The sequence below is a fragment of the Castor canadensis genome, chromosome 16 (genome assembly GCF_047511655.1).
Source record: "Castor canadensis chromosome 16, mCasCan1.hap1v2, whole genome shotgun sequence".
Lineage (NCBI taxonomy): Eukaryota > Metazoa > Chordata > Mammalia > Rodentia > Castoridae > Castor > Castor canadensis.
The window spans coordinates 66,809,431-66,870,378 of record NC_133401.1 but is presented as its reverse complement, the minus strand read 5'-3'; the positions used below and the strand labels follow the sequence as shown (position 1 = coordinate 66,870,378).

At 43.9% G+C, this 60,948-nt stretch overlaps 2 protein-coding genes across 10 annotated transcripts; one reads left to right on the top strand and one right to left on the bottom strand.

Annotated features, from left to right (window-relative positions):
- The first annotated feature begins 810 nt into the window (after positions 1-810).
- Positions 811-10,204, top strand: Hnrnph1 (heterogeneous nuclear ribonucleoprotein H1). Of its 7 annotated transcripts, XM_020174805.2 has the most exons (14): positions 811-942; positions 1,430-1,558; positions 3,161-3,316; positions 3,501-3,644; positions 5,118-5,256; positions 6,213-6,391; positions 6,475-6,546; positions 6,601-6,734; positions 6,849-6,984; positions 7,343-7,402; positions 7,494-7,583; positions 8,290-8,382; positions 8,830-8,879; positions 9,458-10,204. In XM_020174805.2, the coding sequence occupies exons 2-13, from the start codon at positions 1,462-1,464 to the stop codon at positions 8,877-8,879; spliced, it is 1,350 nt and encodes a 449-aa protein (XP_020030394.1). In that variant the 5' UTR covers positions 811-942; positions 1,430-1,461; the 3' UTR covers positions 9,458-10,204. The 7 variants fall into 7 exon arrangements, with proteins under 7 accessions (XP_020030394.1, XP_020030395.1, XP_073913563.1 ...); XM_020174806.2 differs by lacking the exon at positions 811-942 and having other exon boundaries at positions 7,494-7,553; XM_074057462.1 differs by lacking the exons at positions 811-942; positions 8,830-8,879 and having other exon boundaries at positions 7,494-7,553.
- A 4,132-nt stretch (positions 10,205-14,336) lies between these two features.
- Positions 14,337-56,802, bottom strand: Rufy1 (RUN and FYVE domain containing 1). 3 transcript variants are annotated; one of them, XM_020166815.2, is made up of 18 exons: positions 56,493-56,802; positions 50,081-50,254; positions 48,971-49,088; positions 45,042-45,143; positions 43,106-43,229; positions 40,793-40,854; positions 37,535-37,600; positions 35,438-35,507; positions 32,793-32,894; positions 31,248-31,364; positions 30,284-30,451; positions 25,819-25,916; positions 22,436-22,555; positions 21,654-21,783; positions 19,754-19,848; positions 17,348-17,396; positions 15,753-15,830; positions 14,337-14,947 (listed from the first exon to the last, which is right to left on the bottom strand). In XM_020166815.2, the coding sequence occupies exons 1-18, from the start codon at positions 56,782-56,784 to the stop codon at positions 14,804-14,806; spliced, it is 2,109 nt and encodes a 702-aa protein (XP_020022404.1). In that variant the 5' UTR covers positions 56,785-56,802; the 3' UTR covers positions 14,337-14,803. The 3 variants fall into 3 exon arrangements, with proteins under 3 accessions (XP_020022404.1, XP_073913560.1, XP_073913559.1); XM_074057459.1 differs by lacking the exon at positions 56,493-56,802 and adding an exon at positions 54,107-54,390; XM_074057458.1 differs by lacking the exon at positions 22,436-22,555.
- Positions 56,803-60,948: the final 4,146 nt, after the last annotated feature.

The window sequence follows — 60,948 nt, the reverse complement described above, 5'->3', positions numbered from 1 at the left end:
GGAAGATAAGGCGGGAACCCTTCGGGGAGCAGCGGTCTGGGTGCCGAGTGCTGCGCGCACCTGCAGACTCAGCCTGCGCTCACGAGGCGCTGAGGCGGCCTCTTCTGCACTGGGCGGCCTCTTCTCGTGCGGGAGCCCCGCGGCATTCAGGGCCCACCGACCCTGCGGGCAGGGCGTTCGCAGGGTGCGAGTTCGTTAGGCGAAAACGGGGTACAGGACTTTGGCACGGGGACCCCTTGCGGGCTGGGGCCTCTGGCCCTAAGGCTGCAGGTAAGGGGCAGTGGAGGCACACATGCCTTGGATGTGCCCCAAGCGCTGGGGGTGAGAGTGGTGGCTTCGGGCGCGGGAAGTCCCCGGCAGGGCAGCACTCAGGAGAGGTTCTGCAGAATGGGGCTGGTTAGCGCAGTCTAGGCTCTTGGGAGAAAAGGGGACCGGCGGGGAAAAGTAAGGCCGCTTCTGTTCCTGCAGGTCGGCCAGGAGCTCGGATAAAAAAGGCTGGAGGGGTAGGAAGACAGCTATCTCTACAAACCCTTAGGTCAGGAATACCATACAGTCCCTATAGGGAACTGATTGCCGCCATTCCCCTCCCCCACTCTGGCGGGTAAAGCTGGAGAACGGTTTAAAGGAAGACGCATGCGCCTGACACTAAATTATAAACCGCTAAAGCCCGTTCAATAGTTGCACGAAGGCGCAGGCGCAAAATGAACTCGGCAGGTTTACAGAGGCAGAGGGCTGAGCCCGTACGCATGCGTGCAATAATCTGCTGGCGGGAGGCGGGCCGGCTCGTGATACTACGCACACGCTTGAGCTGTGTGTGTCGCAAGAGGAGGCGGAGCGAGAACCTGACTGCGCGTGCGCAGACGTGGCTCAAAGGGCCTTATTTAGGTTGCGCAGGCGCCCGCTGGCCATTTCTGCTCAGCCACACCGAAGCAGTTCGTGTAGGTGAGTGTCTGCAGGTCCTTGTTTGCGGTCCTGCGATCCTTGAAGATACCGTTTTTGCAACGATTGCTTGTCTCCGAGCCTCTGGTAGAGCCTAGGGGGCCGTGGCAAGCTATGGGCAGCTGCTCGGAGCCGCGAATCTCTCTTTGGGCCTTGGCAGCGCCGCCTAGGCCTGCAGGCCGCGCCGACTCCATTGTGTGAGATGTCGGAGGAGGCGGAGCGGAAGCGGCCGCCGCCATTTCCCTGCCTCCACGCTGGCCCTAGGCCGGGATCTCCGGTGCTTGGGGCCCCGACACCTAGCGTTCTAAGCGGCTTCAGGAGTCAGGTCGCTAGCGGAAGGGGTGTTGGGTGCTGGAGTCCCTGGGGTTAGGGCATCCATCCGCACGGATGGTGCTCCTATTGCGGCGCCGGGGAGCCCGCGGGGCGCCTCGATGTTGGGGTACTGCTTAATGAATGTTTCTCAGGTCTGATCCTCATCCCGGTCTTGCAGTCTGTTTGGACGCCAGGACCTTCGAAGAGACCATGATGTTGGGCACCGAAGGCGGAGAAGGATTCGTGGTGAAGGTTCGGGGTTTGCCCTGGTCTTGCTCGGCCGATGAAGTGCAGCGTTTTTTCTCCGGTGAGTGGAAGCCGCTGGCGGGAGTTGTAGCCGGGACCCGCGGGCGGGCGGCAGGGCCGGGCAGGAGCGGGGCGGGGCGGGGCGGGACGGGCGGGTCGGACCTGATCGGATCGGGCCGGGGGCGCCCCCTGGCGGGGCGCGCGGAGAAGCAGCTCCCGCCGAGCGGCTCGAGCCCGTCCGGCCGCTATTACGCAATGGAAATTGCGAAAGCCCCGCCCGCCCTCCTCACCACCTTCGGGGGGGGGGGGTGCAGCCTGCCCGCGCCGATATTTTTTCCTCTATTTTTCTAATCTTTTAAGTGCCAGCCCGTCTACCACGGATGTCATTTTTCGAAAGTTTAAATTGGGATTAGATGAGGTTTTTCCTTCAATTTTAAAATTTTTCCTGGGTAAACGATAGTAATAATTTGCACTATCTTAAAACGTTACTACTTGTTTTCAACTTTGGTATTCCCTTGAAACGAGGCATTCTGCTTCGTAAAGGTAGACCGCTTTCCTTATTGTGACTTGGTAATTGAAGACTTGTTTCTTGGACTGGCTCACTTTACAGTTTAGGACACTGAAGCCCAGAGAAGTTTTCTTGCTATTTCTTTTTTGCTGTATGTAGGCTTCCGGAATAGTTTCTACCAGAATCTCCTTGCACCCATTGTTAGCGTAAAGAGCAGATATATGATGGATTTGGAAGAAATTGACAGGTTTTGGAAAAGTTACCTGTAGTGTTGACATGCTATTTGAATTTAGCTATGGTAACAGAAAACGACCTGTAAAACAAGAACCAAGTATACTGGAAGCCACTTTTGCAGGGGGCAAGACTGGGTTTGGCTTCAGCTGTGCAACTTGGAACGTTTTAGCTTGGTAACACTGATCCCCTGTCAGGTGAGTACTGGGCCTGCAATTTGGATTTGAGTCAGAAATCGTAATGTGGCTGCTGGTAAGGTGAAACTGGCAAACTATCCCCACCAAAACTCTTAGCTATGTTCAGAAAGTGCCATAATGTCACCAGTTCCAGATGTGGTATTTTTCTGAGAAGTTATAAAAGAGGTCACTTAGTGGAGATTAAAGTGTCTTAGTGATAGCTTGATTAAGAAGTTGCTTTTGAAGAATTGGGGGCATGATTCAGTGGAGGTCCTGAGTTCAATCGCCAGTATCAAAAGAAACTGCTTTGAGTCGGGGTGTGGTGGAGCACACCTGTAATTCCACCACTTCAAGGCTAGTCTGAGCTACACAGATACAGTCCTTAAAAAATGTTGTAAATACTGGCTTTTCTTAAGTCTTTTGAAACCCTTATAATGATGAATCCACTTTATTTACTGTCTTTTATTTTGCATCTCTGGGGACTGAACTCAGGGCCTCGAACTTGCTAGACAAATGCTCCACCCCTTGAGCTGGGCCACTAGTCCTGGATTTTCTTCATTGGGAATGTGTCATTTAGGGGATGAGACAGTTTGGCATGAGGGTTAACTAAAGTAATGAAGAGATGTGTTAGGAGGAGTTGGTGACAATTGGGTCATGTTAGGCTTCACAAGTGACTTTAGTGGTCACATAGATCTGTCTCACCTAGACACGGCTTTAAATTCCATATTAACGACTCTTTTCTTTTCAGACTGCAAAATTCAAAATGGGGCCCAAGGTATTCGTTTCATCTACACCAGAGAAGGCAGACCGAGTGGCGAGGCTTTTGTTGAACTTGAATCAGAAGATGAAGTCAAATTGGCCCTGAAAAAAGACAGAGAAACTATGGGACACAGATATGTTGAAGGTTTGATTTACATTGCCCTAGTAACAGTAAATGCTAAACACATAGAGGTCTTCCCCTTCTGAATTTTAGGTATTTGACCGCATGGAAATGGTCATCTAAGGGAGTTTGTGGCAGCTCTTCCTAGCTTATCTAAACCTTGTTTTCTAACTTTCCAAAATTGACTAATTCTAAGCACCTTTTTCAGTATTCAAGTCAAACAACGTTGAAATGGATTGGGTGTTGAAGCATACTGGTCCAAATAGTCCTGACACGGCCAATGATGGCTTTGTACGGCTTAGAGGACTCCCCTTTGGATGTAGCAAGGAAGAAATTGTTCAGTTCTTCTCAGGTATGTAGTCCTGTTTTGTTGCTGAGCAGTGAGTTATGGCTAGCTTCTGGCAACATGACTTAATAGATGTTAAAGTTGAGTAGCTCAGGTACTTAATAGGTTGTGAGTATATGCCAATGACTTTTCTTCCTGGAGACCTTCAAATAACTTAAGCCCATCTTAAAGGTGGAAACTAGAAGTGCTTCCACAATGTTAATTTTGCCTATATTTAGTATTGTAGTTGAGAGTAGATCTTTGAGGATTGTCCTCAACAGCTTAACTACTTCCTCTCATTGCTGTACATCAAGTTAAAGGTAAGATCCCTTGACATTAGATCAGCATGAGTCTTAGACTGTTGTAGCTTACTGTGTCTGTTGTCAGACACTTTAGGTCATGTGACCAGACATATTTCTAATGGCCTAATTCTGTTAGCAAGAAAAGCCATTATGGAAACAACATGGTGTAGCCAGTGTATTTCAAACCATTTCTTTAAGTCAAATGTAGTGAGTATAGGTTGAATGCTTGTAGTCTAGTATCAGAAAGTTTTTTGAAATTGTTTTGGGCCTAAAGTATTTGAATGTTTTTATGCTGAAGAGCTGATAAGATTGCATGTTTAGCAGAATGTTAGATCATATATTTTCAATTCTATTATTAATACTCTTGATGTGATAAACTGGAATTTAAGAGCAAGAAATCCTTTCATGGTTTAGTGTAGTATGCATTACAATTTTGACTATAAGATGTATCCAGTCCTATTTTGTCAGTTTGAAATCAAGTCTGTTTGTTGTATCTAAATTGGTGAGAATTGAATGCTATCTGTCAACGTTAAATATGAACATAATTTCATATCTTCTAGGAAAGTGCTTTAAGGCCTTTTTGTAAGCTTGGGAATGTATCCACGGAAAGGATTTTTCATAGACGGAATTTCCAGAAGTGAATCATACTGCTGTTAGAGCATAAGAGTGCATGATTGTGCTGTGTAGATAGTTGTTTGTTGAAAGTTTAGACTGTATGTTTGTCAATTGATTTAAGTAATGTTTCAATTTTTATATAGAATGTTTAAATGTGTATGTTTTTAAACTTGAAGTTCCAATAATTTAAAGCATTGAAATATGACATTAGGTAAAAGGTGTCTGATTTTAGTAAAACTGTTATTTTAATGCTTGAAACTTTATTAAATTCTTGTATAATTTTCAACATTAAATTGCATAGATAAGAGTGTTTTAATTGTTGAATTCTTAATGCACCCTGTGGAGCAGCAAGTTCCAGTTTTTTTAATGTATGAACTGTGCCATGGGTGTGTTAAGAATTGTTATACTTTGTAACAGTGGAACTTCATATTATTGCAATGTATATTTAACAAGTACTTGTTGAAAGCATACCATTCACCTAAAGTTAAAATTCTGGTTTATTTAAAGCTATAAGAAGAATCATTTCTGGGCTTGTGATGTTAATATTGCCCCCCTACTGGGGTTATTTGTCCTTGGGTTGAAGGGTTGGAAATCGTGCCAAATGGGATAACATTGCCGGTGGACTTCCAGGGGAGGAGTACGGGGGAGGCCTTCGTGCAGTTTGCTTCACAGGAAATAGCTGAAAAGGCTCTAAAGAAACACAAGGAAAGAATAGGGCACAGGTGGGGATGGATGGTTGGTTGGATATGTCACTTTTCTTATGGTAAACAATTAAATCCATATTCTCTCTGCTTAAAGGAGGAAATTGATCTGTTTCCTAGTCCCAGTTAATTGATTTGCCACAGTTTTCAGACTTTTCCCATGTCAGTGTCCTACATTGCATTCAAACTAAATTTTAAGCTTCAAAATTGTCCGCAGTTTATTTGGTCTACTTTAACAATTTTGTAAGATTCTAATAACCTAACCCCCATAAATGGAGTTGAGAGACTATGGCTTTAAAAAATTAATGCAAACCTGGCTTTAGCTGTAATAACACCCACATAGTAAATTAATATTACCATAAGAAAATGTGATACTTTCTGATCTTGTTTTTAAAGTTGAAATGCAACAAACTTTTTCTTGCTGTATAAATATTCTTGCATATGTATTATTAATAAGCATAGCTTTCAAGAAATTGTCACAAAAGGTTTTATTCTCTTTGCTTGTGACTATTTTTCATTGAAGCATGCGCTTACCTATGCTGATTCCTACTAAAAGCATAGGCTGGGATGTTTACTGGCAAATGGAAGTGTGTAGTGTGGGCTAGACTGTTGGTGAAGGCTGGCTTTTTAGCCCACTTGCTATACATGCTGCCGACGAATTTAGAGTTGAATTGTTGAAAGTTGAGTGGAATTCTTTCCCTCCTAAACCATTTATATATAATACTCCTCTCTACCCCTAAGGTTGGGCTCTGCCTCAGAGGAGTGTTTTGTTTTTTTTTTTTTTCCTATAAAGTTCACATTTAATAGTATTGAGTGAATTTCTGGTCATTGCCTATGCAAATATAAGAAATCTGGCTTTAAATACTAGTCAGTTTCATGGCTATGACTAGATTGTTTTCTTGTGTAACTGAGTGCCTGTATGAAATGAACTAATGTTTCTTCTCCCCTCCCCATTCCCCTCTTGAACAATGCTTTAGGTATATCGAAATTTTTAAGAGCAGTCGAGCTGAAGTTAGAACTCACTATGACCCACCACGAAAGCTTATGGCCATGCAGCGACCAGGTCCCTATGACAGACCTGGTGCTGGCAGAGGGTATAACAGCATTGGCAGAGGAGCTGGCTTTGAGAGGATGAGGCGTGGTGCTTATGGTGGAGGTATGGATGTGATATTATGCAAGCTTGGACCAGTTTGTCTAGGTATTTTCTTTTGACTTAAACTGCACTTGTTTGTCTTTCAGGCTATGGAGGCTATGATGATTACAATGGCTACAATGATGGCTATGGATTTGGATCAGATAGGTTTGGAAGAGGTAAGGTAAGAATTGAATTCCTCAGCTAAAGGGTGCTTACACTTGTCCATCTAGACCTCAATTACTGTTTTTCAGGGATGTCTGATCACAGATATGGGGATGGTGGCTCTACTTTCCAGAGCACAACTGGACATTGTGTACACATGCGGGGATTACCATACAGAGCTACCGAGAATGACATTTATAATGTAAGTATAAGATTGAAGTAAAAACTTGGGTCTGATTCTACTTAGTGATCATGGATCACCACGTAATGAAATTAGGGTTCTTTTTGTTAATACAGAATCAATCTTGTGTTTTAGTTTTTTTCACCGCTCAACCCTGTGAGAGTACACATTGAGATTGGTCCTGATGGCAGAGTAACTGGTGAAGCAGATGTTGAGTTTGCAACTCATGAAGATGCTGTGGCAGCTATGTCAAAAGACAAAGCAAATATGCGTAAGTGTAATTAAAGCATTTGGGGGCTGTTAGGTGTTTGTGTCACAAGCACTGAAGATAGAGGAGTAGAATAGTAAGGATGTATGAGACCTCCAGTGATGGCTCAGTTGGATGTGTTGGAAAAAAGGTTTGTGGGTTGTCAGTTACAGGTGAGGGAGATTTGTGATGTTCATATCTTGGTTTGTCCTTAATTTAATACGAGCTGTTTAAAGGCTAGTATTCACAAACAGCAGCAGTTAGAAATTTTTGCCAAAAGTATTTAAGGTTCACAGATACACTTGTTTAAAGAACTTAAAAGTGGTTATCTTGTTAATCTTTCATCAACAAACATTTTCAACCTTTTTTTTTCTCATTTCAGAACACAGATATGTAGAACTCTTCTTGAATTCTACAGCAGGAGCAAGCGGTGGTGCTTACGGTAGCCAAATGCTAGGAGGCATGGGTTTGTGTAAATATCACTTTAGTGTCTTTTTTTAAGCTAACCTTGTATGCCTTTTCTCTCATTTCAGAACACAGATATGTAGAACTCTTCTTGAATTCTACAGCAGGAGCAAGCGGTGGTGCTTATGGTAGCCAAATGATGGGAGGCATGGGCTTGTGTAAATATCGTTAGTTTTTTTAAAAACCAAAACGTTTATATCTGTATAAGTCTGTAAGTTAAGTTAAATATATATTTAATAATTAGTTTAGTATAAGAACCTAAGTTAGCATAACAATTTAATTTAGGCAAAGCAGATTCTTAATTTGAATCGATTTTTACAATTAATTACTAAAATCTTACGTGTTAATGTGAAACTGCTTAGGATAGATAATTTAAATGAGATTTAAATATATTTGGGGGAGGGGACTACTGAATAGAACTAGTTAAATTATATTTAAAAATTTAAACCTAAAATAGCAAGAACATGAGTAAAAGGACTTTAATTTTGGGGGTATAATTAGTTGGGCATAATTAGGTGTTTAGTGGTATTTGTGTATCGATATCTTGATATATCAAGCTAAGGTAAAACCCCACTAAATCCAGTCAAACAGTTTCATAAGATCCTCACAAAATGCCTCTACTTATGGAATCATGGATTTAGTCCTGCTGATGTGTGTATTGTTAACCATTTGGCTTATAAATATGTAACTAGCTCATGATGAATACAGAAGTTAGTCTGGTAATAGACAATAGGCAGGAGGCAGAGGGTTATAGTAATGTAAGATCAAGACTGGAAAACCATAGATCTAGAGTTAACAAGCCCGGTACCACCAGGTACCACACTACATAAGGAGCAAGGCTCTAATGTTCTCTTAACTTAACAGCAAACCAATCCAGTTATGGTGGCCCAGCCAGCCAGCAGCTGAGTGGAGGTTATGGAGGTGGCTATGGCGGCCAGAGCAGCATGAGTGGATACGGTAAGCATGTCTTTTGATGTGTTTAGAGTGAGTCTTAGGTAGGTTTCTGTAGTTGGTGGGGATTGTAGGCTCTTTTTGGTGAGATGGGTTACTAAGTGTATGCTTTGGTTCTAGTTGTTCTTGATAGTTTAATTTTCAGAAACAGTCATTGGGAGGGAGAAGTGTTCTATGAATTAAAAATTAGTAATTACAATTTTGGATTACTGTCGAGCCAGAAAATAATTTGCCTTCATTTATTAAAACATTAAAGTAGTTCACTTTGTCTATCTTGGGTAGCATTAAATCAATTTTTGATGAGATAGATTTTTAAATGATAGGATGGTGGTTGGGCTCAGGACCGTATTTACTAGTCAGTTAACCTAGGGATGGTTTTATTAATTTTTTTCAATTGGTCTAAAGAATGGTGATTTTGGTATTATAGTCTTACCCTACAAAATCCTTTTGCAGACCAAGTTTTACAGGAAAACTCCAGTGATTTTCAATCAAACATTGCATAGGTAAATATTTTCTCAAAAAATATAAATTCCCAATAGCAAATACTCATATGTCGTAATAACACTTTCTGTAGCAGTCAATGGCCCTGACTTAGCTCCGTGGAGGCTGCCATTTTGGGCACAGTGAGTTGCCTCTAGTCCAGTTTTGTGGTCTCACTTCCTGCCCACAATGACTAGGAAAAGCAAGAGACTTCCCCTGTGCCCCTATTCATGTGCCATTCAGTGGACACACTGAATGCTTATGGTAAATTTTTTTTAAATGCCTTGTTTAGCATTAAAAACGTGAAGTAATTTTGCAATTTTTGAAAAACACTAGTTTTCCTTTAAACTTAATTTCTCACGTTGATCCTGAAGAATCCATTTAAATGGTAGCACAAGAGTCTGGCAAGTTGGTAACTGCAGAGAAAAGGGGTTAATCGAGACCTGTTGGGAGTCAGGATTCCCTTTTCCCAAACACGCTTCTCACCATTTGGACAGCAGCCGTTTGTACTCGCATACCTTTCACACTTTTTCTGGGATGCTTTATTTGATCTGGCCGATCATCTGACACCTGCTAACTTGTCAAATGGATCTCTTTGCAGGCAGCCAAGGAGCGGCGAGCAGCACCTACTACAGTAGTGGAAGCCACACGTCTCTGGGCGTGAGCGGAGTGGGAGGGATGGCTAGCGTGCCCAGTATGAGTGCTGGGTGGGGAATGTAATTGATCCTCATCACTGACTCTTGGTCAGCTTTTTAAAAAAAAAAAACAAAACTTCAGTTTAACAGTTTTTGCAGTCAAGCCTGTGATTTATGCTTACTCTAAAAGTGGAGATTGGCAGTGTTTTAAGGACTTGGTCAACACAGGAGTCATCTAGATGTCCCAGCGAAGTTGAGGAAATTATAACCGTTAAGCAATTTTCAGCTTTTTCTCCAGTTAGTCATATTGTAGGATGTACTTAAGCAGTAAGCGTATTTAGGTTAAAGCAGTTGAATTATGTTAAATGTTGCTCTTATACCACATTACATTGAACACTGTTTGAATGCATGTTGAAAGACATGCTTTTTTGTAAAACTCAATATAGGAGCTGTGTCTACAATTAAAAGTGAAACATTTGGCATGTTTGTTAATTCTAGTTTCATTTGATAACCTGTAAGGCACGTGAGTTTAAGCTTTTTTTTTAAGTTAAGGGGGAAATTTTGAGACGCAATACCAATACTTTAGGATTTTGGTCTTGGTGTTTGTTTGAAATTCTGAGGCCTTGATTTAAATCTTTCATTGTATTGTGATTTCCTTTTAGGTGTATTGCGCTAAGTGAAACTTGTCAAATAAATCTTCCTTTTAAAAAGTGCACTTTGTCTTGTCTATGCTTCAGTATCATGTGGACTCTTTTTTTGGTGCTCTGTTCCCACCTGGGGCATAAGTCTATGTCTCTGGCTGTGGCAGAGAGGCTCGTCAGCTGAGGCTGTTTGTGTACTTCAGACTTCTCTTCCCTCCAGTGCAACAGCAGGTAAACTTGGCTTTAGGGCCCTTATGGAGGGACTGTTTTGGTCTGGCTGTATAGGACCTGATCTGAAGCCTGTACTTAGCTAAGCATGTGCAGAAGGCAAAGGGGTGAGGTGCCAGCACCCACTGCATGGCCTGCATGTTCAGGAGGCCTTCAGGCTTGGCTGAGAGGTGCCAGTGGCAAGGGGTGACTGGAAGTCACAATTCCTGATCTGCTGTCGGCTTTTGAACTTTGTATGTACGGCATGTCTTCTAGGTTGTACGTAATGGATTTTTTTTGAACCCAGGGTGTAGCCCATGCCAGGCAAGCATTCTGCCACTGAGGGGCACCCATAGACTTTAGATTTTAGAATTGAGTTTGCTTTATGTTTTTGCCTCATTCTTGAAAGTCAGCTCCACTGGGAACAAAATGCCTTTCTGTAGGGAGTACCAAATAGTTGTTTTTTATTCATATGTGCCCAAATAGTATTTCTTAAGAGGGAATATTAGCATAATTGGTAATTATGTTAATATATTAATAATATGTTGATAATGTTAATAATTATTAACATTATTAACATGTTATTAACGTTATGATTAACATTAATAATATGTTAATGATATATTATGTTGGTTGATTAGAACCAAAATGACAATCTCCATTTGCAAGTTAAGTTGAAGTAGCTAAAAGTTCCACGTTGCCATTTTGGGGGTGTGAGTGTGAGTTAAAGTTCAGGACTTTGCTCTTCACAAAAGCAGGTGCTCTACTGCTTGAGCCACACCTCCAGTCCATTTTACTCAACCTGGTTATTTTGGAGATGGGCTGGCCTCAAAAACTGATCCTTTTGAGCTCAGCCTCCCAAGTAGGTAGGATTATAGGTGTGAGCCATCAGTGCCTGGCTGTATTTTGGTTTTGAGAGAGGGTCTCACTAATTGTCCAGGCTGGCCTCAAGCTCAGCCCTGCATCATCAGTCTTCTGAGTGCTGGGATTACAGATGTGTACTACCACACCCTTCATGGACTTTTTAAAAAAATTTTTATTTTTTTATTCATATGTGCATACAATGCTTGGCTCATTTCTCCCCCCTTGCCCCTGCCCCCCTACCTCTCCCCCCCCACCCCCTTGCTACCTGGCAGAAACTATTTTGCCCTTATCTCTAATTTTGTTGAAGAGAGAATATAAGCAATAATAGGAAGGAACAAGGGTTTTTGCTAATTGAGATAAGGATAGCTATACAGGGAATTGACTCACATTAATTTCCTGTGCGTGTGTGTGTTACCTTCTAAGTTAATTGTTTTTGATCTAACCTTTTCTCTAGTTCCTGGTCCCCTTCTCCTATTGGCCTCAGTTGCTTTTAAGGTATCTGCTTTAGTTTCTCTGCGTTGAGGGAAACAAATGCTAGCTAATTTTTTAGGTGTCTTACCTATCCTCATACCTCCCTTGTGTGCTCTTTCTTTTATCTTGTGATCAAAGTCCAATCCCCTTGTGTTTGCTCTTGATCTAATGTCCGCATATGAGGGAGAACATACGATTTTTGGTCTTTTGGGCCAGGCTAACCTCACTCAGAATGATGTTCTCCAATTCCATCCATTTACCAGCGAATGATACCCTTCATGCACTTTTTGAGTTTGAGGCCTCACTCTTCCTAGGCAGTTACTCTACCACTTGAGCCACCCCACTAGCCTTTTTTTAGTGTGTGTCGGGTATTTTTTGAGATAGGGGCTTGCTTTTCCCAGGCTGGCCTTGATCCTTCTCATCTCTGCTTGCCAAATGAGCCAGGTGTGGTGGTGCATACCTGTAATCCCAGCAGGCCAGCCTGGGCTACATGGTGAAACTGGAAAAAAAAAAAGTGCCGGAGGTACTCGAATTGTAGAGCACACGCCTACCATTCGACCCTAGTACTGCCAAGAAGTCCAGAATTGCTTCAGTCTTTGGAGCAGCCCCGTCATGTTAGCAGTGACAGCAGTCTTATGTGCACTGCTGGGGTGTGCCCAGTGCCTAGTGTGTGCCAGGCAAGTGCTGTGCCACTGAGTCACAGCCTGGTCCCAGAGGACTGCATTTGAAACAGCCTGGTCCATTACCCGACCTCTATCTAATGGAGCCCCACGCTAGTGCTTGAGAAGCACCACTTGTAGAAGACAGGTTGGGAGAAGGTGGTGTGGCAGACCAGAGACGGAAGGTTCCAGAGTTTGAATATGGGTTGAAAAGTTACCTTGACAACTAAGGCAGCTAAATATTGATAACTGGATCCACTGTGAAGGATGCTTATTAACATTCCTTACTTGGGGATGGAGTTTGGGGTTAGAAGCAGATAACAAACCAAGAAAACTTTTTATTTGGGCCAGTCTGGGACTGTGATCCTACCACATCTCATGTAGCCGGGATTATAGAGGTATGCCACCATGCCCAGCTTGTTGACATGAGGCCTTAATTTTTGCCAAGTAGCTGGAGTTATAGTTACGAGCTCCTGGGGCCCAGCCTGTATAAAATTAGCAGCACTGAAGTAGGGACGTACTACCCTGTTCCTTTTTGTGTGGGTAGATCAGTGTTAAGACTCTGAAGTGAAGTCACTTGCCTAAGGCTCCCAGCAAATTAGAATCCAAATTGAGTGCCCTGAGAACAAGGCACAGATGACTAATACTGAGCAGTTCGTAAACTTTACAATGGCTCTGTGTGAGACTAACATTGGCTCAGGTTATGGAGCAGGAAGGCCGCCCTTTGCAGCCTCTTTCGCTCCATCTGCCTGTCTTGTAGGTTCAAATCTGCTCTTTAGAACATGGCTTTGATGCTAGGCAGGCCTGGTTTTGAAGCCTGGCTGCACAGTTCCTTGCTGTGAGACCCTGGGGCCTAACCCTGCAGAACCTTTTTCCTGTTTCCCACCACAAAAAGATGTGTAAGGAAGCAACAGACTTGGAATCTGTACATGACGTGTTAGCCAGTGCTAGGTGGTAGGTGGGGAAGAGAGCAAGGCTTGGATTCAGTTAGGCAGGGAACTGGTGAGAAGTGAAGGTTGAGGTTCATGGACAAGGTGTGAGTGTAGAAGGCCTGGGAGACAGGCTTGTCTGATGTCTGGATGCCACAGTACTTATTCCTAAAAGTCCCAGACCATTGGCCTGCATGCACTCAGGTGGGGCTCTAGGAGAGCCAGTCTTCAGCCCCACAAATGGCCTGTTCAACCACTGCAGAGCATGGTGGCTCACCCACAGCTACTCAGTTTCTCAGGGACTACAGTGTAAACCAGCCCAGGCAACAGCCTCAATCAAGAAGCTGAGTGCTGGGTGGTGCATGCCTGTTGTCCCAGCTACCTTTAGAGATAGGAAGACTGCAGTCTAAAGCCAGCCCCAGGCAAAAATGCAAGATCCTATCTGAAAAATGAAAGCAAACTGGGCTTGGAGATGTGGCTCAAGTGAGGCCCTGAGTTCAAACCTCAGTATGGCAAACAACTGCCTGGCAGATGTTTCTCCACAGGTGTCCATTTTATATCAAACCCCATTTATATAGTTGGCCTTGATTTATGATGATTCAACTTACATTTTTAAACTTTACAATGGTGTGAAAGCACCCACAGAACCATGTTTTATCAATTTTCAGTAAAATACTTGGGATACTTGGGATAACATAGCCGTTAAGGCAGGCTGGGCTAGAGGAAGATGTACTGAGTGCATTTTTATTTTTGGCTTTTTTGTGTCTGCCTCCCACAATTACAGAATTGTGGCACAAGAATTACAGGTATGTGCCACCACACCTGCTTATGACTTATCTTACCTCCGGACGGTTTGTCAGGACACAATTCCAGTGGAAGCTGAGGAGCATCTGCAAGTGACCAACTTGAGTTTTGGCGACAGGTTTGAGGTCTGTTACCCTCCAGCCAGTCCTTAGTTCACCTGGGTGGAGCACAGCCTTAGCCCACAACAGCTGTCAGTTCAAAACCAGGGCTCTCCTTCCCTCAGCCTGGCTGAACCCTCCAAGAACAGGCTTTGTTTGGCTGACTAGCATATTTCCTTATAGACAGTGAAAAAGGATTTTATTGTGGGGACGATGATGGGTGGTGACAAGGGCATGGAGCAGCAGATAGGTTGACAAGAAAGCAGACAGACCCTTCATGGTTTACAGCGCAATAATGAAGGCTTGTGGGGTAGGGTGAGAAAAAGTGATTACATACTAGTGCAACTGTTGCAAAATATGTTACTTGTTTGAAAAGTGAAAATGACAGTAGTAGCAAAATCAGGCAGTTCATCTGAACCAAAGCCAGCAGAGCCGGATGGATGAGAGGTTCAGTCCAGAGGAGCTGGCTCTACCCCAGTCACAGAACCGCCTGCTATGCAAGGATTTCGTCTTCCTTTGATTCTCTTGGGAAACCATAGGCTTCCCAAGTCCCTGGGGGTCCCTGGAGACCCAGAGTTTGGCACTGTACCTGAGGCTGCCCTCTGCTCTGAGGACAGGTCTGCAGGCAGCCAGCTGGCCTCAGGAGGCAGTAGAAGAGCAGCGCTGCAGCAGTAGGGTGTGACAGCTGTCACACACCCGCACTGGCTTTGGATAGGAGGGCAGGGCCAGCTCATTGCTGGAGCACGCGTTGCAGAAGATGTGGCCACAGTTGCGGCAGTGGTGCTAGAAGACAGGAAAAAGGCAGTCACATGTACCCTAACACTTTTGACGGTGTCCCTCCCTGGCAGTGCCCTTATCCCAGAGTGGAGGCATGTGGCAGGCTTCTGGGGGCAGTGGCAGAGGCTGCTTGCTTTACAAATGGCTGTCAGTGATGGACAGACACCAAGCTGAACCTGGGCAGCCTCTGTTCTGTTCTATAGACTGTGAGGCTAGACAGCCTTGAACTGGACTGATTGCTTGGATTGGCCAGGCCTTGCAACAATGTGTTTCCAGCTCTGAAACTTCTGCAAGGCACTGTCTAGAGTTTGGAATTTTGACTCCCTCTTTCTCAGATAGCTGTTGATGGGGGCAGAGGAGGATGTGGGGCTCCACAGTTGGGAAGGGTGGTGGCAGTGGGCAGGCCGCTCTATTCTCCATAGTGAATGCCCCTCAGCTCCCAGTGTCACAATCCTCTGCTGGTCCCTTGCCCAACTGGTTTTGTGAGGCAGTTCATCAAGGCCCTGGGGCAGGGAGGATTTGGTGACCTGAGGCCCCATTACTTCCCATGGATTCTTTTTGCCTAAATTGGCCAAAGTTTGGTTCTTGTTGCATAGAGGATTTTCAATACCTAGGGCAGCTCTACCATAAGCAGCCTGTTTCCCAAAGCAGTATGCCAATCATTAAAGGACTGATGGGGACCAGGGGTCAGTGAGTGACTGGCCAGGGCAAGCATAAGCACACTCACAATGAAATGCACCTGGTCTGACAAGGGCTGTTTCTTGGAATCAGAGAAAGGGGATCCCAGTGGGGTGATACCCAGTGTTCTCACCTTCCTCCGAGAAATGGAGAACTCCTTTTCACACTGCTTACAGTGCGTTGCTTCATCATCTTTCAGCCAGGTGTGGCCCTGAGGAGGAATGAATACCCAGAGGTCTTATGTCTCAGCCCTAGGTGGACAGTAATTAGCTATGACTGGCTTTATCAGATGTCACCTCACAGGACTCATGAAGAAGCCCTGCCTCCTATACTGACCACAGCATCTTGGTCTCTGTAGGTGACCTTAAAGCAGATTCTCCAGCACCCTGTTCAGCCAAGGCTTCCCCACATCCTCTCCATTTGTCCCTTTCGGCTGAGGTCACCAGAGTTAGGTTCTGGTGCTTGCAGACCCAGCAATGCCTGAGACACACTGTCCAGTGACTACCGAACTACAGAAGGGAGTGGGCCAAATCATCAAGACAGCACAGGTGCCATGGACCCCTGGGGAGAGACAGACCGTGTGTAGGGCCTGCCTCACACCTCCATCCAGTCCTCCAGCAACCCTGGGAAGTAACTTAGCTCTATTCTAGATGACACAACATGCTCTGAAAGATGACTTTTTGGAAGTTGTTCCAGGGAAAGCTAGGATGTGACTTAGCCTTAGGAACTGAAGTGGGTGTCAAAGGCATGGCATTTCTGGCTCCCTGGTGCATCTGTTAGACAATTTTTTGAATGATCTATGATCCTCATGACTGAGCTGAAAGAATAGACCCTTCAGGCTACCATCATGTGCCCAGGGTGCTCACCCTACACGGCCCCAAGTGGCTTTACAGTCCTGCTCTGATTTATCCTCCCTCCCTCTGAAGCTGATCCCTGGCATTGTCACTATTTGGTGCAAACATTTCTGTGTGAGGTAAGGAGAATATAAAGATAGGCAGTGCATAGCAATTACATTCAAGGAGCTTTTAATCAAACAGTGCTCTACTACTGAGCTACACCCCCAGCCCTGAGGATAAAATGAATTGATGTTACATAGACGTCTAGGCTATTGTTAGTTGCTGTGACAAGTGGCTGCCTCTCTGCTCTAGACACAAAAAAGGGTGCCAGGTGGAGGATTGCATTTGCATAGTTGCCACAGCAGAGTGGAGGCTGAGGGGCAGAAAGAAACTCCAGAGAGGTGGGCACTCTGCTTTGAGGAGCCTGTGCTGGAGGCTGGGCCAGCGCAACTCATGCATGGATCCTCTGTTTGCTCCTGCTCTTAGGTGGAATGTGTCATTCTGTTCTCAAAATGGTGTGGAAACCTGGCTCAATTCAGGGCTTGTTTGAGGGGTTCCCAGAAATGACACAGAGTACTGCTATGGGGCTTACTGTCAATAGAGCTCTCACTCTTCACTTTCACTAATAAAAAAATCTCCTAGATCTCTGCAACCTTTTCCTTCCTGCTTTAGGGTGCCTATCATCTAGGCCTACTTTTGAACTATACTCAGAAGCCTCAATTCCAGCTCACACTGTCCTCTTGTCAACATTGCCATCAGCTGAGTGCACAGAACTGAACTGGGCCACCACACATCACTGCCTCCACCAGTCAAACCCAGAAGAGCATGCAGGGTATGTGCGTAAGCTCACAATGATGAGTACTGAGCTTTTGATAGGAACATAATCCCATACCTTCAGTGCCTTATTTACTTCTTTTATGTCTTCCATCTTCAGTTTGGACCTAAGAAAAACAAAAACACCAGACCACTTTGTAGCAGAGAGAGATTGTAATCACTGCAGTGATAGTATGGTTCTGTGAGGATATTGTGACTAGGAAGTGAGGGCAAATCATGCTGTGAGTTGTTCTAAAATGCTTTCCACCTTTGTGTACCCCAGTCACCTCATCACACTCTGAGTCTGCCGAGGTCTAAGGCCTGCAAGGGTTAAAAAAGGGTTCACAGTGGTTGCAATCATATAAAAATTGAGTACGGTCTCATGGAAAGAACTGCAGGTCTCTGGCTTCTCTGGGCAGCCATCCCTGCATGTGAGGTGCTGGCAGTGAGTGAGGCAAGGGCTTCTGTGCTGTCCTCATCCCCTACCACTCTCCTCAGCAGGAGTCTCAGTCCCCAGGCTGCTCCCTAGCCCACGTTCTTGCCATCTGCTCTCCATCGGGCGCAGGCATAGCTGTTTATTCTTTCTCCATTCCATGAGTGTGCGGACAATTCTTCAGTACACATAAGGGACAGTATTGAACATAGTCTAACTTGGCAGAACTAAATCAAATAAAGTGAAACTGCATCTGCAATTGAGGGGAACCACCTGAGCCCTTCTTAAAAGCTAAGATTAGTCTAAATTGTTATTAGACTGAGTGTCAAAATGGCAGGTCTCTGTGGGATCAGGCCAGGCTAAGGGGGGATTAGGAAAAGTGAGCATCAAGGCATTTAGAAACTCCCTATGGTCTTGACTTACTAATGGTCATCAGGCAGCACCGTGCCTCCCCTGTCCACCTGTGCAAATAGGCCATCAGTCTCATGGGATCAGAGGCAGCCCAGATAGACAGGCCTTGGCAAACCATGTCAAGATGGCAGCCTGACCACACAAGACTGCTGGGAAACACAATAGTGAGATACCCAGAGCCATTCCCACCAAGGCCATAAGGTTCTTTCTCATTTTTCTTTTTACTGATGGGATTGGCATTTGAATTTAGGGCTTTGTGCTTTCAAAGCAGGTGCTCTACTGCTTGAGTCAGTCCATTTTGTTCTGGTTACTTTGGAGATGGGGTCTGGTAAATTCTTTTCTTGGCCTGGTCTTAAAACCTTGATCTTTTCCATCTCAGACTCCCAAATCTCAGATTATAGGTGTGAGCCACTGATCCCCAGTTATTTTATTCCTTCTTTCCTTTTTCTTTCCTTCCCTCCTTCCTTCTCCCTTCCTCCTTCTTTCTCTTTTTTGCAGTACTGGGGTTTGAACTCAGGGCCTACATCTTGAGTCATTCTGCCAGTCCTTTTTTGTGATGGATTTTTTTTGATAGGGTCTTGCAAACTATTTCCTCAGGTTGGCTTTGATCTGCAATCCTCCTGATCTCTGCCTGGCTTCTCGTTTTTCTTAGCAAGGACATCTTCCAATGTTCCAGACTGAGAAACCCCGCCCCCCCCACCCTCACCTACATGCTACTTGAATGTTTTTCTAGCTTCTCTCATTTGAGTCTCATCTCTGGGATATGTATCCAGTGCTAGGCCTGAACCCAGGCTGCAGAGGTCACCAGAGTCCCCATCACTTGAGTCAACCTTGCGTATCTGTGGGAGCCACACAGGCTCTGATCCTCCCTGACAGATGCCGTCTTACTGCTGTAGGACCAAGTCCATGTGTGAGGTAAATGATAAGCTGGACAGCAGAGGTAGGAGACAGAGAATGACTCCTCATGACTTTGGTAAGCCAGTTTGAGCTGGATTTCTGTCATTTGCAACCAAGAGTTCACTCATAAGGAGAAAAAGCTACCCACATGCTGCTTGGAAATGCAATAATCACAGAAAGGGACAAGCTCCACAACCCACAGGGTGGCTCACTCTCAGAGCCAGGTATCCAGAGCAACTGTCTGGACTAGGACACTGGTTGGGGAGCTTTCAAGTCAAAGGGTGGGAGTGATCAATTAGGGGCTCCGCTCCCTCCGTATCAGCTGGCCGAGAGGAGCTTCTGGCGGATCCATGTATCTACTCCTGGAGAGGCAGGTGGGCTGTAGTAGGCTTCTTCCAGCTCTGGCCAGACTGCAGGCTGACCCAGCAACCAACCCATCACCAATCAGGGCCAGATACTAAGTTAGTGAACAGGAGGGCCTGGTCACTAGAAAAGAATATTTTTGATGAGTTAATTAACTAGTAGTGTATTACCATCCCCATGTGGCTGGCAGATATCAGTGCTTGGTCTCCCGAAGCCTAACCTCATGAGGGATTTTTCTTAGCCAACTGGCAGGTCTCCCCATTTTGACACCAGGACGTAGGTCTGAGTGACAAGGCAGGCTAGCAAGCATGGCTAGGGCACACTCAGTCTCCAGCACCCCCTACCCCATGCAGATGGCAGGTGAGGGGAGCTGGCTCTTACTGGCTGAGGTGTAGACCCATTTCCTGGAGGGCTTGCTCCTGCTCCTCACAGACCTTCTGTAACTCTGCCTTTTCATCCTGGAGCTCCCGAAGCTCCTGAAATGGACAAACCAGGCATTTGACACAATCCACAATCTCAAAGTTTTATCTTTTTTTTTTTTTTTTTTTTTTAAGGTTTAATAACCAGAGCAACATACAGACCAGACTGTTTGGAAAGAGAAAAAGTAGTTTTGTTGCATTACCACCATTGAGACAAGGTTCTTTTGTGGATTATGGGCAGCTGGTAGGTGAGTACTATAGGAGTAGCTCTCAGCTGTGGACAGGGGCCAGCTACATTCATCAAGTACATTAAAAACAGTTACCTTTACAGGGTAAGTATGGCTTTGCCCATCTGAGCTTCTATTGAAGACAGATACTTTAAAAATAGACAGCTATCTTAAAAATATATAGATGAGCTGGGTGCTGGAGGTCATACCTATAATCCTGGCTACTCATGAGGCAGAGATCAGGAGGATCTCAGTTAGAAGCCAGCCCTGGGCAAATAGTTTGAGATCCTATCCAAAAATACTAACACAAAACAGGGCTGGCAGAGTGGCTCAAGTGGTAAGAGCACCTGCTTAGCAAGGGTGGTGCCCTGAGTTCAAAACCCAGTACCACCAAAATAAAAAAGAAAAATTAGAAGGCACTAGTCACCTGAACAAAAAGGTAGCTTTTTGTGCAATACTAAAAAGCTGGTTTTTAGAGAAGGCTGACTAAGGATGATGAAAACCAAGACCTGTCACTTCATGAACTGAGAGTGGCAGGGTGTTCTGGAGGTTTGTGCTGGATGGGACAATGCAGATGACCGTCTATCATCTGGGGCTAGCACATGTGGCCAGGATGGAGAAAGTAATGGTGTTTTCAGGCTGTTGAGAGCAGTAGTGAAGCTCTGACCCAAGGCCCGTTAACAGCAAAGAGAACTTTCTAAGGTCCTCTCCTGCTAGTTTTCTCCCTTCCCTTCTCTGAGCCTGATGCAGTTCTGGATGACTCCTTCCTTCTCAGTACCTTGAGGACCTTTCCAAGAGTAACCAGAAGAGCCTCTCAGCCTGAACCACACAGAAGCATCCAGTACTGGGGTCAATGAAACAAATCGACATCTGGAAGCTGCCCCAGCTCCTGTGGATCTTCCTCCTGAAGGTATGCTGAGGGCAGCTTTCAGCTGGGTCATGCTGGTGCCCAGGACGGCATCCCCACAGACAGGAGCCAGGAAGTCACAGCATAAGCACACCAGCCTACACTATGTCTATCCAGAATGGCCAAGTTCTTCTGCCATCTGGAAAGATGGCAGGTGACTTTACAACGAGGGGAAAGATTTCAGACTGCTCTGAGCTTCCTGGGAGGTCCAGGTCTACCAGATGGTGATGCCAGGCCAGCACACCCTCAATCTCTGAAGCCTGCAGGATCCAGGCTATGCTTTCAAGTAGGGTGACACAAGGAGGAAATAAGAGGGCTTGGGTCTACCCTAGGGTTGATTTTGGGGTCTGGTTTGGTCTGCTTCCCAGGGATGACGTGACCCAGGGATGACGTGACCCTGGTCAGAGAAGATATTTGTTGCTGGTTTCATTGCTCAAACAGAGTGGATACAGCTGGGCGCCCATGGCTCATGCCTGTAATCCTAGCTATTCAGGAGGCAGAGATCAGGAGGATCGCAGTTCGAAGCCAGCTGGAGCAAATAGTTCAAGAGACCATATCTTGATAAAAACCATCACTAAAAAGGGCTGATGGAATGGCTCAAGATATAGGCCCTGAGTCCAAGCGCCAGTACCACAAAAACCAAAACCAAAACAAAACAAAAAACCAGTGGACAGCTGACCTGAAAGGCAGTGCCTCAGCAGGGTTTCTGGAGAACACCGGCTACTTACCTTCTTCAATCCTTTTACCTGCTGCAGCTCTGTTCGGAGGAGAGAGGAAGTGTCTTTCTCATGCTGCAGTTCTCTCTGAAGAGCTTGTCTTTGCTCTTTTTCTGATTTCAACTCTTTCTCTAGACTTGAGCTGTTTTCCCAAAATGAAGCAGAGTTAGTCTCAACAGAAGATTTTCATGGAAGAGCCACAATCCACCACATAGGAAGTGGGGGACCATCTGAATTGACACATGGACATGGATAACCTTCAATAAGGCAGTGAAACCAGGCCTCTTGCTCCCCGCCCCCCAGGACCACCTTTGCCTCCCTCAAGAAGCCTAGGAACTGCGAGGCGCACTATGCCAATGGGGAGGTAGGAAAACACTGAGGACCACATAGCTGTCCTTTCCCGGGATGGAGACCGAGCAGCAAAAAGCGCAGTACTGCTGCTTTTACAGCCTGCAACCAGCAGACAATGGGGGATACTGGATGGGGTGGGATGGTGGTGGGGAGTGGAAACAAGTGACGGAGGTCTGGGGCAACCTCACTCTGAATCCTGACTCCCCTCCTCTCACCACCTGAGTAGGCTGGGGACCTGGCTGGACCCCTGAAGCCCACTTTCCCATTCTCCTTTGTGAACCCAGATGGGTTGTGTACACAGCACACATACTCTGCTAATCCCAGCCTTGCAGGGGTGAGCTCTGAGCTGGGATGCTAACTGTCCCCAGCTCTTCCTGGAGACACCTCCCTCCCCAGCCCTCCCAGTTGTTCCCTGCCACCTGCCATGGTCCATGGGTTCCTACCATTGCTCGTGCAGCTGGGCCAGCTGCAACTGCAGGGCACCAACCTTCCCGCCAAGCTCCTGCTGCAGCTTGTGGCTCCGTTCCTCAGCCCCCTGCCTTGCCCTTTCCGAGTGGTGTAACCTAGAGGCAATGCCAAGTGCACACATGGGCTCCATCTTTGTAAGGAAAGGATCGTCTATCACAATTGAAGATAGAACTTTGTGCTGGCTTGAATTTTTTCTTTCCTTCCTCCCTCCACCACCTCATTTTTTGAGGCAGGATCTTGCTATGCTGTCCAGGCTGGCTTCAAACTTGTAACCCTCCTGCCTCAGCCTCCTTAGTGCTGGGATTACAGGTATGAATCAGCATGCCCAGCTTTCTTTTCTTTTTTTTTTTGAGATGGTTTCTCTGTGTTGCCCATGTTGATCTCAACCTCTTTGCTCAATTGACAGCACTAAGCCCAGCTTTTTTTGTTTTAGAACACACAGTATAACTGATGTCTATTAATTCCTGAGTTCTAGAGCATTACAGATTTGGACACAGAATAGCTCCATCATCCCAGCTTCCTAGAGCAGTAGCTACATCCTCTCCTACCTCAAACCCCTGGCAACCACTTATCTGCTCTGGGACACTATGGCTGTCTTTTTGACAATGTAATATATGGAGTTAAGCTTTATAAAGCCTTTTGAGATTTGATTTTTCCTCTCAGAATGTCTTTGAGATCAACCCAAGTTCTGTGTGTGTCTCAATGATTCATTCCTTTAATGACTGTATAGACAGATGTACAGATAAGTGTGTAGACAGGTGTGTAGATGTACAGACAGATGGTTTTGGGAATAAGGAATACAGCTACTATAAATATTTGTGTATTTTCTCTTTTGTGGCTATAAGTTTCATTCTCTTTGGCAAATGTCCAGGAGTGGGATTATGGGGTCAATGGTAAGGAAGCTATTTAGCTTTTTAAGAATGATTTTCCACAGTGGGTGTATCATTCTGCATTCCTAACAGTAATGTAAGATATTTCAACTGCTCTGTATCCTCCAGCACTTGGAACTGTCATTAAAAAAAAAAATTATCTGGGTGTGACAGCACACTCCTGTAGTCCTGATTGCTGGGGAGGAAGGCTTGAGCTCAGGAGTCAAGGCCAGCTTGAGCTGTTCTGACAGTTGTATGTTGGGATCTCATCATTTCTCTAATGAACAATGATGCATCTTTTCATGTATTTATTTGCTACCCATAACTTCTCTTTGGTGAAGTGTATGTTTAAGTCTTTTGCCCCCCTCTTTTTTTTTGATAGAACTAGGTTTGATCTTAGGGTTTCGAGTTTTGCGCTGTACTGCTTGAGCCACACCTCCAGTCCATTTTGCTTTGGTTTTTTTTTTTTTTTTTCAGCACTGGGGTTTGAACTCAGGGCCTCACAGGCACCTTGCTAGGTGGTCTTACCACTTGGCCCACTCCACCAGCCCTTTTTTTAGATGGGTTTTTTTGAGATAGAGTCTCTCAAACTATATGTGAGGGGCTGAACCCTTGCGATCCTCCTGATCTCTGCCTCTTGAGTACTAGGACTACAGATGTGAGCTACTGGCACCCGGCTTGCTCTGGTTATTTTGGAACCAGGGTCTCACAAACTATTTGCTTGGGCTGGCCTCAAATCATGATCCTTCCAATCTCAGCCTTTATAGGCATGAACCACTGTCACCTGGCTTTTTTTTTTTTTTTTCTTTTGAGAAAGGGGCTATGTAGCCCAGACAGGCCTTGAACTTGAGATCATACTGCCTCTGCCTCTTAAGTACTGGTATTACAGAAATGGTCACCATATCTGGCTTTCTTTTGCCCATTTTTTCTTCTTTTTTTTGAGTTCTGGGGTTTGAACTCACTCTCCTGTTGAGCTATGCCTCCAGCCCTCCATTTTTTTTTTGGTGGTACAGGGGTTTGAATTCAGGATCTCACACTTGCTCCTGAGCCACACCCCCAACCATTTTTGCTTTATTTTTATTTATTTACTTATTTTTCCTGATGAGTGTTTTGCATTTTTCCTGTGCCAGCCTCAGACCACAATCCTACCTCCACCTCCCAAATAGCTGGGATTATATGTGTGTACCACTACACCTGGCTTGTTTTTGAGACAGGGTCTTGCTAACTTTTTACCCATGCTGGCCTCAAACTGTGATCTTCCTATCAGTTTGTGGAATTATAGTGGAATTATAGGCATGAGCTACCATGCCTGGCCCTTTTCCCCTTTTTTCTTTTTGTGGTACTGGCATTTGAACTCAGGGCCTACACCTTAAGCCACTCCCCCAGCCCTTTTTGTAATGGGTTTTTTCAAGATAGGGTCTCGAAAGCTATTTGCCTGGGGCTGGCTTTGAACTGTGATCCTCCTGATCTCTGCTTCCTGAGTAGTTAAGATTACAGGCGTGAGCCACTGGTACCTGGCTTTTTTGCCTACTTTTTAATTAAAATATTCAAGTTGAGTTTTGAGAGTCCTTTATAGTCTGGGTACAAGTTCTTTGTCAGATATGTGACTGCAAATTTTTTCCAAACTTGTAACTTGCCTTTTTATTCTGTGTCTTTCATAAAAAAAAAAGTATAAAATTTTGAAAGTCTCATTTACCAACTCGATTTTTTATAGATCATGCTTTTATATTATATCTAAGAAATAGCTCTCTTTGCCTACCCCAAGGTCACGGAGGTTTTGTCCTAAGCTTTCTTCTAAGAGTTCTATAGCTTTTGGTTTTACATTGAAACATCCACTTTGAGTTAACTGTAGAGCAAAATGTGAAGTGGAGACTGGGATTCACTGTTTGGCTGGTCAAGTGTTGCAACATCACTTAATTAAAAGACTATCCTTTCTCCACTGGACCACATGGCACCTTTGTACAAAGGTGTAGGTCTATTTTTGGACTCTGTTCTGATCCACTGCTAACCTGATTTTTTTTTTTTTTTGGTAGTACTGTGGTTTGAACTCAGGGCCTACACCTTGAGCCACTCCACCAGCCCTTTTTTTGTGATGGGTTTTTTTCGAGATAGGGCCTCATGAGCTGTTTTATGCCCAGGGCTGGCTTCAAACCATGATCTTCCTTATCTCTGCCTCCTGAGTTTCTAGGATTACAAGCATGAGCCATTGGTGCCTCGCCTGATCTGACATTTAAATGTGACAGTGGCAACCCAGTTACTGTACCATTCCAACCCTGAGAGGACAATCTGATACAGTGGCCAAAAGGCTGACTAAATGGACACTTTAAAAAGGTTGCTGTATCCAGCCCTTTTTTTTGGGCAGCTCTGGGCCCAAGGAAGGACAGTCACCCCAATCATCTGTGCTTCTGAGGGGGATTCTGTAGGTCTCTGGGCCCAGAGACCACCCAGTACCTTCTAGGGATGGACTGTGTGCTTGGGGAAGTGACTACCTTTCTTCCATTTGTTTCATGCTGGACATTACTTGATTGGTTTTTCCTTCAAAAGACGTGATGGCTTCATTCTTCTGCTGTAAACTGCTCTCTGCATTCTACAAAAGCAAGGAAAGGGATTCATCCACTGCCCACGCCTCCCCACACCTTCTGCCTTACAAACAGGGTCTCATCCTAACCCTGTGCTTTTAGCAGGTCTCCCAGCTCTACCATGGTAAGAAGGGCAATGAGGAATGTACTGGAGTCTGTTCCTCCAGAGTCAGGGCTGACCTGGTGGCCCTGAGCTGCCCTCATGGCTCAGGCACAATGCCAGTTCATCTGACCTCTGCAGAGTTCTCAGGGAAGGCATCCTCACCCCACTTTCCCCATCTAGAGAAGAAGGTGCAGGAAGAGAAAGTCAGTGACTGAAGCCAGAAGAAATGAGGCATGGGGCACCCACCGGTGCAGCTTCCTCACATCAGGTTTTTAACCATGACAGGTAATGAGTCACCAGGAAGGGGCACCATAGTATTTACAAGAAGCACCCTCAAAATAAAAGGATACAGAAAGGCTGAAGACAGAAGGCAGTCCTAATGAACTCCTTAGCAATAACATCCAGACTGTATTCTCTGACCTTCATATAATAAACTCACACAATAACAAGAAAGGAATGGTTAAAATACCTCATATGGAAACAAGACAGCACATTACCAAAAAAATACAAGCTAAAAAAAAGGAAATCATGAACTAACTACTGTACTGGAAGGTAAAAGCTTGTGACACGAGCATCTGCACTTCACTGGAAGTGCACCAGGAAGAAAGAAAACCTGGTAACCGAAGCCTACCTGGCCACTGACCACAAGCGGCACATTGGTTTCAGAGATGAAAAAATGTGCTTCTCTGATGCTAAAATACTTTTGCCAAATTTTGAGGGGCAAGCTAAAAGTTCATTTCTTGTGGTGCTGGGGACAGAACCCAGGGCTTTGTGCAAACTAGGCAAGGGCTTTCCATGAGCCACACCCCAGCCCCTGAAGTAGCTCTTATGCCAATTCTTAATTTTGTCATGAAATAAAAACAACAAACAACAAATGAGCTTATAAAACATTTATCTCAGAAGATGGAAATGAATTACAGAGAAAACCCAGAGAAATGACGAAGTCCAACATAGGGCAATGTTTTTACTCCTAATACTGACACCAAATGTGTTAGTGTTTTCCACATCAACAACCAATTCTGAACCAATTGGGTGTCATACAGTTCAATTCAATTCTGACACCAACTGCACAGTTACTGCAGGTGCCACAGATGACAGGTATCCCACAAGCTGCCCTCACTTCTGACACTAGTAGTGGTTCCACTTCTATTTCTGTTGCCATCCACTTCTACTTCTGTTGACCCTGTTGATGGGGGAAGACTTGGCAGAGATGGGGGGTGACACTCACCAAGCAAGGGACGCCATGAATGCCAGGAGGCAGCAGCACTAGGACAGAAGGATGGGACAGGTGCCAACTTACAGACTCAGAAGATACCAACTCCACTGACACTGAACTCTCAGACCTCCAGCCTTCACAGCTTGAGGCAGGAGGTTTCTCTGAAGACATTCCTTTTGTGGTACTTTGTCACAGCAGCCCTAGCAAACTAATACAACTTACCAATGGCATCCTATAAAGTCATAGTCACTAAAATAATGGGCCATCAGACAGAACAGAAACCTCATAGGTTTTTTTTTTTTTTTCCCCTTCTTCTTTTTTTTTTGGAAGTACTAGAGTTTGAACTCAGGGCCTAATGCTTCTTTGCTACCTGAGCCACATTTCCAGCCCTTTTTGCTTTAGGTTATTTGTTCAGATAGGGCCTCACATTTTTGCCCAGGCCAGCCTTAGACCTTGATCCTCCTACCTACTGACTTGCTCATAGCTGGGATTACACCTGGCTTGTTTGCTGAGATAGGGTCTCACTAACTTTTTCCCAGGCTGGGCTTGAACTTCCATCCTCTTGATCTCTGCCTCCTGAGTAACTGGGATTACAGGTGTGAGCCACCCACCTGGCAACAGATGCATTTTTATATAGCTCTTTAATATATGATAGACAGCATCACATATCATGTGAGGAAAGAAAGGGTTAGCTTTTAAGGGGCTCACTATATGGGGAAAACCAAAACTCCCTACCTAGTTAAGGCCTTGTACAAAGAAAAGCTTTAGATAGATTAAAACCTCAATGCTTGAGGGTGGGGTGGTGCTTGGTGGTAGGTGGCAGGGAGTTTGCCCAGCATGTGCAAAGCCCTGGATTTGATCCCTAGCACTTTAAAGCAAAAACCAAAAACCAACCCACCCCCCCCTGGAAAAAAAAACAAAACAACAGATAATAAAACTCCACCGAAACCTAAATGCAAAAGGTAAAATTAGTTAAAACACCATCTTTGACTCCTAGGCATGAGAAAAAACATCTTCACAAACTCCAAACCACAATATGAAATGTAAACACACTTAGCTACATCAAAGGTAAGGACAAGGTTACTAGTTAGATGGATGACTGGGAGAAGACACTGACCTATGTAAACTAATGCAGGGAGTAATACTAAAGACTACATGTGAAATTACAGCTAATTAAGGAAGAAAGGACAAGAGATTCCCCCCCAAAAAAGACAAAAATATGTCCAGAAAAGTCACAAAAAGGAAACAGTGCTCTCCTGGCTTTCTGAGTGGAGGGTGATGACCCCCCCCCCCAATATGGAAGTTTCTGCACAAGGCAGAGCCAGGGAAGCTGGGTGTGGTACAAAACAGGTGCCAAGGGCTTCATGGACCTGCCACAGGGGAAGATGACTGCTGTGGGCCGGTGACTGCCATGTTTGTCTCCTGTTTCCCTTTCTCTAATGGCATGTTTACTGCGCATGTCTGTTTCTGCTCTGCCATCCGACGCTGCCTGCACTAATGTGAGAAGGGCTGCTATCTTCCAGCTCAGTGGTCACATGGACTGTGGCCTTCGAGGACGATGCAGGGATCGTGTGGAACTTCACAGCAACTCTCGTGGGGCCAACTGTAGTAGAGACAGTATGTGTCTGTCAATAAATATTGTCCCCTTCATGTGGCTTAGCCCAGAAAAGATGACAATCCCAGCATCTCCCTGAAGCCAAGAGTGGCCATGGTGACTAACCCTTTCTAGGAGAACTGACTGGGAGTGTTTGTGCAACTTCTGCTTCGCTGCTAGACAGCAAGTCCTTGGGGCTGGATGGTTTTCTCTTCGTGTCCACTGGGAGGAATGGTGACCAGAGTGCTTAGAGAGCTGGAGCTGCACTAGCCTAGGTCCCTGCACGACTGCTGGGAGTGAATCTTCCAATCTGAAATGCTGTCTGTGGGACTATGCTGTTACAGAGACATAAGTCTCCGTATCTTAAAGACGGTCTGCTAAATTATTATGGCAGTTCCCCCAATGCATACTAATTAACATTATGTCTACATATGGACCAAAAGCAGAAGAAAACCTGAAAAAATTAAAATAGATGACTTGTCAAGAGGGAGAAATTATTCTCCTCCTTTCCTTGTCTTGCTTCAGTTTTCATTGTTGCTATTAAAATACTTATTATGTAATAGTTAAAAAAGGAAAAAGTTGAGAGTATGGTTATCATATCAGTTATGTAACAGTTTAAGGCAGAAGAGTGACACAGTTTCTGTGTGTCTTCACATTATCTTTGACATAGATGGCACTGGAAGTGGGAGTGAAATCATGTTCATGGATAATAAAGTATGACTGTTTTGGCAATAAAACAGGAAACAGAACTTAAAAAAAATGTTTTGAGAAGACACAAAATAGTGTCCTTTTAGGTAGCCTTTGGAAAGGAAGCTTTTTAATTTTTAGATGCTATTTTTCAAACTGATTCTTTCTGGGCTACGTTCTCCTGGACGGCTCTGAAATGAGAGGCAAGCAGCTAGCTGTGTGGTCCAGGAGATTCAGCAAGAGTAACTTCATGGCAAAGTTGAAAAGATAGTGCTAAATGCTATCCTTAGTTCTCTTCTTCACCTTTTGGAATGCACAATTAGTCACTGAAACAGAAGAAAATAAGTAGCAGGGAGACAATGAAGGCATAATGGACAAAATCAGTGCATGGATTAAAAAGCCAGCAACAGCTCAGTTTTTGCCTCTACTTAACTGTGCCACCATAGGCATGTGATTTGGTTACTTGGTTCTGCCTTGTCACTCCCACTTCCCCCCATTTCTCAGGGATTACTGTGACGATCAAATAAAATAAACGCAATAAAGCTGGGTGTAGCAGCACATATATATACCCAGCATTTGAGAGGCCAGACGCGCTACATAGCAGGATCCTATTTTGGAAATAAGTAAATAAATAATAAATGCAATAATGTAGGAGGGCTGAGGCTCATAGATGTGGTTCTTAGTTCATTCTGCAGGGATGACAGGATACTAAGAGGCAACATATGGAAAGCAGCAGAAAACCTGGCTGTAACATGGACACGAAGCTACTTCCCACCTGAACTTTGTGAAACATCTGTAAGTTAATGGCTTTGACTTCTTCCAGCTGCTGGCGGAGGGCTACAAGCGTGTCCTGCTTCTCGTGGGTGTCCTTTTCCAGCAGCTTCATGGCTATTTCCATTTCCATTTTCATCCCAATTTGTAACTCCAGCTCTTTTTCTAGTTCCTTTAAAGGATATTTACAAAGAAAATGCTTGTAAAGTAGATCACAGAACACACTGAACTGAGCCTGTATCTCGGGCAGTGACTACGAGACAAACTCTAAGTCTAACAGGCTTAGAGGACTGAGGAAGGTCTGTCTGGAGCTTAACTAGACTAAGTTCCCCATTTTTCTCATCACACAATTACAGCAGGCTCTGCATCAAGTCAGCAAGCTAACTTGGCAAAATGAGTCTAGAGTTCTAGCAGACATGTTCCCCAAACCCAGTGGTCAGAACTCATGGTCTGTAAGAAAGTCCAGCTTGTACCTGGGAGCTGGGAAGTAACCAAGGTTGCAATGTTACAGTTTCTGGAATGGTTTGCTAGCTCATGGCAACCAAGGTACAACCACTTTGAAGTGGTTATTTATGTCCTGAATAACTGAGGACATGTTGCCCTACATTCATTCACAGAAGCAAAGGAATAAAAACAGGCGCAATAATTGTGTTTCATAAGAACTTTGGCCACTGACAGACTCAGTGGAAACGGCTAGGTCACAGGCTGACTGAGAGAACAGTACTGTCAAAGAAACCATGAATCTGGTTTCATAGCAACCTCTAAAAAAGGTTGCTAAAACAGGAACAAATATAAGAGCCAATGCAGAACTGTACTGTAAACCCTGAAAGAAAAGGAGAACTTCTGACTTTCTGTGTTAGCAAGTTTAAGGGTATCTGTGAGAAGCACATACAGACTCAACTTCAAGGTCCACTGAGGGCTCCCCTTCCTGAGGAGCTACCTTTCCCAAGGAAGTGTCTTACACTCACCAGTCGGACCCTCTTCTCCTCTTTTAGTTGCTTCCATACATCACTGTACATTTCATCCAGACCTTGCCGGGTCTGCTTGTAAGTCTCCAGCTCGACTTTGGTGTCCTGTTTTGTTATCTATATCAAACAAGAACAACGAGAAGGATGGTTTCTCATGAAAAGCAAACTAGCTAAGATGTATTTATAATATACCATAGTTTTTTAAAAATGCAGGAGTTGTTTTCTACTTTTTGGGCATGATAAAGATTAAATTCATAAAGATATTAGAACTTGAAAGATGAAGGATGAGAGCAAGTGAATAATTTTTTTTTCTCTTTTTTGGAGACAGAGTTTCCCTGTGTAGCTTAGGTTGGCCTTGAACTCCTGATCCTCCTGCATCAGCTTTCTGAGTGCTGGGATTCCAAGGTGTGCATCACCACACTTGGCTAAGCCAACAGATTTTTGTAAAACAAAAGTTAGGTTATATAGCAATTTTATTTAATTTGCTTTGAAAGAGGGCAGCCTTTCTGATGGGAAAGGCTGTCAATCAATCCACTATTCAGTATTTATTGGCCATGTTTTTACTTAGCACTGGTGGATTTAGTAGAGAATCAGATATGGTTTCTACCCTCAAGTCATCAGGAGAGACAGAGCTGCAAGCTAGCGATTCTACAGATCTGTGAACTCTGTGATGGAGGGTGTACAAAGAGCTATGGGGAGTGGGAGGAGGGCTGAAGTCCACCATGGGTGCCAGGGAAGGCACTCAAGAGGACTGAGCATGTGTGCAGACAGTAAAGAATGAACAGGAACTTTGAAGTGCAAAGGCCCAGAGGTGAGGGCATCCAGTGGTCCAGGTGGCCTAAGAGTGCCATGGGTGAGGATGGCAGCAGGAGGTACTTTCTGGTGTCAAATAAGGAACCTTTTTGCACATAGTGGAGACTGGGTCATTATTAACATACAGTCAGCCCTGGTATCTTCAGGTTTTATATCAGCAGATTCAACCAACCACAGATAGGAAGTACTTGGAAACACAAGAAAAAAACTCATCTATTCTGAACATATACAGACTTTTTTCCTTCTTCTTCTCTCTCTCTCTTTTTTTTTTTGTAGGACTGAGGTTTGAACTCAGGGCTTCATGCTTACAAAGCAGGCACTCCATGGCTTAAGCCACAACTCCACTATATTTTGCTCTGGTTATTTTGGAGATGGGGTCAGAAAAACTATTTGCTTGGGCTGGACTTGAACTGTGCTCTTCCTGATCTCAGCCTCCCAAGTAGCTAGGATTATAGGCATGAGCCACCAGCGCCCACTCTTTAAACAATACAGTGTAACAACCATTTACATGGTGTTTACATTGTGTTAGGTGCTATGCGTAATAAACAAATATGACATCATTTTACATGAAAGAATTAACTATGCCTGAGTTTTGGTATCCTTTTGGGATGGGGATCCTGGAACCAATTCTCCACAGACACCAGGAATGACTAATGACTTCAGGAACTTGAGACCGACTGACAGTGGGTCCACGTGAGAAGCACGCTGTCAACTGCAAGGTCAATTCCTCACCTCTACACTCTTTTCACTTCTTTCACGGATTAACTCATTTTGTTCTCTTAATTGCTGCTGTTCTTCTTGAAGTGAACAAATCCGGTCTGTTGCAGCTGAAAGCTGATTAAGAAAGAGTTTTTAATGTTTCTTAATGTAGAAATTAATCTTGTGGTTCAAATTAAAAACTGACATTTACTTAGCATCTTCACAATTCACAATGTAGCTTTACATTTGATATTTTATTTTCTTGTTTTGAACAGGGCATACATGGTTCAAAATTCCAAAGAAATGAAAACATATACAGTAAAATCTCTCCCATCCACCCCATCTCTGCCCTACACAGATATTTTTCCCCTTTACAAAAATAGTAACATATTCAAAAAAAAAAAAAAAGTAACATACTGCTTCACATGGGCAAAGATTTATGGATACAAAAAATTAGAAATAGCCTGAATGTCCTCTATTTGAGAAATGGTAAACACATTACCATGGAAGCACAAAACAGAAATTATTAGTTATCTGAATGTTTATAAAAGTTTGTGGACATACTTATGATATAATGCCAATAGGGGGAAAAAAAGCAGGTTATATGGTATGCTCTCATCTGCAACAACAAAAAAAATCATATAGCTTAAAAATGCTTAAGAAGGGCTGGGGGTGTAGCTTAGTGGCAAACACTTGCCTAACATGTGCAAGGTCCTGGGTTCTGGGCATTGCAAAAACAAACAAATGCTTAAGAAAAGATGGAGACTGTCTATACCAAATGATAGGAAAGCTGTCATTTAGCAAAGAGATTATGTCCTTTTTTTGATTTGTCATTCTTTTCAGTCTTTTTTTTTTTTCTTGGTGTTGGTACTGGGACTTGAACTTAGAGCCTGGTGTTTGTTAGGCAGGCACTCTACCACTTGAACCACTCCACCAGTCCTCTTTTCAGTTTTTTGATAAGCAAAATTATATTTTATTATTAGAGGAAGAATTAAATAATCGGGGGTGGGATGGGCAGAATCCAACACAAATCAACAGAGACATGCCCTACAGGAAGCCTTCCTCTCTTTGAATGTGTTACCATGGTTTAGGGAGAAGCTTATGGATGAGATGCTTTCATGGATCTGCTTAAGGAGAGGATTTCATGAGGCAAGGGATATGGGAAAATACCGGCAGCCAAGCCCCTCCTTCCTCCAGCCCCAGAACACAGCTTTCAGACAGAAGAGGAGGCTGGAGAAGTAGCAAGAAGCAAGACATTTGTCCTTGGCACTTGGCTCTGCTCTTAGCATCATTCCCCAGTAGAGGGACCTTGAGGTACTAAACTCTCTCCAAGCTCTAAAACCCCTCAGAATTTCTCTCCACTTAGACTCCGGAGCCAGCTGGGATTTCTAAGCAACTACTGTGCCTACTAGACAGTTTAAGTCTTTGGGAAGAAGCAGGCAAAAGTCATAAACTACTTCCCATTTATTTTGGAAGACACACAGGACACACCCTGGAGAGAAGAGTACTTCTCTATAAACACATCTTCTCTTAAGGATCATCTGCTTAAAGAAAACAACCCAGTTGTTTAGTTTCAAAGAAAAATTAGACCTTGAAAGCATGATACCTGGCCTGAAAACAAAGCATGGTCTGCTTGTTCTAAAATCAATCCACTCTCAAGCATCCCCCTCCACCAAGAGTACTGAGCATATTCAGGATATTAATCTGACTTAATCTTTACAATACTGTAAAGTACGTATTATCACCCAACTACCTACCTACCTAAATGGAGGCTCCAAGGCCTACCTACCAAGTGAGTGTGCATCTGCCAGTGCTAAGTACAGTGGCTTCTCCTGTGATTTTCCCACCCCATAAACACTGTCTTTCGATCTCCTACTCACGCAAATGCAAACTTTTCTCCTGAAAGTCTTTCAGGCTGGCCCTTCAGAAGCGAGCCTTAAACAGGAGTCCTTCATTACAGAGGTGTGCTCTCGGCCTCTCCTTTTGGCTGTACCCTGCCTCCACACTGGGGGGTATTCCTTTTTGAGCCCCTCTCAAAGCGCTCCTCTTTTCCAGTGAGACTAGGTGGGGAGGCCAGAGCACCCAGGGACCGCTACCTGTGGAAGCCTCAGAAAGGCTGAGCAACCCCCCTCCTGCTAACAGGAGACAAGATGTATCCACCAGGAGCCTGCCGGGCAGCTGGCAGCAAGCTTTCTTCCTCGGCCTCAGCCCTCCTTCTTCCTGTCCTTTCATTCTCTCTCTTCCTATTGAGAAAGCAGAGAAAGACCACGCTGTGGGGAGACTGGTTCCATGCTCCTGAGAGGCCAAAACAGAAGGGGTGGGCTAGGGTGCCTCTTGGAACAGAGTCTGTGCTTTCCAGAGCAGCAGGGAGGCACACGACATCATAGGAAAGGCAGAAAAAGAGGAAGAAACTGCATGTTCACAGCAGAAGCTGGGCCATTCCAATGAGGTGACAAAACCTAAGTCACTGAGAACTGGCTCATGGTCAGATGCAGTGTCTGGCTGAGAGCCCTGCACAGGGCGCACACAGAAATCCTCCTGTCCCACGTGCAGCTCAGCCGAGGGCAGCAATTCCCTTTCCTTCCAGTGAGCATCTCTGGCCAGATGTACCAACTATACCATTTCTCTTAACCTTGGGTCACTGTGTTTTATTTAAGGATTTCAATTAAGTTACAAACCTCTTCTTGAAGTTTTGAATTAGTCTTTTCTAAGCCATCTATTTTGGTTTGAAGATCCCCAACTGTGCAGCTGTAGAAAATAAAAATATTAGGTCAATATGAACTTATAAAAGTTGATTGTGGCATCTGCCTAGCAAGTGCAAAGGCCTGAGTTCAAACCCCTGTACCACAAAACAAAAACAAAAACAAAATAAAAGGTGACTGTGTCCTCAGTGACCAAAGAGAAGGGAGATTCCTAAATTTCCCATATGTAATATATGTGTGTATGTGTGTTTAACCAGTTTTCACCCTAAAAAATGCTATTCATTTCTTTTATAGTTAGCTAGGAAAAATACTTTTCCTTTAATAGGCAACGGGAACTGAAGTGTGCTGATGGTCATACTTTTAACGTATACTCGTAAGTGCTGGGATGATCCCCGGGGCTGTGTGATTCCAAGCAGGTACTCTGCTGCTGAATTACACCTCTGGCCCCTTCTTCTCTTTTTAAATTCTATTTTATTTTACTTTGCTTTCTTTTTGATTCTTTTCAAGTTCATACATCTGTGAAGGGCTGCCAGCCTCTGCCGGCCTCTGACCCCACAGGATCTGATTCCAGAGCTTTCTACTTAAACAACAGGCCATATTGCCAAAGTCTAGTTCCTTTTGCTGGTGAGTGGAGGGAGAGAGAAACAAGCCTAGAAAGGCTAATGAATCAAGGTTCAGGAAATGGTGGGGAAAAAATAAAGACAGAGCTGAGTGCAGTGGCTCATGCCTACAATACAGCTACTTAGGAGGCAGAGTGAGGCCAGCCCAGGCAAAAAGTTCAAGAGACCCCATGTCAACCAATAAAACCAATAAAAATCAGGTGCATGCGTGTCATTCTAACTATGTGGGAAGCATAAATAGGAGGATGGCAGTCCAGGCCAACCCAGACATAATTAAGAGACCATATTAAAAAAATAATTAAAGCAAAAAGGGCTGGGGGCATGGCACAAGTGACTGAGAGCCTGTCTGGCAAGCACAAAGCCCTGAGTTCGAATCCTAATACTGCCAAAAAATATATAAAATTAGAAATAAAATAAAGATACAAAGACACAAAATGAAAATAAAAAGATACGAAGGGAATTAAAGTCTTAAAAAGAATATTCAATTTTCAATTCTGTACCAACTATACAACTTAGAAAATAGCAATAAAGTTTTCTTTGATAAATATATACAAATATAAAATAAAAAGGAAAGTATGGAACAATTAAGTCCAGTTGAAGTAAGTGATTACATCTGTGATTGAATTTGCCATTGTGACGCAGGAATAGCTCAGCACAAAGACGTCCATTAATAACATCAGTAACGAACATTGATATCCCATCAACAGATTAAGGGACAGAAGTCATGATCACCCTACTGGCTGTGAAAGAGCATGTAGGGAAATTCAACATCTGTTCCTTACAAAATCTCTCAGACTAGGGGTTGATCAAGGATCTCCCACAAGCCAGCTAGATCATGGTTAAAAAGAGTCCTTATTTGGAGGAACACACCAACTTTTTCACCTGTATAGTTGACTTTTGGGGTCAGAGTCTGACTCTGGGAAACACTGTTAATGTGCAGTGTAGTCTCTAGAAGGAGGTTCAGAGTGAGAACATGTCTTCCAAAGACATTAGGCCAAGAGTCCTCCTACCTCCCTACCAATGCTTCCACAGACTGTGCTTCACGAAACAGCTTTCCAGTGAAAATTTAAAAAGTCAAGATACAAATGCCTGTGACCCATCCTCTGAAAGGTCTAGCCCAGCAGCTTGCAACCCTCCCTTCATGCTCAGGTGCCCTGGGTGTGGTGTGCTGCTTCCCAGCAATGGCAGGGCTGGGGTAAGTGGTAAGGTGTTTATGGTATTTATCTCTATACTATATTACCATATACCTGCATAAAACAAAGATTTCTGAAAAGCTGTTTATTGAGAAGAAACCCTGCTTTCCAGTCTATGCACATGAAAGCTGCTTGAATGATTATAATCTTTTTTCTTAGTTTGGAGAAGAGTTAGTTATAAATATATAAACAGTCACAAAAAACAGCATTAAGACACCGAGTATATAACCACAGCACTGGACAAAAGGCATGAGTCCTACCTTAGATGCCGGTTCAGTTCTTCCACATAGTTTTTTTGATCAAGGACATCGGTAATTCTTTCGTGCCTTATAGAAAGAGCATACAAAGGAAGACTTTTTTTTTTTTTTTATTATTTATGGTTGATACTCTGTAACTGTCTCCCAACCTTCCCATCACCTTGTCCCAATGATGTCTTCAGAAAACCAAGAGACAGAAGTAATAATCTCTGCATGGCCTGCAAATAAACAGAGAGCAAGGCTGGCCAGTGACATAGAAGCTGGGGCTCGGGAACAGGCTACCCTGGAGAGCAGGTGCCTGTAGACACCCTGACCCTTCTGCAGACTGGCCGGGCCTCTGAGATGAAGAAAGACCTGGGTGTGCATGCATAGTGAAAACACTACCTGCCACATGCAAGTGGCTCTGGCAGACAACACAGCCTTGTTATACTGAAAGGGGGTTCACCTGGGAGCAAGAATAGTGAGACTGCAAAACACATAGTTAAGCAGTCTAAAAGCCAGAGATGTATGGGTTAAAACCTTCAATGTTACAGCTGGGCTCACCCTCTAATTCTTTACAAATATGTATACATATGTAATTTACACAAATGGGACCACCCTATACAGGTTGGTGCTATAGGTGAGGTGCTAGGTTTGTTTTTCAGTGCAATTATTTTTTCTTTTACCTGTTCTGCCTTTTCTTTTCTTTTTGTAGGACTAGGGTTTGAACTCAGGGCCCTGCATTTGCCAGGCAAGTGTTTTACTACTTGAGCCATACTCGTAAACCCTTTTTGCTGTAGTTTATTTTTCAGGTAGGGTTTTGCTTTTGCCTGGGTCAGCCGCGGACCATAATTTTCCTACTTCTATCATCTGTGTAGCTGAGATTACAGTTGTGTACCAGTATGCTCAGCTTGTTTTTGAGATGGTTCTTTTTTTGTTTATTTTATTTATTTTTTTGAAACTGTGGGTTTTCTTTATGGGATCATTAAACTTTTTTTTTTTTCTTTTGGCACTACAGGGGTTTGAACTCAGAACCTCTGGCTTGTTAGACAGGAACTCTACCACTTGAACCACTTCCCCAGCCCTCTGAGATGGTTCTTGCTAATGTTTCTGCCCAGACTGGCCTTGAGCCATGATTCTCCCACTCTCTGCCTCCTGTGTAGCTGGTACTACAGATGTGTGCTACCTCTCCTGGCCTGCTTAAGACTTTTCATTCCCTCCATATTTTTTTCGTTTTTCATTTTGTGTTCTTGTGTCTTTCTTTTTCTCCCACCAATTCCTGTATACCTTGACTCATTAGCCTTTCCAGGTTTGTCTCTTTGTCCTCATCACTGACAAAAGGGACCCATCTTTGGCAATATGGCCTGTGGCCTAAATTACAGACTCTGGGCCAGATCCCTCTTCTGCCCTCTACATAGCTTTCCCAGATAAGCCACATTAATGGCCTGTTGAGCATCCTTGTCTACGCATAGAATCACAGTATCTGTCTACCTAACAGACACACAGAACATATAATTAAAATATGAAATATATACCAGCGATGTTTTTTAGTTTATAAAAATGGAATATTTATACTACTCAGCACCATACTTTTCTCGTTCAGTAATACCTTGGGGAAAATTTGTCTAAGTCTACTATACTAGTAGCTAAAATTCACTTTTTTATATCTATACAATACATGGTATGGAATATTATGGATATTCCATAATTCCTTTAATTATTCCCTTACTTGGTAGATAATTAGCTTATTTCTAGATTTTTTGATATTAAAAATAAATTTTAAGGGCTGGTGGAGTAGAGCAAGTGTTAGAGTGCTTGCCTAGTAAGAATGAGGCCCTGAATTCAAACCTCAGTAATGCCAAAAAAAAAAAAAAAACCCCCCAAAACCAAAAAACAATAGAACTGCTCCATAAAAATGATGTTATAAAGAACTACTATGAGAAACAGTTCATTTAAAATAAATCAATAAGTTTTAAGCCCAGCATGATGGAGCATGCCTGTCATCCCAGCACTCAGGAGGATGAGGCAAGAGGTTTGCGAATTTGAGGCCAGCTTGGGCTATATAGCAAGTTCTAGGCTAGGGGGCTACATAGTGAGACCCTGTCTCCAACAAACAAAAAACAAACAGAATAAATTTTGCTGGGTGCGATGGTACATACCTATAATCCCAGCTACTGAGGAGGCTGAGGCAGGAGGTTTATAAGTTCACTGGGTAAGATAGTGAGACCCGTCTCAAAATAAAGTAAAAATGGGCTCAGTGATAGGGCACTTGTCTAGCATGTGTGATATGCTGGTTCAATTCCTAGTACTGACAAAAAAAAAAAAAAAAAGAAAAGAAAAAATTGAAGTTTCAAGTAGTTGCACCCTTGTACTAGGGTGCATGAGGTATTTGTGGGATCCCTGGTCCCTTCATTGCTAAGGTACATTGCCAGGCATTGGCAGTGCTACTCAGGTAGATGTGTGACAGGCAGGTTAAGGCATGCACATACCCTAAGGGTTTACAAGAAAACTCCTTACTATGGCATCCTGCATAGGACAGCACTGTCATCATGTCCATGTGCTACTCCAGATGCTCCACGAATATGAAAGTATAAATATGCTTGCATCCCATTTCTTACAGTATAAATGACAGCATGTCTTGCACATGGTGATTACAGCCAGATGGTGGCTAGGGCTGGGAGCATCTGAAGCCTTGCTCCCTGCCTTGTCTGTGTTCTGGGTTGAGAAGACTCAGAGATCTGGGGATGGACAACAAGGCTGTCCATCTGCATGTGATCTGTTCACGTGATCTCCAGCTTTTCTCCCCTCTTGTGATTCTTTACTTAGATAACTTTTTATTAATAAGGATGAACGAGAGCTACACAGTGGGATGAAAAGACATCCAACACTCACTTCGATCAATGAAGAAGTCCAAATGCATCTAATACAGTGCCATCACTTAAATCCAAACAAACCATAAAGAAATTATGCTCTCAGCAAACATGCACCTTTAAGAAATTAACAAAAAGCCTAGAAAGAAATGAAAGAGCAGCTCCCTCTGGGGGAGGAGAGGGACTGAGATGGAGGTGAAGGGGCAGTGTGAGCAGGAGATGTCATGAGCAGGCTCTGCTCTTCTGCAGAGCTCAGTTCCTTAACGAGCTTAATGAGGATGCTGATGTATCACCTCTGTAGTTAAAAATAACTACATGAAAGCTAAAGTCCCAAAGTAAAAATAAGAGCCATGTTCTCTGCCAGAAAGTCACTAAAATTGAGAAGATCACCAGCACGCTGCCCAGTACTCACTCTTTGCTGCCATCGAGATCCTGCACATCCTTAAGGTAGAGGGAAAAGTCAATCACTCCGACCTGTATCAGAACAAAGGGCACAGGCTTAGAGAAAAGACAACACTTCCCACTGCCCACAAATTCATGGTATTCAATCCCACTACTAAACATCTTGTTGTTTATAAAGATTAACAAAAGTTTTTGGCAGTATTGGGGTTTGAACTAGGGCCTCACAGTTACTTGGCAGGCAGGTGCTTGAGCTACCCTGCCTGTCTATTAGATTTGATTGCAAAAAAAAAGAGAATTCCACAGGGCAAACCACTGCTAAGAAACTAGAAAAAAAATGTATAACAAAAATTCCAACAAAGTTATATTCTCAGTCTATAACAAAGAAGTAGAAAAAGATGGAAAACACAAAAATGGGCAAAGGATATGAACAGATAGTCATAAAAGATGAAGTACCAGGGGCAATAAAACACGAAAAACTATTTGACTTCCCTACCTCTCCAAACTATAAATCTGAGATGACTATGAGTTCTATCAGACTGAAAAGGCCCCACGACACCCATCACATGCCAGAAGAGGGTTCTCTGGCACATTGCTGGTGGGTGTAGAAAATAGAGCACTTTTCGGAGGTCAATTTATGCAATCTATCAAAATGTGGAATGTATATACTTCAATATGACAATTCCAAAATTTATCTTTTCATCCTTTTTCTGACTGTGTTTTGAGACAGGGCTTTGAACTTGAAATTCTCCTGCATCAGACTCCCAAGTAGCTGGAATTACAAGTGTACATTTTTATGTGGCAAAAATATATCCTAAGAAAATAAATGGACAAGAGTATAAAGAAGTATAAAAATGTTTATCATACTGTGGTTATAACATGAAAACCGTTTGAATGAATAAGGTATTGGTAAAATTACGGTATATTTATAAAATGAGCTGGGTGTGGTGGTGCACACCTATAATCTTGGCATTTGAGAAGCTGATGGAAAATTGCAGTCCAGCCTGGGGTACACAGCAAGACCCTGTCTCAAAAAAAACAAAAAACAAAACCAAAAAAATAATACTATGCAGCTATCTTAGAATGGTTTTTAAAGATGGTTCTATTGACGGTATCTTTATTGTCACTGAGTGCAGTGTGGAACATATTAAATTTTAAAAAGTTCAAATACCATGCTTGAAATATTTTTGCTTAATAAAATAACTCCTGGGCTGGGGACATAGCTAGAGCACTTGCCTAGCATGTAGAGGCTCTGGATTTGATCCCCAGCACCATAAATAAATATGTAACTGCATAGAGAACATGCATAATGAGCTGGGCACAGTGCCACACACTTATAAAAACAAACAAACAAAAACAAAACAAAACTCCCAACATCTCACTCTTAAACACACACACACACACACACACACACACACACACGGGCTCCTTTATTCTTATGTTGAATGAAAGTGTATATATCTCAGAGTAAAAAAAAATGGCACAATGTATGATGTTTAGTTTCTTTTCAAAAATACTTCTCTATATTTTTGAAGAACTTTCAACATGTAAAAACAATGAAACTACTAGGACCAAAAAGAAGGGTAGGAGAGAGTTTAAAAAAAAAAAAAAAGTTGACCTGTAGCTCAGTGGAAGAGTGCTTTCCTAGAATGCACAAGGCCCCACGTTAGATATCCGGTACCAAAAAAAAAAGTCTACCTGCACAAGGACGGACTAGGGAAGCCTCAGGTCCAAACACATGCTCTGTAGAGAGGGTGGAGGTGAAGGATGGGTCAGGGTGTCTGTTTCCCCTCAGATATTGCAGTCTCTTGACACCAAGAGTTTTAGGCCTCACCCCTGGTCACCATCAACCATGCAGAAAGAAAGCCCAAGCTGAGGGCTGTCCCTCCCACAGGGATTACTGTCATTTGTGTCCCATTTTATCAGTGTTTTTGCTGTCTCTGTCCTAGGCCACTTCTAACTTGTGATCTCAATGTCTGCCGGATTGATCTTACTCAAACCCAGGCCTGACCATTTCAGTGTAGTGCTTAAAAGCCTCCAACACCTTCTCTAAGATCAAATGATGAGTTAAACCTCTCAGCATGGCACTGATGGCTGGGACCAATCTGTGCCTCACCTCACTCTGGGCAACCTATGCTCCAGCCTGTTCCCAAACACACCAGGTTTCCCTCCTCCCCAGCACAGCACAGCATAATGCCTTGCCAAGTCCTCTACCAGAGGGCTCTTTGCAAGACATTTGTCCTTAAAGATTCCCTGTACACCTGCTGATCTCATGTAAAAAACCACTGGCCTATTCATTCTATATACAGCCAAAGTCCCATTTTACCTGAGAATCCAAGTCTTCTCCTTTTAAGCAGAGATTGGCATCAAGAACGTTGAGTCCCACCAGCAGACCTACAATCACCATCCCTTCCTCTTCCATCATTAGAGCCTCGGGCTCATAGAACTCGCTGGAAGAGATCCACAGACAGGGGAGCTGCTCACAAATGCCATACTCCTCACTCCTCCATAATCACTCCTTTATACTTCTTGCTTCTTTGTACTCCTCACTCTTTAGTTCTAACCTGCCTGCTTGTTCAACTCTCAGCTGTCGGTCTGGTTGCTCACCTCACCTGGCACAAGCCACCTGCTGTGACCTTTCTTTTTCCATTTCCTTCTACAGGTCAAGTGCTGCCATTTCTTCTCCGCTATAGTTTGGACCTTAAGTGTCCCCCAAAGGTCCATGTGGTAAAGCTTACTCCAAGCTTGGTGCTTTGGGAGGTAGTGAAACCTTTAAGAAGTAGGGCTTTGAGGTCATTGGGGAGTATACTTGAAAGGGATATAATGGAGCCTTTGCCTTCCTCTCTTTTGCTTCCTGGCCAGGAAGTGACCAGTTTTTATTCCACTACTGCTCCTGCCATGATGTGCTGCCCTGCTACAGGTACCAAACAACAGACAACCAACCATGGGCTGAATCCTCTAAAATGGTAAGCCAAAACAAACCTTTTCTCTTGTAAGCTGATTAGGTCACATACTTGTTTTAGTGACAGAAAGCTGCCTAACACACTTTCTGGCCTCACCTTTGCTGTTGCTTAGGATGAGCGCTTACCTAATGGGGGCTCATTCCTCCATGGCGACCTCAGCGCATCCTTCTCAGCTCTTCTTGGCCGCTGAGTTCCTGTCACTCTGCCTTCCTGTGTCTTCACTGATAGAAACTACTTCTGCCTCCCGCTCTCCTAACAGGAGGCAGGGCCCCACGACTCATCACACGCAAGAGCAAAACTCTGCCCTCTTTCTTATGTCCTACTGAGCAACATTTGGGCTTTTACTTCCCTTTCCCCAGTTACCTTGCTCACCGGCAGTGGGGTACACGCCCTGTCTTTTGTTGCTTCTGGTTACCCATGGTTTGCCAGCTCACCAAACCCAGCAGCACCCATGCCAGTGTGCGTGTGTGTGTGAGAACTTACTGTCTCAAGAATAGCTCATTAGAACAAAACCGTAACTCAAAGTTACTCAGTGTGACTGTACTCAGTGAACACAGCATGTGAACGAGGTAAAATCAGTCTTTATCATGTACAGATATATTCATGCTCAGACATGACTGGAAAACACTGAAAAAATTGGATTTTAAAAATTAGGCTGTGCTGTAAAAGATATTTTTTATCATGACTAAAAAAAGAATTAACTCAAAAGATTCTTGCCTTGTAAATTTTCAGTCTAGAGAAAATTCCATTTATAATGACTTTTTGTTCACATAGCTATAAATACCAAAATGAACCATCATAAATTTCAGTAATAAGCCAGTTTAAATTTTTACTGATGTGAAGAGATAAGAAATTTTACAAAGTGGATATGGAAATTCTAAATGAGGTAATATAGGTATGTCTGCTTACAAAAAGCAGGATTTTGTGCTTTAAAATGGCACACTCTACCTAATTCAAAAGTTATTTTTTTCTGTTATTATCTAACCTAATAAATACCAATTCACAAAAACTTAGTGGAATAGGTTGTCAGTTACCAAATCTTAGTTATTGACATTTTTGAAGAATTATCTTCAAAATTTTTCAAAATGAAATTCAGATGAATCTTCTTTTACGATGATTGAGATACCAGGGGCCCTAAAAAAAATATTGCTAAAACTAAGTCATAGAACATTTAAGATTAATAACTTCAATAGAAGCTGTGAACATTATACAACTCTTATTTCAATTCAAAATGATCTATAGAACTATGCTGCGATTATTTACAAAGTGGAAGAGAAGCAGAGACAGGTGGTGAAATACCTTAAGAGATGCTTGTTGTCTACAAGCACTTTCAGATAATCAGCCAGTTTCTTTTGCATGAGAGCAAGATAAAGCCAAGCTCTGCCTCTTCCCACAGCTGTCCTAGAATTGAAACAGAGGACCAAACTGTTGTGGTTTAACAACAACAACAAACAGGAAAAAACTAAACAATCCTGAGTTTAGTCAGGGAGATGCCCACGTGTAATCCCCTTCCCCCACCGCTGAGTGCAGAGAACGCTGGTAACAGTGACTGTCTGGGGTTAGGGAAGGACATGCACCTATCTGGGCAAGGAGAAAAATGGCTCACTGCACACCTTTGGGTGCTGTTTGAATTTTGTATCATGGGTATATGTTTTGTGAGTGGGTATGTTGATGAAAGGAAAATTCCTCAGCAAAACATGATTTCTAGAACAAATGGAATTAGATAAAACTTTGCCTATCTTTGCAAAGTTTCATAGGGAGGCAGGAAATATGAACTTAGGTTTGTATAATGGATAGACAGTCTTTTAAAAGACTGATAAAGAATGTGGTATATACCACAGTGTTCAACTTATAAAGATATCTAAGGTATTAGCTCAAAGGTGCATTTATTTATTTATTTATTTATTTAGGTGCTGGGGTTTTAACTCAGGGCCCTGCACTTGCTAGGTAGGGGCTCTACACCCCCAGCCCCAATTTTGTTTTAATTGTGTAATATATACACAACATAAAATTTACCATATTCACCAATTTTTTATTTTAGTTTTCGGCAGTACTGGGGTTTGAACTCAGGGCCTCACACTTGCTAAGCAGGTGCTCTACCACTTGTGCCATGCCCTCCATCCTTTCTGTTTTAGTAATTTCTCAGATAGGATCTTGCATTATTGCCTGAGCCAGCCTGGACCCTGATCCTCCTACTTATGCCTCCCAGCAGCTGGGATGACAGGTGTGCACCACCACACCCAGCTTGTTTGTTGAGATACATAAACTAAAAATGTATATTAACAAAAAAGGTATCAATGAATAGTGGCTATGGAAAAAAGTTTAAGGTCTAAAATTCAATGGGAAAAAGCTACAAAACAGTATGCAGTTTAATACTGTGGTTTTTTTTCTGGAATAGGCAATGATACTTGCACCTGGTTTTAAAAAGTAGAAAGTGCTGTATTAAAAAGTATACCACTGCAGCTGTCTCAGACCCCGTCTCCCACCCTCTTATTTCTTCTTTCTCATAGGTTTGCTTCGAAAACACTTCTATCTAGATGAAACAAGTGCAAAGATGAAGTTTTTCCTCTTTTAAAAAAAAATGAATACACTATATTGCTTATTTCACTTACATCTTGAAAATTTCTGCATACTAATATACAGAAGACTGCATTTTTTTTTTACCTTTAATGTTTCATTATTGGACTGCACCATAATTTATTTAGTTTTTTTTTTCACTCTAGGCTGGTTCTAATGTTCTGCTGTTACAAATAATAGAGGCTGGGCAATGGTGGCTCACACCTGTAATCCTAGCTACTTGGGAAGCTGAGATTGAGAGGATCAAGGTTCAAAGCTAGTCCAGGCAAATAGTTTGAGAGACTCCATCTCCAAAAAATAATCAGACCAAATGGATTGGAGGTATGACTCAAGCAGTAGAGCACCTACTTTGCAAGTGTGAACCCTGAGTTCAAATTCTAGCCCCACAAAAAAAACCAATTCTTTTTTTTGGGGGGGGAGGTGGGGGGACAGCATCTTGCTATGTTGCCCAGCTAGTCTTTTTTTATTGAATAAATTGATATAAAAAACTTGTTTTGTTGGTACTGGGATTTAAACTCAGGGCTTCGAGCTTGCTAGCCAGGTGCTCTACCACTTGAGCTGTGCCTCCAGACCTGTCCAGCTAGTCTTGAACTCTTGGCTTAAGTGATTCTCCTGTGTCAGTCCCCTGAGTAGCTGGGACTACAGGAGTACACCACCAGGCCCAGCTTTGTACGAGTCATTGCCATGTGCTATCATCTGTAGGATAAAATGCCCACAAGTGGAATTGCTAAGTCAAGGGGTAGCTGCAGTTCCCATTTTGGTAGATTATAACAAGCTATTCTTCATGATGTTATGGAATGGGGTCCGGAAAAAAAAATAAGAACAGAATCTTAATATTTTACCACACATTGGAAGGATCTGGAAGGATTTTCTGTAATGTTGGTGATTGAACCCAGGCTTTGTACCACTGAGCACACTCCTAGCCCTAAGGTTTTTTGTTTTGTTTTGTTTTGTTTTCCTTCCCTTAGGTAGGGATAATGGAAGTCTGTCTATTTCATTTTTCAGCTTGTTTTTACTTTCCAATTAAAAATTTGGCAATTAGAAAAAAAGTTATTTTTAATTTGCAAAAAAAAGGGGAGAAGCCTTGCCTGGTTTAAGTGCCAGTATTTGGGACTAGAGTTTGTCATGTTTTGTTCAATAATAAACCATGACATAGAAACAGTGAAAAATTTGGGGTGACAGGTCATGCTATAAATGATATCTCAATTAGATGAGAGTATTAAACTCTAGAGAGCTTCCTTTCAGAATGCAGTTTATTTTGCAAATTTCAGACTACTTTAAAAAGTTCTCTGCCCTGTCCCCATAACACAAATCATGTAGAAACTTTAGAACTCTTGTTAATATTTAATAAAACAGTAAAAACACTGCCACTGTTTATGAAGCAAAACAGTACCTCTTTCATACACGTCCTCCAACAAGGCTACTCCTCCAAGTGCCAAGCATAGGGAGCTACTGGGCAAGGCCCTTTTTTGGCAGACAGGGTGAGGATTTACAATATTTAAACTTGTCACTTGTTTAACAACATCAGGATTAATGAGGAAACAGATGTGGAGGATTTGGGTGACAGTGAGTTCTGAGTTAGAATAGTAAGACTTCTGAAATGCCTCAGGGCTGGGGGTGTAGTTCAGTGGTAGAGCTCTTGCCTAGTACGTGTAAGGCCCTATGTTTGGTGCTGAACACAGCAAAAAAAAAAAAAAGTCATCAAACAGAAAAGTTGGTACATGTAAAAAATCCTTTAAACTTATGCAGTGTAGGCCTGGAGGACGAACTAGAGACAGGGACATACAGGAGGCTGAGGTCCAATCTTGAAAAGAATGTACAGGGCTCAGCAGCAGGAGTTAGTGGGACATAAAGGGTGCAGAGGCACTTGCCAAAGAGCCTTGGGCAAGTTACTTAACCATTCTAAGTTGCAGTTTCCACACTTGAAAATGGAGATGTCAACAGCCATCCTGAGGATTGGTGTGGAGGATTAAGTAAGATAAGGAAAAGAAATGTCCTCAGTACAGTGCCTGGCAGTAGGGGAGCCTCAAGGTGGAAGCTATTACTACCTAAAAATGGAATAGGCTGGCTCCACACACGTGTCAAAGGCTGAAGAGTCAGATCCCCTGTGGGTGACTCTGCAGAGGGTTCCTTGACCTCAGCTTAAGGATTGCTAAGGCCCCTCTTAAATGCCAGACTCCATGCCCCATTTGTGTTCTCCCCAGCTTTTGACCATGAAGCTATGCATAGTGGTCCCAAGGGTGAACAGAGACATGGCAAATGACTTGTTGATCCCAGCCTAACCACAAATGCCCCTTGTCCTGGAATCTAAGATCGATTTAACTGTATTATTCAAATTGCTCAGAGGTATGGGAAACAGATTCCAAGAGAGTGACAGTGACTCCTTTTCCTTCTGTGACTGCTCTTTGGTTAACAACACCTTTAAAATCTGTTGTAACTGTGTGGCAAGCAGGAAACCAGTGTCCTCACCTTAAGGAAAAGATCATGTGGACAAGATGCAGCAGAGCTGGGGTTAAAGTCTAAGCATGGTTCATGCTACAGTATGTTCAAGTTAGAAAATATTTTGTCAGCAAGGAATTAAGAAATGGGTAAATAAGAGATTTGGTTTTTTTTTTTTAAACATCACATTGGTTTTACTACTTCTCACTCACTTTAATTCTGGCAGATTTCTGACACTAGTAGCTATATCTGCTGCTTCTGGACAAAGTTTCTCCACCAGCTCCAAAGGACCAAAGAAAGATTTACTTTGGCCAATAAAACTCTTCTTAACTAAAAGGAAAAACAAAAGTGTTATTCGTAAGAACAGGTAGCAAAATTTTTTCAGGGCCCACAATCTGTCTTCCGAAGTTAAGTGAAATCTGCAGAGCTCTACTTCTTAACCCTTCTGATTCAGGCTTGGGGACTGGGAGAGGTGGAGTAAACATGGTTTCTCTGATATACCTACCACGTTCTTTCTCCAAGTACAATAAGGACTTCATGAGTGAAAAGCCCATGAATTAAAACAAGTACCTTAAAGAAGGCACCTGTGAAATCCTCCCCCAACCTTCCCTCCTGGTGGAAGAAACATCAGTACTTGAGTTCTTCAAATCATCACTGCCATCTCTCACCTGAACAGCTGTAGTAACCTAATTGGTCTCCCAGCTCCTAATATTGTCACCTCCCCACTCTTAAACTCTGTTCTGGACATGACTGGAAGGTCTTTAAAAATGCAAGTTGGGCCACGTTTCTCCCTTGTTTAAAATCCCCTGAAATCGCTTAGAAATCTAGCTCCTCCTTTTCTTGTCTTAAATTTGCAGCATTTCGTAATTGATTGTTTCTGGATTTACTGTCTGTCTTGTCTTCTAGAACTGGGCTGTCCAAAGCCATCACTGGCTGCATATACTACCTCCCAAGCGCTTCCAACGTGGCTGAGTGCACCTGAGGAACTGAACCAAGATGTGCTGTAAGTGTGAACATTGGATTTTAAATCCTTAGTGTAAAAGTGTAAAATGTCACTAAGAAGGCTTCAGAATCATGTCAAAATGACAATATTTTGGATGCACTGGGTTCAATAAAATGTATCATCAATATTAATCTCCCTGGTTTCTTTCTGCTTTAATCTGCTTATGTAGCGTGCGTGACATTTCTACTGGACAGCACTGCTCCAGACTGCAGAGAACTTGTCTGTCCTGGACACTGCTGCTATCCCTATACCCACAGCGCAGGGCGGGAATGGGAACGGGCTGAGCAAAGTCCGAGCCCACGAAGCCCCTGAGGCTCACCTTTCAGCCCATGTTTGAGGCAGTGTTCCATTACTACGAAGAACTGCTGCAAAGGGGCATGGTCGGCGTCCAGGCTGCGGCCCAGGCTAAGAGCGGACTGGAGCAGGACCTTGATGCTGAGCTTCATCATGTGCGTCAGGTTGGAGCGCTCCTCCATCATCTGCCCCTTAGAAGCTGTGGGGCGCAAGCGGGGACAGCTTCGTTAGTGGACTGGAGGCCTAGGGGTGGACATCAGGCAACGGAAGCAAGACGGGCTAGGCATAGGTCAGGCGTTCGCTCGGGGTGCGGACACGCTGGTGGCAGACAACGGGGGTTCGCAGTCAGCCGTCACTGGCCTCTTAGTGGTCCCCGCCCCATCTACAACGCCCCAGCATTGAGTCCGAGGACTGACACAGGTGTCCAATTCCAGAGGCCTCTCCTAGATGGCTCTGCGCGTTGCTAGGGCGACGGCTCTATGAAGACTTACCGTGATTGGCCCCTCTCACAACCCGTATCCCACTTTGAACCAATCAAAGAGCGCAAATGCCAGGAGGCCCAGTCCTAAACTAGAGAGCGTGCTGCGAGAACGTCCCGCCCCTAAGCGTTCCTATTGGATGAGTCCAGCCCAAGGCCACGCCCACGCGCGAGCGCCATTTTGTGTTCTCTGCCCCAGAAGGGGCGGATCCCCACCCGCTCCAGAAGCGTTTCTTGTCTGAAGGTTCGGCCCGGTTACTGCAGGGAGGAGCCCTTCCCCTATCACTGACTATTCTGAGTTTTGCATACTTTTTTTTTTTACACCTATAACCTCTAATGAACTCAGCTGCATTTCTATTCCACTAATTCTGTCTCTTTGCTTTGAGTGTTTACCCAAACCCAGGAAACTGGCATCCTAGAAATTAAAGATTTAGAACCCAAACTTAAGAGCCCTGGCAGGAAAACGAACCCCAAGTGCCCTCTTTTCCTTCTGGCGCCACCATTCGATCTCCGTGACTTTGCCAGTGGGGTTGGGGGGATGGTTGGGCTCAGCTTGGGCTCTGATGAAGCAATGATTCGTTGTTCTTTGCTGTCTAGTATGTCTTACGTGAACTAATTGTTCACCCTCTGAATTTTTGTGTCGAATAATTTGCCTTTGTCTTATTGACCTGTATATCCTGGATATGGGCATTAGGTTAGTATGGACATATTAAAGGAGTATATATACATACTATTTTGTACATATGTAAATAAACCTGTAGTTCAATCTAAAAGAACGATAATATGGTTGTGTATTTGTAATAAAAGTCGTAAGTATATATTGCCACATTTTGGGCCTAAAAATTCTAATTTCTGAGCTGGGTGTGGTGGTGTACACAAGGTAATCCTAGACCTGGGAAGCTAGGGCAGGAGGATTCCAAGTTTGAGGCCAGCCTGGGTTACAGATCCTGTTTCAAAAAACTAGCTAACCAACCAACCAAGTAACCAAACAAAAAATTCTCTAAGCAAAACCCAAGAAAATAGGAGAGAGCTTCTGGGAGTGAATCCAAACATTTTGTCTTGGTTGTGGACAAGTGGGTTAAGTAAACCCTTTTGGGGGGTGGTATAATTATTTTCAAAGTTCAAGAGAATTCTATGTATCAAATTCATAAAATTTAAGCCAGGCGCTGGTGGGTCACGCCTGTAATCCAAGGTGCTCAGAAGGCAGAGATCAGGAGGATCATGGTTAGAAGCCAGCCCAGGCAAATAATTCCTGAGACCTTATCTTGAAAATACCTAACACAAAACAGGGCTGGTGGAGTGGCTCAAGGCATAGGCCCTGAGTTTAAGCTCTATTACCAGAGGGGGGAAAAAAAAGATACACACACACATGCACACACAATTTAAGACTATAACAAAATGGATGATTGGCAAAGGAAATAAAAACTGTAAGACCTCTTCAAGAGGAGGAAGTAAACTTGAACATACCAGTAACCATGGAAAGAGTCTGTAAAGATTTATTCTTAAGACACCAACCCCAGTTCTGTAAACTTGAGGTCTTTAAGTCAGAAAACAGACAGGGTTAAGTGGACTGGGGAAAATGAAGCATGGGAAACAGCAGCCAGGAACTGAGAGATAAGCTCTGTGTTGATGAATAGCTTGACTGAAAGCACACAGGCACTATTTTCTTTGCTTTAGGGCTTACACTCCCTCAACACCATACAACACTTAGTAAAAAGGAAAAAGAGAACAGCTTTTTCTCTCTGACCTTGCCCGCTTGCCCAAATGATTAGTGCACTCTGGGAACTGGGCAAGGATAGCTTAAAGAAAGATAACTTGTCCCGAAAACAAAACATTTGAGAAGACGACTCCTTAGATCACAAAAGTGTTTGCAAAGGAAACTATTTACCTTGAAGTAGGACATCTATCTTGAATGGAGCATCTGGCAGAACCCATCCTCTGTTTAAAGGGAATGCCTGGACATCTATATCATAATGACCTAAAGTTAATAAAGATGCCAATCTTGACCTCTCTGGCCCTAATAGATAAAACAGTGTAACAGCAAGAAGGATTTGTCCAAAACAAAGAGGAGCACTTATCTAAAACTGGACTTGAGCCAACCCCAGCCTACTTTTCCACCACCAGTATCCTTGATGTTAGGGCAGTCATTGAACCGGTTATCAGATGTACCCGCACCTATGTCTGGGTTGTCTACTATCCTCCTTTGCTTTCCTTAACTAATAAACTTTCTTGGTCTCTACCTCATGCCCTAAAGTTCTTTTCTGCAACAACATCATGAACTTGGTACCCAAGGGCCAGGCGGAAGCTTCCTCTCTTTTGGAGACCTCCCTGGAGCATCACTGGTCCCTGTAACAAGTAAGACAACAAGCCCACTTCTGTAAACCAGTGGTCTTTAAGTCAGAATACATACAGGGTTAAGTATTGCCAAGGGCTGGGTGCCCAGGAGTCTCAAAGAACCCAATCTCAGGTGCTCAGGTTCACGGGCACTCGTTTCCTTTCTATGGAAAGGCAATTCACTCCCCATCTATCTATTATCTATTATCTATTATTTATCAATCAATCAATCAATCATTTGGTCCTGGTCCAGTGACCCCGGGTGCAGAATGCCTCACAAACCAAGAGGAGGTGAAGCCTCTAATGATTAATCAAGTCACCAAACATGGAAAAAGTTTCCAATCTCTTATTGCTTTATTGAACCTAGCTGGAGCTAGAGAGGTGGTCTCTAGCTCTCTGCTGGTAGAAAGTTAAAAAAAAAAAAAGTTTTGCTGGGCATGGTGGCTCATACCTGTAATCCTAGCTACTCAGGAGGAAGAGATTAGGAGAATCACATCTTAAAGTTCAAGACTTGCCCAGGCAAAAAAGTTTGTGAGAAGGAAGTAAAAGACTAAGGGAGAGCAATGGAAGGGGTTGAATGGATCAAAGTAAAGTTGACTCGCAGCAGGGACGCACTGAGAAACCCTTGGAACGTCAACTTAAATATTAATAAGGAAAGACAGGACTGTAAAATAGGTACAGCATGTGGGGCAGTTACTTGTGGGAGGGAGAGGAGAATAAAGGAGATGAAGTTGAAGGTATATGGTGGATGGACTTCAGCTAAAGGCTGGGCACAGGATGTGTGCCTGTCATCCCAGCTACGCAGGAAGCAAAATAAGATGATGATGATCCAGATCAGCCCGGACACAAATGCAAGATCCCGTCCCAAAATAACCAGAGTGAAAAGGGCTGGAGGAGTGGCTCAAGCGGCAGAGCGCCTGCCTAGCAAGTGTGAAGCCCTGAGCTCAAACCCCAGTGACGCCAAAACCAACCAAACAAACACAATTGATGGTGAATTCTATTACATTTTAGCAATAAATGATCTATATGCATCTCCTGACCACACTGATGATAAAAACCAGTATCATGTAACTTGAGACAAGTTTATTTATGTCTAACAATTATTTGTAAAAATTATATTCATATTCCTTTTACTAATGTAGGATTACTAATAATTTTAATGGTAATTCATTCCAAAAGAAATTTTTATACCCTTAGAGCTTTACTCAGGAGGAAAATTATGAATTTTAACTTACTTACATAATTTTTTGCTGTGATGAAAGGCTGTCCAGTAACATTTGTGTGTGAGTGTGGCACTGGCATTTGAACTCAGGGCTTTGTACTCCACTTCTTGAGACACACCTCCAGTCCATTTTGCTCTGGTTAGTATGGAGATAGGGTCTGCAGAACCATTTGCTTGGGCTGGCCTCCAACCTTGATCCTCCTGATTTCAGCCTCCCAAGTAGCTAGGATTATAGGTGTGAGCCACCGGCACCCAGTTTTTTGTTTGTTTGTTTTTTTTTTACAATTTTCAGTGGGTTTCATTATGCTACTTTCATACATGTGTGCATAATATACTTCTAGCATATCGACACCCCCCTCTTTTCCCCCTCCTTCCATCTTACTGGCTTCTTCCCCCAAACTGACCCCCCTTTTACATTCATGTCACATAGATGCATGCATATATAATCACTTATTATTAAGGAAAGAAACATTTTTGTAAGTTTCGGGTAGCTTAAATGTACAGTATTTAGTAAGCAGTGCAGAGTGATGTCCTAAGCCTCCACTCTCACTACCCACCCACAGCAAGCTCCACCCATGGTAAGTGCTGTGAGGAGTGCCACGTGTGTCCTTTTCTGTATTTTCACGGCACCTTTGGATATGTCTACATACACAACGCTGCTGTGTTACAGTTATCTACAGTATTCAATAACGTGTGATGACTTTGTAGCCCAGGAGGGAGCACAGTTATGCCCAGTCAGCTGGCCAGATCATCTAGGTTTTGCACAAATATCTGCTATGATGTTCAGGCAACCAAAACTGCCTAACAATGTGTTTCCCAGGACTTGCCCCATTTTTAGGTCACATGTTTACTGTGTGCCAGGAACTGTCTGAGAGACTTCCAGAAGACCCTGTGCTGTGACTCTCAGGACTGGATCCTGAGGCGCACAATGAACGTACAATGAAGCGTCCACCAGCTGGTGGAAAGGTCTCCAGAAGGATGTCAAGCCAATGGGGAGCAGAGTTCTGGGCTGAGCAGACTCCCTCCTTACTCCCCTCCCAGTCCCCCTTTTTCTACTGGCAGGATCAAAAGTGACTCAGCTTTTATACTTTACTCATTAATTCTTCTCGACTACAGAAAATCTCACAAGTCACTATTCCGATGTGAGAGCCGACATTTGCAGCAAACGTACCAGTGGCTGGGAGGGGACACCCTAAAGACCTACGATGCTCTGAGAAAGCACGACAGGTGGTCAGCTCTGTCCCGTGGCATTTTCTGTCTGTTCTGTGCTATCCAATACAGTGGCCACGAGCCACAGACAAGTTACTGGGTAAAGTGTGCCTGCTGTCACTAAGAAACTCAACTGTTAATTCAATTAAAATTGTAGTTGTCTCTGGGTATCCACAGGGGACTGGTTCCAGGATCGCCATGGATACCAAAATCCATGGAGTATTTGCATATAAACTACACATCCTCCTGGATGCTTTAAATCATCTCTCGACTACTTATAACACCTAATAACATGTAAATGCCACGTATCGTCCCTATACTGGGTTATTTAAGGAATGACAAAATATGCACGTGTTCAGTACAGACAGTTGTGTCATTTCCCCCTCAGCTGGTTGAATCCCTGGATGCAAGGCTGACTGAATTCAATTTCAATTTTTAAAATTCAATTAAAAAATTAAAAATCGAGGAGCTTAATTTTAATGGATTTTAATTAATTGTACATTTAAACACCACACGTTTCTACTGGCTATTTGTATTGGCTTGCACAGCTGGAAACACTTGGCTCATTTTGCGGGAGGTGCAGCTTCAAGTGGCAGAGCACCTGCCTATCAAGCAAAGCCCTGAGTTCAAACCCCAGCAACACACACACACAAACACAGCTAAATATTTGACTCATAAGGCTAAGTAAAAAAAAAAAAATCTTAACATGTCTATACTCCTCTCATTGGCACGCCGAAACTCTATTCTAGATTACAACGGCTGAAAAGGACATTAAAAGATCACTGGTAATAATAATCACCTTCCCCCTTTTACAGGCTGAGAAATGCGAGTGGCAGGGTGGATAAGTGGCAGAACTGGAGGGGAACCAAAACCTGCAGACTCCTGACGTGGCACTCTTAGTCCGTCGAGAGTCAATTAACACCTGCAAGAGTGTGAAAGGGGCTGGCATCTGCGATTTTCAAGAGCAGCACAGCACTACGATCAAGTATTCAGACGACTTGCGTCCTAACCCTCGCACTTCCTTCTCCACTCTCAGTGCAGGGCACAGTGCGCAAGTTCAAGTGCAAGGACCGACCGCAGAGCCCCGCCCCGCCCCCAGACCCAGGGAGTCTCCACAACTCGTCGGACCGGCCAGGTGGGGTGCCCAGCCCAGAGCAGCCTCGCCGCCGCAGCCGCGTTCGCGCCCGAGCCTACCTGCGCGCGCCGCGCGCTCCCCGCCGCCGTCCCCCGCGCCCAGCCCAGCGGCCGCGCGCAGCGCGCTCCCGCAACTCGCCGACAGGTTCCCCGTGGCCTTCCGCGCCAGCGTCAGGATGGGCGCCGACCAGCTCTCTGCCGGCGTCCGGGTCCTGGCCGCGCTCCGCAGCTCGCCCGGGCTGGGCAGCTGGCTGCGGTCCACGATCTCAAACTCTTCTCCCGGCTCCGGCCCGGGTCCCGGAGCTAACTCCGGCTCCCGCCCCGCCGGGCCGCCGTCTTCCCGGTCGGCCATGTTGGCCGCGTCACGTGAGCGGCGTGCGGGCGGGCGCGGACTCGGCGCGGGCGGGCCCTCCTGCGCCCTCGCGGCGCCCGGCTGTCCGCGCGCCGGCTTCCTGCTTCTCGCCGCCCTCCCGGCCGTGGTCCGTGTAAACGAGGCTGGGGAAAGTCGTCCCGCAGCGGAAGGAACACCGGCTTCCCACCAGCCCCGAGCCCTGTTCGCATGGACGCTGCTCTTGAGTTTGAACTTGCTCCTTCCCAGACTTAAGCGCGGCTTGCATGGAGCAGGCTCCCTATCCCCCTTTTCTTCGTGACACTATTTCCTCTCTTTACGTCTTCATTTCATAGCTAGTAATTTCTACTTTGTCTTTTTTTTTTTTTCCTGCAGCATTCTTCAGAACAAGGCCAAAAAGGGCTGCTTAGGAAACAGGGCCACGTGAGTCAGGAAAGCAGAAAAAAGATCTTTTAAATCCAGTGACCACATACGACAGCGTGGCAGGAAAGGTGTAGATAGGGTGGTGGACTGGGAATTAGAAGATCTGGATGTGCTTTAATTAGTTAAGTGGATACGAATAGAATTGACCTCATTACTAAATTAGCGCCTGCGATTGCTGTCTGGTCTCCAACTGTGCGGCCTGGGCAGTCCCCAGACTTACACAGTTACTCAGTCTGCATCTTCACCTGGAAAATTGATTTCTTCAGAACTTAAGCGTTATTGACCATTTCAGAATTAATTTACGTTAATCCACAACAATGCTGCTCGATGCTGCTTTTGTGGGGTGTTTTTTTTCATTTTTGTTTTTTTTTTGAGATGGGATCTTGCTATGTTGCCCAGGATAATCTTGAACTCCTGGATTCAACAAATCTTCCCATTTTAGCCTTCCAAGTAACAGTTGAGGGCTGTACTAACGTGCCCAGCTAACATGGCATTTATTAAACACCCACTTTTGTGTTAACTAACCACTCCCTCAGTAATCTGTTGATTTGTTCATTCATCAGTCCCTGAGGGGATCAATCCACTCACTTCCCAAAGATCCCAGCTTTCAGCACCACTGCACAGGGACCCAGTTAACAATACGTGAGCGTTTGGAGGACACACCCAAACCAGAGCACTTAGAGAGTTTTAGTGAAGAGGATTTGTGTGATTACTTTAGGTACAAATAGTAAAATTTAAAAGACACCCAAACTCAGTATGTTATTCTCTATAATATTCCATATGCTTATAATGTCAATAGAAATTAAAAAAAAATCATTTTCCCAAAGCATTTGGCTCTGTCCCTCCTGACACGTCCTTTCTTTTGAGATAGGATCTTCCTGTCACGCTTCTGGAATCAAGTGATCCTCCTCCCTCAGCCTCCTGAGTATATACAGGATTGATTACAGGTGTATGCCACTGTGACCAGCTGGTCATACTGGGTTTTTTAATATAAATTTTTTTCAGGATGTATTTGTTATACAGGGGGGAATTCATAGTGAGAATTTTGATCAGGCTTATATTGTCCATTAGTTACATTGCCCCTATAGTCTCTTCCCCTCAGCCCCTCCCCACCCCACTTAAAGCAATTGCAAGAGGTTTCTTTGTTCTATCTCATATAGGTACATGAAGTCCATCAACCATAACATCCTTCATTCACCCTCCCCCTCCCACTAGTACCCCCCGTTGCTAAGCAGGTATTCAACTGCTTGAGCCACGCCTCCCGCCCCCCATGCTACCTTTTTTGCTTTAGTTGTTTTTAAGGACAGGTCTCAAGTTTTTGCCCAGCACCTTCTTGCTACTTACGCCTCCTACCTATGCTTCCCACATAACTGGTTAAAGCCTTGTGCCATAATGCCTAGCTTACTGATCGACACAATGGTCTCACTAACTTTTTGTCCAGACTAGCCTCCAACCATGATCCTCCTGTCTCTGCCTCTTGAGGAGCTGGGATTACAGGCATGAGTCACATACTCAGCCCTCCAGAATTTATTTCTTATGCCTTGGGTTTCACCTGTCTGCTGCTTTGTCCAGAATGTGACTCTACCCTCTGCCTGTGGCCTGTCACTCTCACTGTTCTTTTTAATCTTTTTCAGGGTTTTCACCAGAGTTCTCAGATCCTGCCTCTCAAACTGACCCTGCTCTTTTATCCTCAGCTGCCCACATGGATTCTCCTCTGGTCTTTGCAGTTTCTTGTCTGGGATTTTCCTGCATCTGGAGGTTCAGATTTCTTGGTTCTGTCTCTGTTCTTGATCCTGCAGCTCAAAGACTTTATTTATTTTGGTGGGACTGGAGTTTGAACTCAGGACCGCAAGCACCCTACCGCTTGAGCCACACCTCCAGTCCATTTTGTTCTGGTTATTTGGAGGTGGGGTCTTGCTAACTATTTGCTGGACTAACCTTGAACTGTGATCTTCCCGATCTCAGATTCTCAAGTAGCTAGGATTACAGGCATGAACCACCAGCACCCAATTCAAGGACTTTTTAAGACCTGCTGTCTTTCCCTTCCTGCTCCAGTCTCCATCACAGGAGGTCTGGTCCTGTGCTGCAGCTGTAGATCACTCAGTCTTCTTGGTGTGGATGAAAGATTTAGTTATGCAGTATCCCAGGGTGGTTTGGGTGACTTGCCAGATCCTGCAGGGGCATCTCAAGAGATGGACCCTCGTGACTTGGCCACATCTACTGAGAGAAGTCTGGGTGGGGCTTTACTAATTTTATTTCATATGTACAAAAACAGTTTGTTCTTGCAGTACTGGGATGGAACCCAGGACCTCACACATGCTGGGAAAGGGCACTATCACTGAGCTACACCCCCTGATTTAGCAATTTTTTTGCCGTGCCAGGGCTTGAACTCAGGGCCTACCCCTTTAGCCATTCCACCAGCCCTGTTGTTTTATGTTAGGTATTTTTGAGATAGGGTTTCATGAACTGTTTGCCTGGGCTGGCTTCGAACCTCAATCCTCGTGATCTCTGCCTCCTGAGTAGCTAGGATTACAGGTGTGAGCCACCAGCGCCTCGCTGATACAGCAAATTTTATGTACAAGTTTTTTGTTTGGTATTTTATAATCTAGGAGATTCTCATTCTCTTTGGAATTAGTACCCCGGTGCCAGGAACCAGTGATACAAGTGAAATTCCTTTTCTGATTGAAGCAATAGGAAGTACACAACATTAGTTATAAAGTCTTCTTGCCAAAACTATTCACCTAAAAGCAAATGAAGCCTGCATTAGAAATTTCATAGATGATAGAAATGTCCCACACCAGCACTGAACAATGAGGAGCTACCTGCCACAGGTAGCATGGAGTACCTGAAATTCCATTCATATGTCTGGGGAACAGAATTTTTATTTCAGTTAAATTATTTTAAATTGAGGCCATGTGCCTGGTGGCACATACCTGTAATCCCAATTCCTCAGGAGGCAGAGATAGGGAGGATTGAAGTGCAAGACCAGCCCAAGCAAAAAAGTTAGTGAGACCCCATCTCAACCAGTAAACTGGGTGTAGAGGTCTGCACTGTAGTCCTGGTTACATGGGAGGCATAGTTAGAAGGATTGTAGTCCAGGGCTGGTCCCAGGGGAAAAAAACTGGTGAGCCCCTATCGGTAAAATATCTAAAGCAAAACAAAAAAGGGCTGGGTGTGTAGCTCAAGAGGTAGGGTGTCTGCTTAGCAAGCATGAAGTCCTGAGTTCAAACCCCAGTTCTGTCCAGAACAAACAAACAAATAAATAATAGAAATTTAAAAATCATATGCAGCTAGTGACTACTGTATTGGAGAGCATGGTTTGGATTTAACTTTCAGTTTGCAGGAAGTATACAGAAAAGAAAAACAGCACCTATAAGCAGCAAGGTGACCCAGCCAGAGGGGCACCATCCCCCAGGGCCAAGCACAGCGTAAGAGACCACTCAGATTAGCCTGGAGCAGCCTGTGAGGAAAGGCTTCTTATTTAATTGGGGAAATTTGAATATAGACTGGATATTAGATGATATTATGGAATTATGGTTATTTTTGTAAAATGTATTCACAGAATGCAGTTACATAGAAAAATGCCTTTTTTTTAGAGCTACATTTGAGTATTCAGTGGTGCTATGTCACATGATGTTTTTAATTCCCCATAAGATATTTTCACAAAATAAAATAGAGCTAGGACCGTAGCCCAGTGGTGGAACCTGCCTAGCTTGGGTGAGGCCCTGGGTTTCATCTCCAGTG

Coding starts and splice junctions, on each gene's coding strand:
- Rufy1 (XM_020166815.2), bottom strand. CDS start 56,784: ATGGCCGACCGGGAAGACGGCGGCCCGGCGGGGCGGGAGCCGGAGTTA. Junction 31,365..32,792: donor GAAGTGAAAAGAGTGTAGAG/GTGAGGAATTGA, acceptor TGTTTGATATAG/ATAACAAAACAGGACACCAA. Junction 30,452..31,247: donor AGGAGAAGAGGGTCCGACTG/GTGAGTGTAAGA, acceptor TATCCTTTAAAG/GAACTAGAAAAAGAGCTGGA.
- Hnrnph1 (XM_074057461.1), top strand. CDS start 1,462: ATGATGTTGGGCACCGAAGGCGGAGAAGGATTCGTGGTGAAGGTTCGG. Junction 7,584..8,289: donor GATGGGAGGCATGGGCTTGT/GTAAATATCGTT, acceptor TTAACTTAACAG/CAAACCAATCCAGTTATGGT. Junction 8,383..9,457: donor GAGCAGCATGAGTGGATACG/GTAAGCATGTCT, acceptor ATCTCTTTGCAG/GCAGCCAAGGAGCGGCGAGC.